We start from the raw sequence: 64,038 nt of genomic DNA on the forward strand, positions 1-64,038 counted from the left end.
GGAGCATCTGTTAGACTGTAAGTGTTTACCTGGTACTCATGTATCTTTCCACTTACAGGCTACCAACTGTCAGGTCCCAGAGCGTAACGCGACGCTGTTGCGACCCCTGTGGACACATGATGTGTAGGTCTCACGCCCCCTGTGCCACGTCTTACAACGAGATGATCGTCTGGCACCCTGAAGCCTGCGCCATCTGCTACGACCTGGTCGGTCAGCTGGGAGATGGGGTAAGTCAGTTATAGGCTTACTTATCATTTTACTAACAACTTTTAGTCATAAGTTTGTTAACCCCGTTCCACCATTGGAAGCTAATCTTGCCTTTCTTTCAGGCTACCGGTGTGAGGGAAGTCGCCCTCGCCACCCTGAAAGCGTGGGTGGGCGGCTTCGGGAAGAACGCCGCCAAAGGCCAGCCCTACATTCTGGATAAGAAGCTGGCCGTCCAGATCTTCCCCGCGGGCAAGTCGACTGTTACGTTGACCCCTTGTCTGCCTGCCCCGCTGATAGCTCCATCCAGCAAGACCTCCAGCAATCCTTTGGGGTCGTAGCCTCCCAGGAGTCCGGTCCCGGACGTCGCTGCCCTGGACCTTAACATCGAACCTATGGCGGTAGGGGGGGAGGATTTGTTGGTTGAGGTAGGTGTGTCGGGCGCCCAAGGTCTTTCCTTGGGTGCTTCTGGATCTTCTCCTGTCCCCTCTTCTAGTTGCTTCATTCCAAGCTTTGTGGGATCTGAGATCCCTACCCGCTCTCCCGCTCTCGTCTGTACCCCAAAGGTGAAGGGACAGAGAGAACCGAAGACTCTGGCCAAGACAACTTCTAGGAAGTCGCCTTCGTCTTCTTCGGCTAGAAGTCGTCGACTTCCTACGCCGATGCGGTGAAAGCAAAGCCGAGCTCTTCTCACCCAAAGAGCTCCAGAAGCAAGGCTTCGAAGGAGAAGGCTCGCGTCCCGCCGAGCCACTGCCTTCTCCCGCCCCCACCGCTTCCACTCCGGCTACGCCGGTAGGGTAGCAAGTCCTAGCACCTTTGATCCCTCTGCTTTCTCAGCAGTGGTGATGCAACAGGTGGCGAGCTGGTGGGCTCGCAAGTCTCCGCCCTGGGGACACGTTCGAGCAGATGTTTGCACAGTTGTCAAACACTCTGTCTCAGTCTGGCCAGTCAAGTTCAAGATCTCTCTAACAGGATGAGAGAAAATGAGGACCGAGTAGCTGGGCTATCTCAGGTTCCTCCTCCAGTCTCCCCAGCGTCAAGCACTGGGATTTCTTCAAACTCCCGCCCATATGACTTTGCCAGCTTTCTCTAGGAGAACCCATGGAGAGTAGCTGCCTACGCTCCGTTCAAGGATGGAATGATCTCTATCTCGGAGTGTGGAACTCGAAGGATTGAGGACTTCGAGTTTTAACCCTCCGTGGGTCTGACGCAGCCTTTCATCGGTTATGCTAGGCTGACGCCAACGGCTCTGACGAGGGAAGACAAGATCTCTAAGGATCGTCCTGGATATAGTAGAGATCATGCCCAGCGGGAATGGGTTCACTGCCTTGAGGACTGGGGAGTGTACGAACACCAAACTCCAGGCCTACAAGAGTCCCCTTCACTATTTTCGCGACGGAAGAGGAGGTTTCTCTTCCGTTCGCCACGAAACTAGTGGAGAAGTCCCTTCAGGCAGTCCTCAAGGATGAGCCCATCCCCACAGTTTGAGGGGAGGCGGAGTCTACTTCTCCCGCTCTTCCCGGCTTTCGGAGATTGTGGGAGAACTTGCCAGCTACGTTCACGCTTGGTAAGCTCAAACCGGACTGCGCCATGGACCAGTTCGGCGAGAAACTACCAAGGCTGCCGGATTCCCTAATCCAGGCAGAGTTGATGCGCGACGAACCAGGTTTGGCAGGTCCCTCAATTCCCTTATAATTACGGAAATGGCTGCCCTCTCTTATGCTACGGAACCGCTGTTCAAGATTCTGGCGAAATCTCAGTTCCAGACGGTTCTAACGGAGCTTTTGACTTCTTCCAGGCTAGGAGGAACTGCCGAAAGCATGTTCTACAAGAGTGTACCATTAGGCATGAGCCGAATAGACTCTTGGCCTCTAGCATGTGGGGAGCGGATCTCTTCCCAGAGTCCGCGGTTAACGAAGTACACCACGAAGCTGCTAGGCTCAACCAGAGCCTTAGAGCTAGGTGGGGTATTTCCTCGAAGAGGAAACAGGATGTCCGTTCCCACTGCTGGTAAGAAACCGAAAGAAGGCTGGTAAGAAGGTTCCAGCCATATAAAAAACTCCAGCAACAGCAGCAATTTGTGCAGGCGGTCGGTCCCGGTTACCCAACAAGGACAACCTGCCAGTTCAAAGCAGAATCAGCCTATCCTCTGTTGCCCCCTCAATCTCAGCCATCCACTTCCTACGCTATCTCGCCGGCCTTCAACCCTGCTTATGAGGCTCAAGGCTACAATCAGCCGAGAGGTAGGGCGAGAGGTTACTTTCGTCAGCGTGGCGCAGGAAGGGGTACGAGGAGCAGACAGTTCAGAGGAGGGCGTGTGGCCAACCCGCCCATCAAACAATGAGGCTCCCCAGGTAGGAGGGAGGCTGTTCCTCTTCCGCCACAGGTGGGGGTTCAGCAATTGGGCACAGAGCATAGTGTCCAAAGGATTGGGCTGGAGTTGGATTCAAAGATCCTCCTCCAATCAAATCATTCCACCAGATACCGTCAAAGGAATTGACAGATTACGCGGAAGAACTCCTTCAGAAAGGAGCTATTGCGAGAGTCAAGCATCTAAAATTTCAAGGTCGCTTATTCAGCGTGCCAAAGAAAGGCTCAACAAAAAGAAGGGTAATCTTAGACTTGTCAAAGCTAAACTCTTTCATTCGTTGCGACAAGTTCAAGATGCTTACCCTCGTCGCAAGTAAGGACCTTACTTCCGCGTGGAGCCGTCACATGCTCCATCGATCTTACAGACGCATACTATCATATCCCTATAGCCAGGCACTTCCGCCCATTCCTAGGATTCAGGCTAGGAAATCAAACATTCATTCATTTCAAAGTGATGCCCTTCGGTGTGAATGTAGCCCCCAGGGTATTCACAAAAATAGCAGAAGTGGTTGTTCAACAATTGAGAGCTCAGGGAATCATGGTAGCAGCATACCTCGACGATTGGTTGATCTGGGCACCAACAGTCGAGGAATGTCTCAAAGCCACCAAAAAGGTAGTTCACTTTCTGGAACATCTGGGGTTGGCCAGATAAACAAACGAAATCCAGACTTACTCCCGGAATCTCGTTTTCAGTGGCTAGGAATCCAATGGATTTGTCTTCCCACAATCTGTCAATTCCAGTGGCCAAAACGGAAGGAAATAGCAAAATCTGTCAGACAATTTCTCAAATGCAAGCAAACGTCAAGAAGAAACCAGGAGAGGAATCCTAGGGTCTCTTCAGTTTGCTTCGTAACAGATATCCTTCTGAAAGCAAGGCTGAAAAGATATAAATCGAATTTGGCGGTCAAGAGCAAACTCCAAATATCGAGACAAGTTGTCAGTAATCCCACAGATCCTCCGCAACCAACTACGGCCTTGGTCAAAAGTAAAGAACTTAGCCAAGAAAGTACCCCTTCAATATCCCCTCCCAGTGTTAACCATTCACACGGATGCATCCCTGTCCGGGTGGGGGGGATACTCTCAGTTCAAACAGGTTCAAGGGACTTGGTCAGTTCAATTTCGCCAGCTCCACATAAACGTGTTGGAAGCAATGGCAGTATTTCTCACTCTGAAGAGACTGCTTCCCCCGGAAGAAGTCTCATCTAAGGCTAGTTTTGGACAGTGCAGTGGTAGTAGAGTTCATTGCATCAACAGAGGAGGGTCCAAATCCAAGCATGTGAATCATGTCATGATAGCCATCTTTGCATTAGCAAACAAACACAAATGGCATCTGTCTGCCACTCACCTGGCAGGAGTAAGAAATGTGATAGCAGACGCCCTGTCCCGGTCAGTCCTCTGGAATCAGAGTGGTCTCTGGACGACGGGTCATTCCAGTGGGTAAGCCGAGAGTCCCAGGTCTCCAAGTGGATCTCTTCGCCTCACAAGCGAACCACAAGCTCCCTTGCTATGTGGCCCCAACCTGGACCCTCTGGCTTATTGCCACGGACGCCCTGTCGTTGGATTGGAATCAGTGGAGGAGAATTTATATTTTTCCTCCAGTGAATCTTCTCTTGAAAGTCCTAAGCAAACTAAGGTCTTTCAAAGGGATAGTAGCTCTTGATTGCTCCGGACTGGCCCAAGAGCAACTGGTATCCTCTTCTTCTGGAATTGGGTCTCCGACCTCAACGGATCCCCAATCCCAAAGCTATCACAATCAGTACAAATGAGGACTGTGTTCGCTTCCTCAGGAATTCTCCAGACCCTAACTTTATGGACTTCATGAAGTTTGCGGCTAATAAAGATGCTGATATTGACCCACAGAATTATTCTCTCCTAGAATAAGATAAGAGAGAGTCAACCATTAGACAATTTATGGACTCAGCTGTTAAAAAAATTAGCATCTTTCTTGAGAGAATCGAACACTACAACCATGACAGTTAATTTGGCTATATCCTTTTTCAGGTCCTTGTTTGAAAAAGGTTTAGCAGCTAGCACGATTACCACTCATAAATCGGCTTTGAAGAAAATCTTTCAAGTAGGTTTTCAGATAGATCTGACTGAATCTTATTTCACATACTATCTATCTCAAAGCCTGTGCTAGACTTAGACCTTCTCAGAGGCCTACTACAGTTTCATGGTTCTTGAATGATGTCCTCAAAACTAGCTTCAGATACTGACAATTCATCCTGTACATTCATAATGCTCCTGAGGACGATTATTCTTATTAAGCCTAGCCTCAGGAGCCAGAATTTCAGAACTGTCGGCTCTATCCAGGGATGCGGGTCATGTGGAAGTTCTCCCATCAAGAGAAGTTCTACTTGCCTCCGGATCGGTAGCTTTTTAGAAACCAAAAATGAGGATCCTCTTGCAAGGTGGGGCTCCCTTGGAAGGTTATCCCACTTCCACAGGATCCTGCTCTCTGCCCAGTATCAACTCTTAGAGCCTTTCTATCTCGTACTTCTTCAAGATCCTCAGTGCTCTCTTCATGAGAGAAAAACGGTGGTACTTTGTCAGTAAAAAGGTATTAGACAACAAATCCTTTACTTCATTAAACAAGCCAACCCTGAGTCATTATTCCCCAAAAAGCACATGATATCAGGGGAGTAGCCACCTCAATTAATTATTTTCAACATATGAACTTTGAGGATCTTAAAAAGTATACTGGATGGAAATCCCCGACAGTCTTTAAACGGCATTATTTAAATGCCTGGAAAGTCTTTAACAGTTTTCAGCAGTAGCAGCGGGAAACATGTTTCCCCTGATACTGTATAGTAGTTGTAGTATAGATCCAGGTCTCCTTTCTACCTACATCATCCAACATGCCTCACCCTATCGCCAGGTACTCGAATATCATAGCCTTAGCCGTGAATCATATAGTGGATTGTCCCTTATTTTTTTGCTAGGGACATCCACACTTGTACTGATAATGTACCTCAGTGTACCTACCCTTATTTTTATGCTAGGGTAGGACACAATGTGTTGTATATATTCACCATTTTTGTATTAATGATGAACTTCAGTGTTACCTACCCTTATTTTTATGCTAGGGTAGGACACAATGTGTTTGTATTATATTTTGCCAATATTTGTAATTAATGATGGACTTCAGTGTACCTACCCTTATTTTTATTAAAGCAATAGGGTAGGACACAATGAGTTTGTATATTTTGTAAATTTGTTAAGTAAATCCTTTTTCTTTATTTTACATGCATCACTGTAATTTACTGTAATTACCATTTAAGTACTTTAAGATTACTAACGTTCTATTGTTTTACTGTTTAGTATAAGTTAGTTTAAGTGCCTTAGTTTGTATGCTGTAATTGATTTACTTATATTATATCCATCATTTTACACTGTTTTCATTTGTCCTCCCTTTTTTCCCATCTTGTCTGTTTCTCTGGTACTCTTTCATAGGCCGACACGAGCTGAGCCAAGAAAAGGGATTTTGACGAAGGAAAAATCTATTTCTGGGTGATTGGCTCGTGTCGCCCTATGAAACCCCCCTTTATGGTTTTGTTTCCCCCCTTGCAGGACAAGATGTTTTTAGTTGTTTTTGAGATTAAGGATGTCCGCTAGGGGCGCTGCTGTCCGTGGCGTCCTCTAGTAGTAGTAGTAGAGGCTGCATCGCCCGTTGGTATCAGCTCTCTCTTGGGGGGATTCTGATGGGAAGTTCTAATTGGTGATTGTCTCGTGGTAGTGTTCCACACTCGCCCCATATTATCATACCGACACTTCTTTTTAAGAGTGAGCGAGTCAGTTTTTACTGACATTTTCTTAATTTTGTTTTTTTTTCTCTGGTAATTTTAGGAATTAATTTTACCTAGAAAGAATGATATTAAGGATCCTTTCATAGGGCGACACGAGCCAATCACCCAGAAATAGATTTTTTCCTTCGTCAAAATCCCTTTATTATACTGAATCAGTGTCCAAAAACCAGTCTTACATACTTGGTACCCTTCTTCTTTTTCCTTCGTTCCTCTCTGGGAATCTCATTTTCAATTTTCATTCGAGGAGTAATATCTGGAAACGGGTTATTCAATACCTCTGTCTTGACAATTTTATGGGGATATTCTGGTCGATCATCCTGGAACAAAAACAGCACAGTTGCATAATATTATCTATCATATTTTCCAGGGTACTAAAGACATACTTTAGATCAACAATGTTTCAAATCCCATTAAGCCTTATATACATCATGAGTTCTAGTTATAATAGCATTATAAAAAGTTAATCGTTTATAAAACAAATCAATTGATGACTTTCAAGAGTCCTGCTATCTGCCTCCTCTAAAAAGAATACTCATTTTGTTATTTTTTTACATTTCTATTCTCACCAGACTTCTAATAAAAAACTGAACTTACTGTCTTTTCATCTGCAATACTTTTGAAGGGCATCTTCATTAAAAAGCAAAACTTTTAATAACTCAATACTGATAACTAATCATCCAGATGAGATAAACCTTAATAAAGTATGATACTAATCAGGAAAAGCACTTTACTATTACAGCATAAACATAAAAGAAGAAAGAACTCACCAGTGTTGTACATAAATTTACTTGTTCAGAGGAGAATTGCAAGTACCTCAGTCATGTAAGATAATATATTTTAAATTAATTCTTGTCTTGTATACTGAATAAAAACAGAGGTACATTTTAAACAGAAGAAAAATACAGTTGCATTTTGCACAGAATAAAAGCAGAAGAGTATTTTATACAGTGTAATTGGTGCACCCAGAATGCAATTTTGAAATTGAAACTTGTAAGACCCATAGAATGGTGATTTTTTATTCAAATATCTGAATAACAATATTGCATAGAACAGCTTGTTTATTCAGACACTAAAAGAAAACTTCAATTAGAAAAAAAAAACAGTGCATAAATATTGAGTTCATCTAAATGCTATCTTCTGCTGGTGCCAAAAATATGACAAAATTTAAATAAATTTCCATTTCTTATAACGTACAAACTTTCAGTCTTAACTTGGGGATAAATTATCTGGCACTATCTGGAGTCTGATTAAAAATAACACAAGGCATTGGTGGCTACAGGCTTCAGCCAACAGGAGAGCAGGAGGAAGCTATGTGAACTGCTTTAACCTTGCTATGCATCAAACTGGATTGATGGGGAATCTCAAACAACCAGAGTAAAGTTTGAAAACAGAGAATAGAATATTTTACCTAAGAGGCTGCAAGGAAAGAATTTGGATAGTACATCTGTAGTTAATATACTAAGTATCTCTTGGAAGCCAAATCAAAATCAGACAAGGTCAATGGAATGTCCTGGCCAACACAGGAGGTAACAAACTTATCTTGTAAAAGTAAAGTAAAAGGAATGAGCTGTCAAACTGGGCACTCAAAATAGGTAATCATTCTTCTCATGAAGATCAACTTGAAATTAGCACTACATACTCAAGTAGAAATATGTTAAAATATATTCCAAAACAGATGTCTCTAGACACTTCTAGGCAATCCACTGCTACCTACATTAGTAGAAAATCAGAAATTCCATAACCCTTTAACGCCGATTGGACATATTAAACGTCGATATAAATTATCTGTTGGGTGCCGATTGGACATATGGTATTTCGATATAAAAAAGAAAAATTTTTTAAAATTTCGTGGAAAAATAGTTATAGGCCTACTAGACAAAAACTTTTGAATCACACGCCTTGGGGGATGCTGGGAGCTCATGGATCGGATGCGTTGTTTTGTTTACAATTGTTACCCACACGCGCAAGCGCGAATTTCTTTCTTCTCCGCACTAAAAAGCATCAGCGACACATCTCAGAAATTATTTCATCACTTTGACATAATTTTTGCACCATTTTATATTAGCCGTTACATGGAGTATTATATATGAAAATGTGCGCAATTTCATGTAGAATACAACAAAAAACAACTCATGGTTGAACCTTTAATCAGTTTTGAAATATTTTCATATGAATAACGATAAGTGCCAAAATTTCAACCTTTGGTCAACTTTAACTCTACCGAAATGGTCGAAAAACGCAATTGCAAGCTAAAACCCTTACATTCTAGTAATATTCAATCATTTACCTTCATTTTGCAACACATTGGAAGTCTCTAGCACAATATTTCGATTTATGGTGAATTATGAGAAAAACATTTTCCTTACAACCGCGCGGTAACTCTTCCGAAAAAATCATAAATTTTTTCGTCTGTCGTAATTTTTGCACCATTCTAAATTAGCCGTAACATAAAGTTTTATATATGGAAATGTTGCAATTCCATGTAGAATACAACAAAAAACAACCCATGGTTATAGCTTTCATCAGTTTTGAAACATTTTCATATAAATAACGATAAGTGCCAAAATATCAACCTTCGGTCAACTTTGACTCGACCGAAATGGTAAAAAAATGCAATTGCAAGCTAAAACTCTTGCATTCTAGTAATATTCAATCATTCAACTTTATTTTGCAACAAATTGGAAATCTCTAGCACAATATTTCAATGTATGGTGAATTTATGAAAAAAAACATTTTCCTTACGTCCGCGTGGTAACTCTTCCGAAAAAAATAAAAAAAATTTTCGTCCAATTATCGTAAAGTTTGCACCATTTTAATTAGCCGTTTACATAAAGTTTTATATCTGAAAAATGTGTGCAATTTCATGTAGAATACAACAAAAAACAACCCATGGTTGTAGCTTTTCATCAGTTTTGAAATATTTCATATAATAACGATAAGTGCCAAAATTTCAACCTTCGGTCAACTTTGACTCGACCGAAATGGTAAAAAAACGCAATTGTAAGCTAAAACTATTACATTCTAGTAATATTCAATCATTTACCATTATTTTGCAACAAATTGGAAGTCTCTATTGTGTAAGCTAAAACTATTACATTCTAGTAATATTCAATCATTTACCTTTATTTTGCAACAAATTGGAAGCCTTTTAACACAATATTTCAATTTATGGTGAAATTTATGAAATAAGAAAACTTTTCCTTATGTCCGCGCGGGGGGGGGGGGTAACTCTTCCGAAAAAATCATAAATTTTTCATCCGATTGTCGTAATGTTTGCACCATTTTAAATTAGCTGTTACATAAAGTTTTATATATAAAAATGTGCGCAATTTCATGTAGAATACAACAAAAAACAACCCATAGTTGTAGCTTTTATCAGTTTTGAAATATTTTCATATAAATAACGATAAATAGAAAAAATTTGTTCTTCAGTCAACTTTAACTTGACCGAAATGGTCGAAAACTGCAATTGTAAGCTACAACAATTACAGTCTAGTAATATTCAATCAATTACCTTCATTTTGCAACAAACGGGAAGTCTCTAGCACAATATTTCGATTTATAGTGAATTTTTGAAAACAGCTTTTTTTTACGCCCGCGCATTACTAATTCATGCATCATTTTGTGATAATATTTTCTCTGTGTTGCCTTGATCGTTTTATAATGTGTTGTATACCAAAATGATCACAATTTAGTGTACAATACAACGAAAAAAATAACTCGTTAGCTTTAACCGTTTTGCTCACAGCGCGATTTGTATACAATTATATAAAAAAAAAATTTGCGCTGTCATATATCCCAATATTTATATATGATAATGATATTTTTTTCATTTCTGATGGTTGCATACTAAACTTCAGGCAATGACAAAAAAAAAGGAGCCCAAAATGAACTCTTAATCTTGAAAACTAAGCGTGCTGTGGTTTTTTGAAAAAACATTTTTTCCGCTTTGGCGCTCACTCGCGAACGCCGCCGGCATACGGGAGACAATTTTTAAAATACCGCTTCGGCGTTTAAAGGTTAAGAGGTTTCAGAAAGATTGAATGCCTCCTGATGAATGCTTTATATTTTCAGCTACAAAAGTGTACTGTATTCTTAATAGGCTTAAGATAAAACCATCTAATAGATGCTTCCTTATGTCAATGCTTTGCCATAAGGCAGTTGTCATTGCTTGAATTCAGCTACAACACTATAGTACTGTATAAGGCTTTAGCCTGACACAGTCATGTTCAACTAAACAAACATACATACACACACACACACACACACAGGTGACTAAACTTAATAAAATAAGTATTACCACAACACTGGTATTGACTACTGAATCAGAATCATTACCCAAATTGTGAACTTCATCACAAGGAGGTGGCATTCCTCAACTGGAAGGACCTTTCATTTCTCCATCCTAAGGTTAACACATATCCAAGAAATTCCTCACGAGGAACAGTTTCATTAACATAAAAGTTGAATTCCACAGATCCTTCCTACTGTAGAAGATTCTTAAGGATAAGCCTTGCAATCTTCACAGTTCATTATAAATATTTTTAACATAAAAAACATCAACTCATAACATGAAGTTTTTATGTTAAAACAAAGTTTAATGTATACTTACCTGGCAGGTATATATATAGCTATATTCTCTGTTCCACCTGGCAGAAATTTTCAAAACTCGCGGCAAACGCTAGTAACCTATTAGTAGTTCAGGCAACCACCACCCCGTTACCGTGGCGCTAGCGCTAGGAACCGTTCCCAATTGCGGGCAGATTTTCTCTGACCCTGTCTCCTGAGGGGAGGAGGTGGGAATTAAATTATATATACCTGCTAGGTAGTATACATTAAACTTTGTTTTAACATAAAAACTTCATTTTAATGTATGACACTTACCTGGCAGGTATATATATAGCTGATTGACACATTTGGAGGTGGGTCAAAGACAGCAACATTATTAGAGTATAAAAATATTATTAAAACTCTAGGTTCCTTACCTGCTAAGGTAGCTGACTTCATAGGTCCTGCCTCTAAGCCTGCTTAAACCTTAGGAGCTCTCAACAAGGAAGTGTCCTGTATGTTGAAGAAGCTAAGACTGGAACTGACAACTGGACGTGACCAATGTGTTGACAGAAACCGTACAGCCCTCTTATGCCACGGCATTCAAGCTAGTAATAGATCATTTACCTGAACTACACACACACCATCACCAGATAATACTAACAAGACTGATAAAAGTGCCGAACACTTTTCTCAGACGACCAAAAACACAAACACCATCACCTAATAAAATCAACTAGCTTAAAAGGTTATGGGGTAGTAACTCCTTTGCCCAATACTGTACCGGAGGACACGTATGGACCTAGCGTCTGACAATTATCAAAGGTTGTCTGAATATCCTAAGATAATGAGACGCAAATATTGAATTAGTTCTCCAATATGTGGATTCAATAATTTCCTTGAGGGCTAAATTCTTTTTAAAAGCTAATGAAGTCGCAACTGCCCTGACTTCATGAGCCTTCACTTTCAAAATACCAAAGCTCTGCTCTTGACACAACATATGAGCTTCTCTAATCAACTCTCTCATGAAGAAGGCTAGAGCGTTCTTCGTCATGGGTCTACTGGGGTCTTTAACTGAACACCACAGAGCATCAGAATTCCCTCTGATATCTCGTTGTCTTTCCATATAAAAACACAATGCTCTCACTGGGCAGAGAACTCTTTCTTGCTCGTGACCCACTAACTCAGACAGACCCAAAACTTCAAAGGATCTTGGCCAAGGACTAGCTGGATTCTCATTCTTGGCCAAGAAACCTTCTTGGAATGAACACACAACTGCGTTGCCATGTCTCCATCCCACCTTCTTCGATATGGCCCTGAAGCTCACTAGCTCTTTTAGCGGTTTTGCCAAAGCTACTAAAAAGATAGTTTCCTTAGCAACATCTTTCAGAGAGGATTTTCTCTAAAGGCTCGAATTTGCTAGAGGTTAAATACTTTCAAGACACATCGAGCGTTCCAAGCAGGTGGCCTGCATTGGGGTTTTGTTTCTTGGTACCAAATGACCTAATCAGATCTCTAAGGTCTAAGTTATTCGAGATGTCCTAGATCTCTGTGTCTAAATACTGAGGTTAGCATACTTTTATAACCTTTGATTGTCGAAACTGACAAACCCAATTCCTTCCTCAAGTATAGAAGGAAATCTGCTATTGGTCACAAGAGGTACTGGATGAAGACACTTTCCTGTTCCTACACCACTTCCGGAAATTCTCCCACTTCGACTGATATACTGTGATTGTGGAGGTTCTTCTGGCTCTAGCCACTGCAACTGGCCACCTCTCTAGAATATCCCCTCGCTCTGACAAGACTTTCGATAGTCTGAACGCAGTCAGACCCAGAGCGAGGGTATCTTGTAAAACCTGTCGAAGTGGGGTTGTCTGAGTAAATCTACTCTTAGAGGAAGAGTCCTTGGCGTATCTATTGTCCATTACCAGTACCTCCTATGGAACCAAACTTTGGGCCGGCCAAAACGGGGCTATTAAAGGTCATGCCTCGTTCCTTGGCTCTCCCTGAACTTCTTCATAACTTTCCCCAGTACCTTGAACGGAGGGGAAAAGCGGTACACATCTAAGTTTGTCCAATCCATCAGGAATGCGTCGACCGCCACTGCTTCCTGATCTGGAACCGGAGGATGAGCAATAGGTTGGTAACCTTTTTGTTCTGGCTGTCGCAAAAAGATCTACTACCGGACGGCCCCCACAACTTCCACAGGCTCTGGCAAACCTCCATGTTGCAACGTCCACTCCGTCGAGAGAAGTTGTTCTCTTCTGCTCAACAGGTCCGCACTCACATTTTTCTCTCCTTGTATAAACCTGGTGAGCAGCACGACGCTTTCCTCTTCCGCCCAAAGCAGAACTTCCTTTGCCAGCTTGTAAAGGGGAAAAGAATGAGTCCCTCCTTGTTTGCGGATGTATGCCAGAGCCGTGGTGTTGTCCGAGTTGATCTGCACTGTCTTGTCTCGAATCAACTCTGAATGCTTCAAGGCCAAGAAAATTGCCATCAGTTCCTTCCTGTTTATGTGCCCACTTGTTTCTTCCTTGCTCCAAAGTCCCGACACCTCTTGAGGGCCTAATGTCGCTCCCCAACCCGCGTCCGACGCGTCGGAATACAAGAATTAGGTTCTGGGCTCTTCTGCTGAAGCGACATCCCTCTTGCTAACCTGCCTGGAGTTAGCCACCACTTTAATTCCTCCTTCACTTCGGCAGGAATTAGAAACTGGAAGGAATCCGGTTGCAATTTTCTTGGCCATGAATCCTTCAGGAAAAACTGTAGAGGTCTCATGTGCAGTCTTCCTAAAGAAATGAACCTCTCTAGCAAAGAGAGTGTGCCAGTAGACTCATCCACTCTCTTGCTGAGCATCGGTCTTTCTTTAGAAAGTCCTGCACCTTCCGAATGCATAGGGCTTGCCTTTCGGGGGACGGAAAAGCCCGAAAAGTCACCTGAACCGATTCTGAATCCCCAAATAAACTATCTGTTGTTGGGGATTCAAATGAGACTTTTCCCATGTTTACCACAAGACCTAGGTCTTTTGCTAAGTTCAATGTTGATTCAAGTCCTCCAGACATTGACTTCTTGATTGGGATCTTATCAACCAGTCGTCCAGATAAAAAGACACTCTGATCCCTCTTAAGTACAACCATCTCGCCACATTGGACATCATCCTCGTGAACACTTGGGTTGGGGGGCTGTGCAAAGGCCGAAGCACAGGGCCTTGAACTGAAAGACCCTGTCCTGAATCACAAACCTTAAATACTTCCTGCTTCCTGGATGAATCGGAATATGAAAGTATGCGGTCTTGTAAGTCCAGGGTCACCATCCAGTCCCCTGGACGTACGTACCGCTGCCAGTACTGAATCGTTCGTCTCCATAGTGAACTTGGTCTTTTCTACGAAAAGATTCAGTTGACTTACATCCAGAACTGGCCTCCAACCTCCCGAGGACTTTGCAACCAGGAACAACCGGTTGTAAAATCCCGGAGATTCGTGATCCAGAACAGGCTCTATGGCTCCTTTCTCTAGCATGGAAGCTACTTGCTCCCACAGAGCCGCTTTCTTCACTAAATCGTTGTAATTTGCCCCGAGGGCTCTCGGAGATGTTGCGAGGAGGTCTCTTCAGAAAGGAATCTTGTACCCTTCCCGAGCTACGTTGACAGCCCAGGGATCTGCCTTCATGTTCTGCCAAACTTCCCAAAAACCTTGAAGTCTTGGGCTCCCCCACTTGTAGTCTGGAGGACTGATATCTCATTCTTTAGAGGTGGTCTTGGCTCCTCTTTTAGTGGGTACTCTCTTACCCCTAAAGGCGGGTCGAGCGAATGTTCTGCCTCGAAAGGGCTGTTGCGAAGGCCTAGTTTCCTTTGGAGTTTTCTTAACCAACTTGGAATGGTAAGAACTTCTTAACTGAAGACGATGAGAAGATCTTGAGTGGCCTTCTGAGAAAGGGAGAGAGCTATATCCCTAATCACCTCTGAAGGAAACAGCTGTTTCGAAAGGGGGAGAGAACAGCAACTCCGATTTCTGAGAGTTTGAAACCCCTTTTGAAGCGAAAGAACACAACAGCGATCTCTCTTTAGTACTCCTGCTGTGAACAAAGAAGCCAGTTCATTCGTTCTTCCGTCTCTCAGAGCCTTGTCCATGCAGGACATAATGCTCTAGCTGCTTCTATATCCTGCGAATCTTCTTCTTCTAGGGAGTTCGCCAGTGCTCCCAAAGACCAATCTAGGAAATTGAAGACTTCGAAAGTCCTAAAAAATCCCTTTAAAAAGATGGTCAAACTCGGACGAAGTCCACCAGACCTTAGCAGACTGTAATGCCTGCCTGCGTGAGCTGTCTACTATACTGGAGAAGTACCCCCTGGGGAGGAGGCAGGTACTCCCAGGCCTAGACTTTCTCCAGTAGCGTACCATACTCCTGACTTCGATGCTAACTTAGCTGGTGGAAAAGCAAAAAAAAGAGTATTTTCCCGCTTCTTTCTTATCCTTCATTCCAGTCATTCACAACGTTGAAGGGCCTTCTTCGCCGAAATTGACAGAGTCATCTTAAGGAAAGAGGACTTCTTTGGAGTCCTAGTCTTGGAGGAAAACTGCGATAAGGGAGATAAAGGAGCTGTCGGTTTGAATTCCCCTTCAAAAATAGAAAGAAGACGTGAAGTCAGAATCTTGAATCTGAAGAAGGTTCCGTATTCTTCTCCTCAACTAATTCCAAATCCTCTTCTGCTGAAGAAATGTCTTGCAAATCACTGTCGTGTTGACGCTTCGCTGACGGAATAACGTCCTGCCGCCTGCGCCTGCGGCTAACGAAGAATCAGCGTCCTGCGGCTAACGAAGAATCAGCGTCCTGCCGCCTCTCGATGTCCTGCCGCCTGCGTCCTGCGTCCATCGTAGACACATCTGCTTCCTGCCACCTGCGTCTTGCGTCCACAATTGATCCCGAGTCCTGACGTTTGCGTCCTACTTCTTCGAAACCATTTTCTTCTTCCTGCGTTCTGCATCCTGAATAACCAAGCGATCGCCCGTCCTCGTAGCGCCCCAGTGCGTCCTGCGTCCTCGGCGAACGCAGTCCTTGTCTTCCCTCTTAGAAGACTTAACGGGAAGAACGGAAATCGTCCTTCCGCCTCGAAGATGCCTGCACAGACGCATCCCAAGACTTCACAAGAACTGCCAGCTTAGACTGCATTCCCTTAAGAAACCCTTCGTACTATCTTCCTGAATGGCAGAGGACGAAGGAGGAGGATTACGAGCGGGACTGCGACGTAACGGAGAGCGATCTTGTACTCTACCCGACGGAGAGAGACGAGGGAAGACAAACAAGAAGATGGAGGAGAGTCTCTCATCGAAATCCAAGGACGAGAAGGCCGTACTAAGTCCTCTTTTTTAGCACGAAAATGGAATTTTTATTCTAAAATTAATATTAATAATACTTACCTGTATAATTTATCTAGCCCTAAATCCCCAAAAAACCGCACCAAAATTTACCACATTGGCAACCCTGTTACCTCCTATTCTGTCCGCCAGTTGGCAACACTGTCGTTGACAGATACGAAAAACCTTCCCTCAAATCAGTTGTGATAGGCAGATCGTGGGGTAGGATGGGTGGGACTAGATAAATTATACAGGTAATTATTATTAATATTAATTTTAGAATTAAAAATTCCATATTAATAAACATTACCCTTAATATAATTTATCTAGCCCGATTAACCACATTGAAAAGGAGGAGGGAATCTGAATACAATTTCCCCTTCGGACAGAATAGGAGAAAACAAACAAAGAAATATATATCATAGGCAGTCAAAACTCAAACCCAAGGTCAAAGATACTAACAACTCAAAGTCTCCTACCATAATGCCACCAAACTGCGGTAGCACAGGACAAGGAGTAAGTGCATAGTCAGTCCGTCTGTACTAGCTAAAGTCAGGTGCCCGACCAGGTGACCAGTCAGACGAATTGCGGACAGCAAGGCTGCACCCTGAAGACTATCAAGCACTATTCTTTCCCTAAAGGATGAGTGTCTGGACTGTCTGGGCGATTCAAAGCTAAGCAAAAACCTTGGGGGTGTATCAACGCAACCCGAAGTCGCCAGCAACGAATCGGCTCATGAGCAAACTCCTAACTCGAGCTTTCTGGTGCCAAGAGAAAGGAGCGCGGAGCAAAAAGGCGATTCAGTCCCGAAGGACGATGCCTGACAGTCCAACCTGGTCTCATGTTACACGATCATCGGGGGCTGGGTATCAACGCAACCGACTTCGTCAACAAGAAACTCAGGGCTACTAAATGTCGCCTGATCTCACACGAGTGTCTGACTCCGAGAAGACAGGTGAGACAAAAAGTAGATGGTGAGCGAGTCACCAGATGACAGCAGACGATCCATCGACTAATTCCCTGTCCAGGACAGTGGAAGAAGCAGGAGTCGTCAGGACAAGCGAACCAGTGGCTAGTCCTAGGTCAGCATCGACTCTGGGAGAAGCGTAGTCGCCAGTGCCGACAACCCAGTGGCTGGAACCATTTCACACTGAAAATGGAAGCAGCATGAGTTGCCAAGCAGTCAGTCCTTGTCATCAAAAACACCTAAATACCAAACTGCCTAATTCCCATTATAACTACGTCAAAAAACTGCCATGGGTTATAATACAAAAACAAAAAATATATACAACAAAACAAAAAATTAATGAATAATATACAGGTAGCAACCAAACGTAAAACAGGAAGACTACCTAATTCTCCTGTCTGACGACCTGTCCTGCCATCACCAACGGGCCCAAAGAACGAAGGTCGCCTAGAACTAGAGAAATATCCTCAAGTAAAAAGAGGCCAAAAAAACACAGAATTAGAACGCCAAGTCGCCGCCTCAAGCACCTTGGCGACCGAGACGTTCTTCATAAAAGCTACTGATGTAGCAACTGCTCTAATACTGTGTGCTCTCGGCGTCTGGTCTTCCCCAGCAGCCGAACCACCAGTTTTAACGATCAGATCTCTAAGAAAAAAGGATACACCATTCTTTGAAATAGGTCTCTTGACATTTCGGGGTGAAACAAACAGATGGAGACGGGGACGACCCTGAATGTCCTTCGTGCGGCGTAAATAACATGAGAGCGCCCTAACAGGGCAAAGAACTAATTCCTCATTTAAATTACCAACAAAGTCGACCAGCGACTTCAGTACGAAAGACCTGGGAATGGGATTATCAGACGATCAGTCTTTGCGACAAATTCAGGAAGGTATGACAAAATCATGTCTTGTCCAGATCTGGCAACCAGAAAAGAGAGTGCTTGCAGTTCACCCACCCTCTCTTGGCTGTAGCCAGTGAGACAAGGAAGAGTGTCTTAGAAGAGAGGTCCCTAAAATTTGGCAGAATTCAGAGGCTCAAACGGAGGGAACCTTAAGGCTTGAAGGACTTTGTTAACGTCCCATGTCGGAGGCAAACACTGCGGCCTGGGTCGAGATAGGGAAAAAGATCGAAGTAAATCTCTAATGACATAAGATGAAGAGATCTCAGGAAGCCTTGCCTTAAAACATAGGAAAGCATAGACCTATAACCCTTAATGCACGAAGGTGACAGGGCCCTGTCATGATGTAAATGAACTAAAAACTCCGCTACTTTCGGTAAGGAAGGTCTAGAAATTGAATGTCCTTGAGACTTATACCAACGTCTGTAAACCGACCATTTTAGCCTGATAATTTACTCTGGTTTGATTGGCCGCCTGGCAAGAGCCAACTGTCGCGCCACTCTGGAGGAGAACCCTTTGTGCTTGGAGAACCTCCATGACAGTCTCCAGGCATGAAGATGAAGCATGTGGAGCCTCTGATGGAACGATGAAAATGGGGTTGTTTGAGAAGATCTGGTCTCTCTGGCAGGCGAATGGGGGGTTCCACCAGTGCTTCCAGAAGGTCGGGAAACCACTCCTTCTGTGGCCAGAAGGGGGCGATCAAGGTGAGATCCAGACGCTTGGTTGCCCTCACTTTGTTGAGGACTGACCTCACCAGAGAGAACGGAGGAAAAGCATAGGCTTGAAGTCCCTCCCAGTCCTGCAAAGAGAGTCTGTCCCGGCACTGAGAGGTAGTCCTGGTAAGGGGCGAAGAATATCTGGCACGAAAATTCAGTGGGGTGGCAAACAGATCGACTGTGACAGGCCATTTCTTCCTGAGGCTGTCGAAGACTTCCTGGCAAAGTGTCCACTCCAACCCTTGAACTTCGTTCGGTCTCGACAAGGGTATGGCTAGACGTGTGATGGCCCAGGATAAACTGAGGGACCAACGTAACCCCCCTGTCTTCTGCCCCAACACAGGATTGATCGGGCTTCTTGAGTGAGAAGATCCGACTGTGTGCCGCCTTGGTTTCTCAAGTACGAGACTGCTGTGGTGTTGTCGACAAAGATCGCGACAACCGACTCCAACAGTTGTTCCTGAAATGAAAGAAGGCCTAGGTACACTGCCCTCAGTTCCCTCCAATTTATTGACATGCTCCTCTCCTCCTCTAACCAAAGGCCCGAAGCGGCTTCGGAGCCCAGGTGTGCGCCCCAACCTTGATCCGAGGCGTCTGACCAAAACATTAGGTCCGGAGGAACCGAAAGAAGAGATGTCCCTGACTTGAGGGCGGTAACTGGCATCCACCGCCGGAGATCCTTCTGACATTGTGGAGAAGAGGCGACTATCGTGTCCTCGGACACGAAATCCCATGACTGGCGAAGTGTCGACTGAAGACCTCATTCTGAGACGACCTCCGGGAACCAGTTGGATGAGGGATGACAAATGGCCCACAGCGGAGAGACCTCCAAAGAGAAAACTTGGCTGCGTTACGGAGGACAAAAATTCTTCGATCAGACTCAGAAGCTTGTCTATCCGTTTCTGAGCGGGAGAAGCCCTCAAAATCTGGGAATTCAAAACAATCCCCAGATAAGTCATGATCTGGCAAGGGATTAGATTGGACTTGTCGAAGTTGACACGAATGCCCAACTCGACACAAAGAGACACAACTATCTCCTCGACCGGAGACATTTCTCTAGAGATTCGGCCTGGACTAGCCAATCGTCCAGATACCGAAGCATCCTTACGTTTAACTGATGCAGAATAGCTGAAACAGGAGCCATCACCCGAGAAAAGACCTGTGGAGCAGTGGTGAGGCCGAAACAAAGGGTCTTGAACTGGAAAACTCCCGAGATTCCATAAAAAACCAAAAGAAGGTAAGGTCTGCTTCTTGGATGGATGGGGATTTGCAGATAAGCATCCTGCAGATCGATGGAAATCATCCAGTCCCCCCCTCCTGACGGATGAAAGAACATCTGGACCGTCTCCATCCTGAACTTGGACTTTAGAATGAACTTGTTCAAAACCGAAAGATCTATGATGGGGCGCCAGGCACCCGAGGCCTTTAGAACTACAAACATCCGAGAGTAAAACCCGGGAGAAGGAGGAGCTCGCTCTATGGCATCCTTCTCCAAGAGGGCCGAAAGCTCCTCTCCAAGGCTTGACCCCTGATTGAGTGAGGGGAATAACTGCTGAACTCGAGAGGACGATTGGAAAGTGGAGGTCTGGAAACAAAAGGGATCTCGTAACCTTCCTTCAGGACCTCCACCACCCAAGCATCCACCGCTCTCCCCTGCCAAGCTGACCAATGGCGGGAGAGACAAGCTCCTACTGCGGTCTCCAGGCGAGGTGAATGACTCCTACTTCGAAAATTCTTACGCAGAGACAAGGAAGAAGAAGAAGAAGAAGAAGAAGGTCCTCCTGGAGGTTGAGCTCTTTCTCTGCCCTTAGAGCCACGCCAAGAACCTCTCCCGCGTTTCAAAGGGTGAGCACCAGAGGATGAAGAAGAGGCACCAGCAAGCTGAGATGTACTATGGGGAAAAAAGAGCCAGAAGGAGCGGTTGTTGGGCTGGAGCAGAAGGTACAGATCTGGTCCTAAACATTACGCTTACTCCTTGAAGGAACGGGAGGAAGACCAGAGGAAAAAGCTCTTGATAAGGCCCAGTGAGCTTGGGAAGAGGCATCACCTTGATGGTTCCTTCAAAACCTCAGAAAGCACAGAAATATCGAAAAGAAAATCGCCAAAAGGAGAAGAGGACAACAGACGGGTTCTCTGAATCTCCGATACAGAGGAGGGTAACTGCGACAAATACAGGTTACGCCTTAGAGAAACAAGAAAGGCCTGCATTGAAGCAGCAAGCTCGTTCTGATGTACAGAAGCGATTGAAATGGATGAGCAGGAATTTCTCAAAAAGAGGAGCATCAGGAGGAACAAACCCGGAGTCCTTGATATACATTAAAAGCCCTCCGAGGACCCACATATTGAAGGATTGAGCGTTCTTGTAAGGAGCTCATAACAGCCTCCATAGCAATAAAATCTCAATTGAGACAGAGACGAAAAACCAAGCCTTAGAAGGCAAGGGTTGACTTGAAAGTCGGACAAAATCAGGATTTGGCTTGGGGGGTCGAGAGAATGAAGAATCATCCGCCACCTGGTAAACTCCTCTCCGGTGTCGTAGAAGAGAAGAGCTTCCTCTTCCCTTCCCCGATCACCTTCGAAAGTTTAGCGGCAACGTCCGCCCCTCACTCTCGCGAACCTCTGGGCAAAGGGGAAAGGGGCAAAAACGTAAAAATTCCCGTGACCGGGAAGGACCGTCAAAGAAAAATCCTCCTTCTGTAATACAACGAGGCGGAGGCTGCTTCTGCTCTTTAGGCCTCGCCTGAGGAAGAAAACTCAAAATTAAATCAAAAAGTTTCTTGAATTCTACATCATGACATCCATTCGAGGAAACATCAATATCACACGAATCCGCGTCATCATCATCATCATCGTCAGATCCTAACTTAGAAACTTCCTCTGAAGTAAAATCCTGACGACTAGCTATCTTAGGTCTGACACTAATATCCCTCCCCCTTCTCCTAAATAAGCGCCCTTTGGCACTGTTACGGGACTAACAGGGGACACGTTGGGTAAAGATTCGTTAGGCACCTGCCCGGACCGGATCCCCCCTAGGCCTTCGCCACGACGGGGTTCACAAGCCGGGGTATCTGTCGCACGTTACCCATGGTGCTGATCGACAGGTACTGACGAGGAGCTGAAAATGAATCTAAAAGTGTGTTAGACATTCTAGTAAAGGCTTCTTGAAAATTCTCTGACAGATTGTTAAACTTAGCAGAAATATCTCGTATCGAGACTAAGCGTAATTTCTTAAATTCTGTTTCCAGGTAGTTTCCATTGCCAAAATCTTCGAATCTACATCAGAAATAACTTCACTAATTACCGGTTGTACAGGGGGCAAAGCATCAATTAATTCGGAGTCGGAGTCGTACGATACCGAAACGAAGAGCCAGAATCATGAGCGCCCAAGTCAAGAATTCGTTAGATACAGTTCTAGCAATCGATTTCTTTTTCTCCTTAACCGATCTTTTACGCTGCAAGATTGTTTGGCGTTTCATATAAGCAGTCATATCCTCGTCGACAGGCTCAGGGCTTACATACGTCACAACGAGGAAGTCAAGTCACAAACCTGTCCACGACAAGAGCTACAAATGTCATGTGGTTCATACTCCCTGCTACTCATCCTTGTCCCACAAACCGGGTAGTTCCTGATGTTGCTGGCAGGATGAACGCATCGTAATTTCTTGGTAATCCATTGTAGAATTGGACAGGTCAGTAGTTTCCGGGTCGCGCAAAAATTCGTAATTTAAGATAAGAACCACTACAGAAATCAAAGTTAATTCACTATTTCGTGATGTAATGCGTGAGTGGTAATTCATATAAAGTCTCATTTAACAAATAATGAAAGCTTTAAAGGCACAAAAATGTTTAAGGAAATTTATAAAGAGCGGCCGTGATGTAAACAACACGGGCACTCGTTAACAACTGATTTGAGGGAAGGTTTTTTCGTATCTGTCAACGACAGTGTTGCCAACTGGCGGACAGAATAGGAGGTAACAGGTTGCCAATGTGGTAAATTTTGGTGCGGTTTTTGGGGATTTAGGGCTAGATAAATTATATTAAGGTAATGTTTATTAATAATCCTCTTCCTCTTGATCGGAACTGCGTCCCCGTCTTCCGAGGAGGGAACAAACACTCAGGGGACTACTCCAAGCCTCACGATCTTGAGCATGTCTCTTGAGAGCGGTCGATGTCCTGAAAGTCCTCTTGAGGGGGCGAGACACAAACTGCATACCGACGTTCCCGCTCAGAAGTCGAACCATCCGAGGACGCACACTTCCCAGTTACGCCTGTTTTTCTGCGGCGAACTGCAACAGCCTGGGAACTTGCAACAGGACTGTTCGAAGGACGCCTGACCGCGACAAAACCTCTCTCGCCTCCCTTCGACTGTCGACATGCCTTCTCCCTTGGGTCTGGGAGCTTGACAGAGGTCTAGGTCTAGGAGCACGAGAGAGACGATCAGACGCCCCCTCCACTACACTTTCACTGACATCAAAAGCACTAACTTTATCCGTAAGTCGCTGTATCTGGTCGCCCATGGACGCAAGGGCAGCGAACACCTTCACAATCTGTGTATCGTTCGCCTCCTCCGATACAGCAGCGGGCGCAGGAGATACCTGGGGAGAAGGAACTAACCAATTCTACGTTAGAAGGAGCTGGAGAGGAAATACATTCACTCTTTTGCTAGAAGAATTCGACTTCTCACTACGAGAAACAGATCTCCTTACACGATCTTTCTCTAACCTTTCAACATATTTCATAAATATCTTCCACTCCTTCTCTGATAAATTCTCACATTCAAAACACCTATTCTCCCAAGTACACACATTCTCTCTACACTTCTTACAAATGGTATGAGGGCGTCGACCGAAGCTTTCGGCAACCTTACCTTACACCCCTCTTTTACACAAACTCTAAACATACTTCCAGTATCAGACATCTTTAAAGAACAATCCAAAGCGAATGCCAAGCTAACGTTCCGAGTACATACCAAAGATCCATGAAAAGTCAGCAACGAGAATGAAAATCTAGCAGGGAACCACCAAACAATGTTGCCGGTTCGGCTGGCAGAAGAAAATCTGGCCCAATTGGGAACGGTTCCTAGCGCTAGCGCCACGGTAACGGGGTGGTGGTTGCCTGAACTACTAATAGGTTACTAGCGTTTGCCGCGAGTTTTGAAAATTTCTGCCAGGTGGAACAGAGAATATAGCTATATATATACCTGCCAGGTAAGTGCATACATTAAATGTACATTTTAAGTGTCAATTTGGGATGCATCTTTGGGAAGAAAAATTGAATATTGAGAAATAAGGTGAGAGGTGACTTCATCTCTAAAGGATGGCACAAAATACAGTAAGTATTCCATAACACTGATAATACTGTGCCACTACACGAGCCCACTGTCTAAAACCTGCATCAGAAAATAACAATGCCTTGTCTCAGACTCATTGCAGAATGGTAAAAACATCAATTTCCAAAATAATGATGGTTACAACCTGATGAGAACAACCAACTTTATATAAATCGTCCACAGTTGAAACTCAGTAATTAGCTAATTCTGTTTTGTGGAGTCATGCATAAGATAAATGAGGTTTGTCTCTTGTAAGGTCAAAGTTCCTCTGCAGTTTAGTCGCTGTGCTGTGTGTGTTGTTCCGATTTGGTAGTAGCCTACATGAAATGTGGCTCAGACTGGGTAATAGTAGAGCATGAACTGTTTCATTAGGTAGAGATCATCAGTTGATGTCAGAGTCTGTCCTTGATGAGCCAGTGACTAACAAGCTTAATCTCAGATCACTCTTTTTTCAGGTCAACTGTAGGACATGTCACAGAAAAATCCCACAGATATTGAATGCTAGGTAAAGTGTTTTTCCTTTAAGAATGAGCTGATAATCATGCCAAAATATGGAATTTTTATTCTAAAATTAATTAATTAATACTTACCTGTATAATTTATCTAGCCCTAAAATCCCCCAAAAAAACCGCACCAAAATTTACCACATTGGCAACCCTGTTACCTCCTATTCTGTCCGCCAGTTGGCAAACACTGTCGTTGACAGATACGAAAAACCTTCCCTCAAATCAGTTGTGATAGGCAGATCGTGGGGTTAGGATGGGTGGGACTAGATAAATTATACAGGTAAGTATTATTAATATTAATTTTAGAATAAAAATTCCATATTAATAAACATTACCTTAATATAATTTATCTAGCCCGATTAACCACATTGAAAAGGAGGAGGGAATCTGAATACAATTTCCCCTTTCGGACAGAATAGGAGAAAACAAACAAAGAAATATATATCATAGGCAGTCAAAACTCAACCCAAGGTCAAAGATACTAACAACTCCAAAGTCTCCTATCATAATGCCACCAACTGCGGTAGCACAGGACAAGGAGTAAGTGCATAGTCAGTCCGTCTGTACTAAAGTCAGGTGCCCGACCAGGTGACCAGTCAGACGAATTGCGGACAGCAAGGCTGCACCCTGAAGACTATCAAGCACTATTCTTTCCCTAAAGGATGAGTGTCTGGACTGTCTGGGCGATTCAAAGCTAAGCAAACCTTGGGGTGTATCAACGCAACCCGAAGTCGCCAGCAACGAATCGGCTCATGAGCAACTCCTAACTCGAGCTTTCTGGTGCCAAGAGAAAGGAGCGCGGAGCAAAAAGGCGATTCAGTCCCGAAGGACGAATGCCTGACAGTCCAACCTGGTCTCGTGTTACACGCGATCATCGGGGGTGTATCAACGAAACCCGACTTCGTCAACAAGAAACTCAGGGCTACTAAATGTCGCCTGATCTCACACGAGTGTCTGACTCCGAGAAGACAGGTGAGACAAAAAGTAGATGGTGAGCGAGTCACCAGATGACAGCAGACGATCCATCGACTAATTCCCATGTCCAGGACAGTGGAAGAAGCAGGAGTCGTCAGGACAAGCGAAACCAGTGGCTAGTCCTAGGTCAGCATCGACTCTGGGAGAAGCGTAGTCGCCAGTGCCGACAACCCAGTGGCTGGAACCATTTCACACTGAAAATGGAAGCAGCATGAGTTGCCAAGCAGTCAGTCCTTGTCATCAAAAACACCTAAATACCAAACTGCCTAATTCCCATTATAACTACGTCAAAAACTGCCATGGGTTATAATACAAAAACAAAAAATATATACAACAAAACAAAAACAAAAAATTAATGAATAATATACAGGTAGCAACCAAACGTAAAACAGGAAGACTACCTAATTCTCCTGTCTGACGACCATGTACCTGCCATCACCAACGGGCCCAAAGAACGAAGGTCGCCTAGAAAAACTAGAGAAATATCCCTCAAGTAAAAAGAGGCAAAAACAGAATTAGAACGCCAAGTCGCCGCCTCAAGCACCTTGGCGACCGAGACGTTCTTCATAAAAGCTACTGATGTAGCAACTGCTCTAATACTGTGTGCTCTCGGCGTCTGGTCTTCCCCAGCAGCCGAACCACCAGTTTTAACGATCAGATCTCTAAGAAAAAGGATACACCATTCTTTGAAATAGGTCTCTTGACATTTCGGGGTGAAACAAACAGATGACGGGGACGACCCTGAATGAATCCTTCGTGCGGCGTAAATAACATGAGAGCGCCCTAACAGGGCAAAGAACTAATTCCTCATTTAAATTACCAACAAAGTCGACCAGCGACTTCAGTACGAAAAGACCTGGGAATGGGATTATCAGACGATTCAGTCTTTGCGACAAATTCAGGAAGGTATGACAAAATCATGTCTTGTCCAGATCTGGCAACCAGAAAAGAGAGTGCTTGCAGTTCACCCACCCTCTTGCTGTAGCCAGTGAGACAAGGAAGAGTGTCTTAGAAGAGAGGTCCCTAAATTTGGCAGAATTCAGAGGCTCAAACGGAGGGAACCTTAAGGCTTGAAGGACTTTGTTAACGTCCCATGTCGGAGGCAAACACTGCGGCCTGGGTCGAGATAGGGAAAAAAAAAAAGATCGAAGTAAATCTCTAATGACATAAGAGATTGAAGAGATCTCAGGAAGCCTTTGCCTTAAAAACATAGGAAAGCATAGACCTATAACCCTTAATGCACGAAGGTGACAGGGCCCTGTCATGATGTAAATGAACTAAAAACTCCGCTACTTTCGGTAAGGAAGGTCTAGAAATTGAATGTCCTTGAGACTTACACCAACGTCTGTAAACCGACCATTTAGCCTGATAATTTACTCTGGTTGATTGCCGCCTGGCAAGAGCCAACTGTCGCGCCACTCTGGAGGAGAACCCTTCGTGCTTGGAGAACCTCCTGACAGTCTCCATGGCATGAAACAAATGAAGCATGTGGAGCCTCTGATGGAACCGATGAAAATGGGGTTGTTTGAGAAGATCTGGTCTCTGTGGCAGGCGAATGGGGGTTTCCACCAGTGCTTCCAGAAGGTCGGGAAACCACTCCTTCTGTGGCCAGAAGGGGGCGATCAAGGTGAGATCCAGACGCTTGGTTGCCCTCACTTTGTTGAGGACTGACCTCACCAGAGAGAACGGAGGAAAAGCATAGGCTTGAAGTCCCTCCCAGTCCTGCAAAAGAGAGTCTGTCCCGGCACTCTGAGGAGTCTGGTAAGGGTGCGAAGAATATCTGGCACCGAAAATTCAGTGGGGTGGCAAACAGATCGACTGTGACAGGCCATTTCTTCCTGAGGCTGTCGAAGACTTCCTGGCAAAGTGTCCACTCCGACCCTGAACTTCGTTCGGTCTCGACAAGGCGTCTGCTAAGACGTTGTGATGGCCCAGGATAATCTGAGGGACCAACGTAATCCCCCTGTCTTCTGCCCAACACAGGATTGATCGGGCTTCTTGAGTGAGAAGATCCGACTGTGTGCCGCCTTGGTTTCTCAAGTACGAGACTGCTGTGGTGTTGTCGACAAAGATCGCGACAACCGACTCCAACAGTTGTTTCCTGAAATGAAAGAATGCCTAGGTCACTGCCCTCAGTTCCCTCCAAGGTTTATTTGACATGCTCCTCTCCTCCTCTAACCAAAGGCCCGAAGCGGCTTCGGAGCCAGGTGTGCGCCCCAACCTTGATCCGAGGCGTCTGACCAAAACATTAGGTCCGGAGGAACCGAAAGAAGAGATGTCCCTGACTTGAGGCGGTGAACTTGCATCCACCGCCGGAGATCCTTCTGACATTGTGGAGAAGAGGCGACTATCGTGTCCTCGGACACGAAATCCCATGACTGGCGAAGTGTCGACTGAAGGGACCTCATTCTGAGACGACCTCCGCCGGGAACCAGTTGGATGAGGGATGACAAATCGGCCCAGGAGAGACCTCCAAAGAGAAACTGGCTGCGTTACGGAGGACAAAAATTCTTCGATCAGACTCAGAAGCTTGTCTATCCGTTTGTTTCTGAGCGGGAGAAGCCCTCAAAATCTGGGAATTCAAAAAAAACAATCCCCAGATAAGTCATGATCTGGCAAGGGATTAGATTGGACTTGTCGAAGTTGACACGAATGCCCAACTCGACACAAAGAGACACAACTATCTCCCTCGACCGGAGGACATTTCTCTAGAGATTCGGCCTGGACTAGCCAATCGTCCAGATACCGAAGCATCCTTACGTTTAACTGATGCAGAATAGCTGAAACAGGAGCCATCACCCGAGAAAAGACCTGTGGAGCAGTGGTGAGGCCGAAACAAAGGGTCTTGAACCTGTCGGAAGGAAACAAAACTCCCGTAGTCCATGAAACAAAACCGAAGGTAAGGTCCTGCTTCTTGGAATGGGATGGGGATTTGGCAGATGAAGCATACCTGCAGATCGATGGAACAAATCATCCAGTCCCCGCCCCTCCTGACGGATGAAAGAACAGTCTGGACCGTCTCCATCCTGAACTTGGACTTTAGAATGAACTTGTTCAAAACCGAAAGATCTATGATGGGGCGCCAGGCACCCGAGGCCTTTAGAACTACAAACATCCGAGAGTAAAACCCGGGAGAAGGAGGAGCTCGCTCTATGGCATCCTTCTCCAAGAGGGCCGAAAAGCTCCTTCCTCCAAGGCTTGACCCCTGATTGAGTGAGGGGAATAACTGCTGAACTCGAGAGGACGATTGGAAAGTGGAGGTCTGGAAACAAAAGGGATCTCGTAACCTTCCTTCAGGACCTCCACCACCCAAGCATCCACCGCTCTCCCCTGCCAAGCTGACCAATGGCGGGAGAGACAAGCTCCTACTGCGGTCTCCAGGCGAGGTGATGACTCCTACTTCCGAAAATTCTTACGCAGAGACAAGGAAGAAGAAGAAGAAGAAGAAGAAGGTCCTCCTGGAGGTTGAAGCTCTTTCTCTGCCCTTAGAGCCACGCCAAGAACCTCTCCCGCGTTTCAAAGGGTGAGCACCAGAGGATGAAGAAGAGGCACCAGCAAGCTGAGATGTACTCTGGAAAAAAGAGCCAGAAGGAGGTTGTTGGGCTGGAGCAGAAGGTACAGATCTGGTCCTAAACTTACGCTTACTCCTTGAAGGAACGGGAGGAAGACCAGAGGAAAAAGCTCTTGATAAGGCCCAGTGAGCTTGGGAAGAGGCATCACCTTGATGTTCCTTCAAAACCTCAGAAAGCACAGAAATATCGAAAAGAAAATCGCCAAAAGGAGAAGAGGACACAGACGGGTTCTCTGAATCTCCGATACAGAGGAGGGTAACTGCGACAAATACAGGTTACGCCTTAGAGAAACAAGAAAGGCCTGCATTGAGCAGCAAGCTCGTTCTGATGTACAGAAGCGATTGACAAATGGATGAGCAGAATTTCTCAAAAAGAGGAGCATCAGGAGGAACAAACCCGGAGTCCTTGATATACATTAAAAGCCTCCGAGGACCACATATTGAGGGATTGAGCTTCTTGTAAGGAGCTCATAACAGCCTCCATAGCAATAAAATCTTCAATTGAGACAGAGACCGAAGCCTTAGAAGGCAAGGGTTGACTTGAAAGTCGGACAAAATCAGGATTTGGCTTGGGGGGTCGAGAGAATGAAGAATCATCCGCCACCTGGTAAACTCCTCTCCGGTGTCGTAGAAGAGAAGAGAGCTTCCTCTTCCCTTCCCCGATCACCTTCGAAAGTTTAGCGGCAACGTCCGCCCTCACTCTCCGCGAACCTCTGGGCAAAGGAAAACAAAAGTTTAAAAAATTCCCGTGACCGGGAAGGACCGTCAAGAAAAAATCCCTTCTGTAATACAACGAGGTGGAGGCTGCTTCTGCTCTTTAGGCCTCGCCTGAGGAAGAAAACTCAAAATTAAATCAAAAAGTTTCTTGAATTCTACATCATGACATCCATTCGAGGAAACATCAATATCACACGAATCCGCGTCATCATCATCATCATCATCGTCAGATCCTAACTTAGAAACTTCCTCTGAAGTAAAATCCTGACGACTAGCTATCTTAGGTCTGACACTAATATCCCTCCCCCCCTTCTCCTAAATAAGCGCCCTTTGGCACTGTTACGGGACTAACAGGGGACACGTTGGGTAAAGATTCGTTAGGCACCTGCCCGGACCGGATCCCCCCTAGGCCTTCGCCACGACGGGGTTCACAAGCCGGGGTATCTGTCGCACCGTTACCCATGGTGCTGTCGACAGGTACCTGACGAGGAGCTGAAAATGAATCTAAAAGTGTGTTAGACATTCTAGTAAAGGCTTCTTGAAAATTCTCTGACAGATTGTTAAACTTAGCAGAAATATCTCTATCTAGACTAAGCTGTAATTTCTTAAAATTCTGTTTCCAGGTAGTTTCCATTGCCAAAATCTTCGAATCTACATCAGAAATAACTTCACTAATTACCGGTTGTACAGGGGCAAAGCATCAATTAATTCGGAGTCGGAGTCGTACGATACCGAAACCGAAGAGCCAGAATCATGAGCGCCAAGTCAAAGAATTCGTTAGATACAGTTCTAGCAATCGATTTCTTTTTCTCTTAACCGATCTTTTACGCTGCAAGATTGTTTGGCGTTTCATATAAGCAGTCATATCCTCGTCAGACCAGGGCTTACATACGTCACAACGAGAAGTCAAGTCACAAACCTGTCCACGACAAGAGCTACAAATGTCATGTGGTTCATACTCCCTGCTACTCATCCTTGTCCACAAAACGGGCAGTTCCTGATGTTGCTGGCAGAAGGAAGCATCGTAATTTCTTGGTAATCCATTGTAGAATTGGACAGGTCAGTAATTCCGGGTCGCGCAAAAGTTCGTAATTTAAGATAAGAACCACTACAGAAATCAAAGTTAATTCACTATTTCGTGATGTAATGCGTGAGTGGTAATTCATATAAAGTCTCATTTAACAAATAATGAAAGCTTTAAAGGCACAAAAATGTTTAAGGAAATTTATAAAGAGCGGCCGTGATGTAAACAACACGGGCGCTCGTTAACAACTGATTTGAGGGAAGGTTTTTCGTATCTGTCAACGACAGTGTTGCCAACTGGCGGACAGAATAGGAGGTAACAGGGTTGCCAATGTGGTAAATTTTGGTGCGGTTTTTGGGGATTTAGGGCTAGATAAATTATATTAAGGTAATGTTTATTAATATATAGTTCTCAAGGCTTGGATGAAGAAAATTAATTTGTTAACAAGCTTCACTCTTGATCCTATTTACAAGTAGTACTAGTAAAAACTCAAAATAATTCTATTAATAACAAACACAATAATTAAGCCAATTCTATTAATATCAAATACAATAACAGGTAACAATCTCAGCACTAACCTTCCCAATTTCACCTTCCTCAAATCTTGGTAAATTGTAAATAGTATCACCAGTGATTTTACCAAAAACTGTATGCTTGTTTTGAAGTTCTGGGCAGGGACCAAGAGTGAAGAAAAATTGAGACCCATTATCATTGGGACCAGCATTGGCCATGGCGGCAACCAAGCCTCGGCGCACGAAACGGAGTCGGGAATGGAATTCATCCTGGAATACGAGCATATCCTCCATTAAACAAAGTACAGGCAGTCACTGTGTTACGACGGGGGTCACATTCCCGGCAGGGTGCTGTAAACTGAAAATCGCCTCCCGAAACATCATAATTATAATGGGAATAAACAGCACTTACAGCACTGTTACAGCATGGTAAGCATCATAAGTTCGGGTTACAGCACCAGAAAGCGGGTAATGGCACCGTAAATACGCTTACAGTGCTGAAAATTGTGGTAAAACAGTGCCATGAGGTAAGCGCTGTAATTCTGGAACAATGTAACCCGAACCTGATGTAACCTGGGGACTGACTGTATACATATAAGTACATAATGAGAATAGAACATACAATTTAGGTCAAAGGCCAAGCACTGGGACCTATGAGGTCACTCAGGGCCGAAAGGAAAATTGGAAGTTGAAGGTTACAAAGGTGTAACAGGAGGAAAACCTCACAGTTGCACTATGAAACAATTGTTAGACGAAGGTGGAAAGTACGATGGAAGAATGAATATGAGAGGAGGTACAGTAACAGGAATGAAAGGGGTTGCAACTAGGGGCTGAAGGGATGCCGCAATGAACCTTAAAGTGCACTGATGGCACTAACCCCCAACAGGGAACTACAAAATTACAAAATAATACTCATTATAAAATTAATAAAAAGAGACTGAACTTAAAACAATTTAACACAAAAAATATACTGGAAAACACAAAATGTAAAGATGAATCTTAAATTTCTGCTTGAAATCTTCATGACTATCAGAAATCTGATACAATTGATCAGGAAATGAGAAAAATAACCCAAACTGATACTCACCCTAAAAGGCTTCCCATAGACTGACTCTCCTCCCTCCCCTGTACCAGTGGGGTCGCCACCCTGGACAATAAAACCAGGAACAACTCTGTGAAATATTGTTCCATTATAGTATCCCTCTAAGCATAGCTGGACAAAATTCTGACAGGCCTTAGGAGCCTCTCGAGACCACAATTCAATGTCGAAATCGCCAGCACTTGTAACTAGGAGGACCTGCAAATTAACATCAAAATGAAAGAAAATGGCATAAATTACAGTGATAATTAAGTTATTATTTTATCTAACTCAATAAATGAAATCAACACTTAATTATGAAAAGAATTGAACTTCATAACTAGTCCACCACATAAATATGATATTGTTATGATACAATAAAGTTTCATACATACTTACCTGGCAGATATATACATAGCTATCGGACTCCGTCGTCCCCGGACAGAAATTCAAATTTCGCGGGCACTCGCTACAGGTAGGTCAGGTGATCTACGGCCCTTGCTCTGGGTGGCAGGACTAGGAACTATTCCCGTTTTCTAATCAGATTCTCTCTTCCACCTGTCTCCTGCGGGGAGGCTGGGTGGGTCTTCAATTGTATATATCTGCCAGGTAAGTATGTATGAAACTTTATTGTATCATAACAATATCATTTCATACATTCAACTTACCTGTCAGATATATACATAGCTGATTGACACCCTTTGGTGGAGGGCAAGAGACAGCTAACTAACTGACTAGACAGGTAAACAACATATGTTGTAGGTATAAATAAACCTTAGTTCCTACCTTATTAAAGACTTCGAGGCTACTGCCCAGGAGTCTGCTTCATCTCAAGAGCCTTAGCGAGATAGTGGATCTGTGGCCAAGAGTTCTTGTGGAATCTGTCGATGGGGTCTATTCACTTACTCGACAGAACCTAACTGGCGTTTGTCAATGGGAGCACATCCGCTTATATGACAACACGCCTTTATTTAAGGAGCACACAACCGATCCCGATCACCCGATCCTAACCCGTGTTAGTTCTAAGATTGCCAAGAGTTATCCCCAAACTCTTAGCAAACAAACCAACAAACTCGAAACTCTACTACAAAAATAAAAAATTTTGTACCCCTCTAATAGTCAGCTGTCACTCGATTTCCAAATGAAGCGAAGTGAAGGCCGCTAGTGCGACAACTGACACTCCCATGCACAGGAAACACGAGAACACATCCGACAAGAGGGTTACGTACACAATTTAAGGATCGGTGCTCTCTCCTTTACCCAGAACCGTCTGTGCTGACACAAACGGACCTAAAGAAAAACATTTCTCATACGTAACTCGCACGTCTTTTAAATAATGAGATGCAAAACACAGAGTTGCATCTACAATAAGTTGCGTCCAAAATGTTTTTGAGTGACATATTTCTTTGGAACGCCACAGAGGTTGCGATTGCCCTAACTTCGTGGGCTCTCACTCTTAAAAGATTAAAAGAATCATCTGGACAATTCTTATGAGCTTCCATAATAACATAACACTTCTAACAAAGAAGGCTAAGGCGTTCTTGGACATTGCTCTCTTGGGGTCTTTTACTGAGCACCAAAGACCTTTTTGCGAACCCCCCAACTGCTTCTTCCTGTCCAGATAAAATTTTAGAGCTCTAACTGGGCAAAGGGATCTTTCTGCCTCTCTGCCCACCAAACTAGAAAGTCCTTTCACCTCGAAGCTCCTGGAACAAATCTAATGAAAACATCTTGAAAATAATTGAAGAAGTTCCAAATAAAATCCAAGTGGTCAAGAGACTCATAAAGAAAATATACATAAACCAACATATTCCGACAAAGAAAATGAATAAGGTGAATCTTGTGAATATCCTAATTGATGCATTTTATTGGAACAAAAAGAATGCCAAAAGCATGCAAACTGTGTAAGTTTGGTATAGCATAGTCAATCCACAAAACCTAATCAGAAAATGTGCTGCATGCAACATTCCGACCCATCCACCACGTGTGCTGAGGTAATACAAGATTTGAGAAAAGATACAAGAATTTTTTGTTCAACATGTCTATCATGGATAGACAATGTTATTAAATCAAGATTGAATGTACAAATAGTTGAGGATGAAGAAGGGGAGAAAGAGAAGAAGAAGAAGAAAAAGAAGAAGAGGAAAACGGAAGAGAAGTAAACAAAAATGAAATGACAGAAAAAAATAAGGAAAAACAAAGAACAAGATAAAAGTATGGATGCAGAGATACTCATTGATACTACATATGAGGCATAAAGCAGCATACCTACGAAGAAATAAATTACGATATGACAACAGAAAAGCAAATCCCGAAGAGGCTCTACCCAGATCTATATAATGACGGGAAAGAGGAAAAAAAATAGACAAGAAAGACAAAAATCTGCAACCTTTTGAAAAGAGGGAATTGCAGATTTGGAGAAAGATGTTACTACAAACATCCTAAGATATGTCAAAACTATGAAATATATGGTAAATGTGCATACTTATTGATGGAGGGGTAGGGGGTGATTGCAGAGATCTGCATCCCAAAAAAATATGTAAAACCTAAAAGAAGGAAAAGGATGTAACTTCGACAAAAAATGCAAATATATGCACCCTGTAGCCATGAATCATAATCAAATAAATAACCAACCAAGTAATAAAATCCAAAATAAGAAAGAAACCAAAATAAAGAGAAATCAAGAATATCAGGTAAAAGAGAAAAGCAAACCACCAATGAGATATGCAGAGGTGTCAGCAAAAAATTTCAAAGCATCAGCTCCGAAATTCTACTCAAGAGATAATAACTGTATTTATTATGCAAGAGGATATTGCAGAAACGGAGAAAATTGCAGATTCAGACACAAAATTAATAATTATATGATGAAGGAAGATCAAATATTATGGAAAAGTTGGATTTTTTAATGTCAGAATTTCTGGAAATGAAAAAAAGAACAACATACCAACAGGAAATAGACATGAAAATCCTTATTACTACCAGTATTAAATGAAGGAGAAAACACGCAAAACCATCATAGTGATGAATGCGCAGGGTTTAGTTACGAGTAACTCAAAAAGAAAAATAGAGTACTTAGAAGAACTAACCCAAAATGAAAAGAAAATAGATATAATGAACTATAAGTGAAAACCTGGTATTCCCAAGAGACTGGGAATGATGATCAAATAAAAAAAAGGGTTCCAAACTTATAGATCAGATAGAAAAAATAGGAATCAAGGGGAACCGCAATATATGGGAAAGACAAAAAACAAGGAAAAATATATGAGAAATATAGTAACTCAGAATGTGAACTAATAGCGGTAGAAATTGAATCTGAAAAATTGATGAACATAGTAATATATAGACCTCCTAATACTAAAGAGTTTGACTTAATAATTGAAAAATTGGATGATATATGTAGAAATCAAAAGGGACTGGACTATTCTCCTATACTGGTGACTTCAACTTTCCTTTCGTAGAATGGAAAGAACGAATAGGAGATTGTGGTGTTATACTTATACATATAAAAAAGAGAGTAATAGTAGTGCAGAAGATAAGAGGCAATTTGAAAAGCTATTAGATATGCTACTAGAATACAACATTCAACAAATAAATCACCTGCCAACAAGAAAGGAAAATACTTTAGACCTAGTATTTGTGAACGAGATGAATTGATGTTAAAGAAATAATAGTTTATAATGCGAGTATTTCAGACCATAATGTCATAGAATTAACAGTTCATTCCAAAGCAAGTGAAAATAGAGATAAGCAAGAAATGAAAAAGTGGGAAGGATATGGAAAATACAACTTCTACAGTAAAAATATAAAATGGTCAGAGAAAATTAATGAAGAATTAAACAAAGATTGGGATAACATTTTCGTAAGTGATGACATAAGGGTAAATACGGAGATATTATATAAAATATTGGAGATAATAGTGGAAAAAATATATACCGAAGAAGAAAAGTAAACATCATTCATGCATACCAAGAGACAGAAGGATCTTGTTCCAGAAAATCAGAAAGTGGAAAAAAGGTCTTGCAAAAGAAAAAAATGCATGGAAAGTTATAGAACTAAAAAGTAAGATAGAAAATGCAGAACAAAAGATTATACAATCAAAAGAAAATGAAAAAACGGGACTTGGAAGAAAAAACCCTATTAAATATCAAGCAAACCCCAAACTATTATACTCATATGCGAAGAAGATGAATAAAAGAAGAATAGAAATAGGCCCTCTGAGAATTGAAGGGAGATTAACGAATGAAAAAAGGAAATTTGCAACATACTGGCAGAACGATATAAGAGAGAATTCACCCCTAGAATAGATAATGAAGATAATGATATAGAAGTAAGGGATGAAAATAGTGAATATTTAGCTGACATAGATATTAATGAAGCTGATATTGTGCAGGCAGTTAATGAAATTAAAAATGGAGCTGCTGCAGGGCCTGATGGAATTCCTTGCTATTTTGTTAAAGAAAGTAGTTCATTCTATCGCAAAGCCACTTGCAATATTATTAAGACAGTGTAGATACAGGCAAAGATATATGATGAGCACAAATTAGCATATATTACCCCTACTTTCAAAAGTGGATCAAGACTAGAGGCAAGTAATTATAGGCCTGTGAGTCTAACATCATAAAAATATGAAAGTGTATGAAAGGGTAATGAAGAAAAATATTATGAAACATTTAATAAAAAATAATTTGTTTAATAAAGGACAACATGGTTTCGTACCCGGAAAAAGTACACAAACCCAACTGTTAGTCCACCGTGAAAACATATTCAAAAATATGAAAAGCGGGAAATGAAACAGATGTGGTTTATTTAGACTTTGCAAAGCTTTTGATAAAGTAGACCATAATATATTAGCGAAGAAAATTAGAAAACACAATATCGTGGATAAAGTAGGAAGATGGTTAAAAGAATTTTTACACAACAGAAAACAGATAGTTATTGCAAACGACGAGAAATCGGATGAAGCCAAGGTAATATCCGGTGTGCCGCAAGGTACGGTGTTAGCTGCAATACTGTTTGTTATTATGATTGAAGACATAGACAATAATGTTAAGGATTCGGTAGTGAGTAGTTTCGCAGATGACACAAGAATAAGTAGAGAAATTACTTGTGATGAAGATAGGAACGCTCTACAAAGAGACCTTAACAAATAGTATGATTGGGCAGAGGTAAATAGGATGGTATTTAACTCTGATAAATTTGAATCAATAAATTATGGAGACAGAGAAAGAAAGCTACATGCATATAAGGGACCTAATAATGAGAACCATCACAAATAAGGAAGCAGTTAAAGACCTTGGTGTGATGATGAATAGGAACATGTTATGCAATGATCAAATAGCAACTCTGTTGGCAAAATGTAAAGCAAAAAATGGAATGTTGTTACGGCACTTCAAAACAAGAAAAGCTGAACACATGATTATGCTTTATAAACATATGTTCGTAGTCCACTTGAATATTGCAATATGATATGGTACCCACACTATCAAAAGGATATTGCACAAATAGAGAGTGTACAAAGGTCCTTTACAGCTAGAATAGAAGAAGTTAATGGACCTAGACTACTGGGAAAGACTACAATTTCTTAAAATTATATAGTCTAAAGGAAAGAAATGGAAAGAGACGCTACATGATAATTCAGGCATGGAAAACAGATAGAAGGAATAGCAGAAAATATCATGGAACTAAAAATATCAGAAAGAGCAAGCAGAGGTAGATTAATAGTGCCCAAAACTACTATACCAGGAAAAATAAGGAAAGCACACAGGACATTAATCCACTACGCACCAGCAATCTATAATGCAGCGACCTATTCAATGCGTTGCCAGCTCATCTGAGGAATATATCAGGAGTGAGCGTAGATGTGTTTAAGAATAAGCTCGACAAATATCTAAACTGCATCCCAGACCATCCAAGATTGGAAGATGCATACCGGAAGATGTACTAGGCAACTCTCTGGTAGACATTAGAGGTGCCTCACACTGAGGGACCTGGGGCAACCCGAACAAGATGTAAGGTCTGTAAGGTAAGGTAAGGCCAGGATTCGAAGGGTTTTCGTTTTTGGCAAGAAAGAGAGACTGAAATGAACAAATTGCAGAGTCTCCTTTGAAGCCAACTCGTGATTCAAGGGCGTGCAACTCACTGACCTTTTTTGCCGTTGCAGAGACATCAGAAACAAAAAAAACACTTTCTAGTGATATTACGAAAAGAAGCAGTGTGTAGTGGTTCGAATTCTTCGGAGGATAGAAATTTAAGAACCACATCTAAGTTCCAGCTTGGAACCTTAGGTTCAAGCGACTTTGATGTTTCGAAGGAACGAATGAGGTCGTGCAAATCCTTATCATTCGTTAGATCTAATCCCTTGTTTCTAAAGACTGCTGACAGCATACTCTTGTACCCCTTAATAGTCGGTACAGAGAGATGCGACTTTTCTCTAAGAAACAGAAGGAAATCCGCAATTTCGGTCACAGAGGTACTGGAAGAGGACAGCTTCTTCGACCTGCACCAGCTTCTGAAAACTTCCCACTTCGATTGGTACACTCGCCTAGTAGATGATCTGCGGGCTCTAGCAATTGCGCTTGCTGCCTGGCGAGAAAAACCCTCTCGCTCTGACAAGTCTTTTGATAGTCGAAAGGCAGTCAGAGCAAGAAGCGGGTAGATTTTGATGGTACCTCTCGAAGTGGGGTTGTTTGAGCAGATCTATTCTGTTTGGAAGAGATCTGGGGAAGTCCACTGTCCACTCCATCACCTCTGTGAACCAAATTTGAGCTGGCCAATACGGAGCAATCAGAGTCATTTTGGTTCCTTCGGATGCCAAACGAATTTTCTGACTACTTCCCCAGGTATCTTGAACGGGAGGAAAAAGCGTAAACTCTATCCCTGACCAGCCCAGGAGGAAGGCGTCTGTTGCATAAGCCTGGGGATCTTCCACCAGGGCACAAAATGTATCTATCCTTTTGGAGAGGAATGTGGCGAAAAGATCTATTTGAGGCTTCCCCCAAAGGAGCCAAAGGCTCTGACAGACTTCTGAGTGGAGTGTCCATTCTGTGGGAAGGACCTGGAACCTCCTGCTCAGTCTGTCCGCTCTGCACATTCCTCTCCCCTTGGACAAACCTCGTTAGAAAAAGAACTACCTTCCTTTGGTTCGCCCAAATCAACAGATCTCTTGCCAGCTCGTACAGAGCGAAAGAGTGAGTCCCTCCTTGTTTCTTGACATAAGCCAGAGCTGTCGTTATTGTCTGAAGTTTATCTGTACGACCTTGCCTCTGACTATGTGTTCGAAGCTCTTTAGCGCAAGGTGAATTGCTAAAAAAGCTCCTTGCAATTTATGTGCCATGACAACCTGTTCTGCCGACCAGGTGCCTGACACTTCTTTGGATCCCAATGTGCACCCCAGCCCGACTCCGACGCGTCTGAGAACATGTCAGGCTTGGGTTCCGTACTTGCAGGGACACTCCTTTGTTTCTTTTAAGGGAATCAACCACCACTTAAATGATTTTTTATTTCCTCCGAGATTGGAAATGTGTCCGAGAGCTGTCCTGTCTTCCAACTCCAACTTCTTCTCAGGAAGAACTGAAGCGGACGAAGATGTAGTCTTCCTAGGAGAAGAACTGTTCGAGCGAGGAAAGGGTGTCCCCAGAAGGCTCAGCCATTCCCTCGCTGAAGTGCGCTCTTTCCCTAAGAAGTTCGATACTGTGGGCACAGCCTTTCTTTATTCTCTCTTGAGAGGGAAAAACTCGAAAACCCCGAGAATCCATCTGAATCCCCAGATAAACCACGTTCTGGCTGGGGATCATCTGAGACTTCTCAAGGTTCACGATCAATCCCAATGATTTTGTCAATTCCAGTGTGTTGACAGGTCCTCCAAACACTGCTTTTGAGACCTGGCTCTGATGAGCCAGTCGTCCAGGTACAGGGAGACGTTTTATCCCTTTCAAATGTAAATGTCTTGATACATTTTTTCATCACGTCCGTGAAGGACTTGAGGAGCCGTGGAAAGGCCGAAACACAGGGCCCTGAACTGATAGATTCTTCCCTCGAACATAAATCGAAGGTACTTCCTCGACGAATGGTGGATCGGGATGTGGAAATATGCGTCCTGAAGGTCTAGGGACGCCATCCAATCTCCTTGACCGCAGTGCTGCAAGGACTGAAGCAGACGTTTCCACCCATGCTGAACTTCTGTTGTTTTACGAATTTGTTCAGCGCACTTACATCCGAGTTAACTCCGGTCTCGCCATCCCCGAGGCTTTTGCTACAAGAAACAAGGCGATTTGTAAAACCAAAACCCGGGGAGCTGCAATCCAGCACTAGCTCTATTGCTCTTTTGTCCCACATCTGTTCCACCCCCATCTGACGAGAGTATCCATCAGAAACAGGGTCCCCTGTATCTGGCGGACAATTCCCTCGGTGATGTTGTCAAGGGAGGAATGTCCTTTAATGGGATGAGATAACCCTTCTTGATGATCGACATCGTCCAAGGATTCGATCCTATGTCTTCCCAGTCTTTCGCAAAGAAATGTAACCTAGCTCCTACAGGTGTCTGGAGGACAGAATTCTCACTTTCCTTTCTTAAAGGGACGGAAGGAAGACCTGCCCCTTTTTTTCGGTTGACTTCCTCCTCTGGCGATAGATCTAGCTGGAAGGCCTCCTCGAAAGGGCTGCTGCTGAGCTGGACGAGCCACTTTCTTTTCCTCACTGGCCACAGGCCTATTTTTCCTTGAGGATTGTCTAAGGAGATCCTGGGTGGCCTTTTCAGTCAGCGAATGAGCAATATCCTTCACCAACTGCGAGGGAAAAAGATGTTCTGAGAGAGGCGCAAACAATAAGGCGGCTCTTTGCGAAGGAGAGACGGCCTTCGTGAGGGGAAAGCACTGTGAACCGCCCTCTTCTTTTAAAACTCCTGCACCAAAGAGGGAGCATACTTCAGCCGATCCATCCTGAACAGCCTTATCAATGCATGTGAGGATGCTATTTAGGGTTTCTGGGTCCAGTTGTTCCTTTTCATGAGACTTCTTGGCAAGAACCCCAAGGGACCAATCTAAGAAGTTAAAAACTTCTAAAGTCTGAAAAAGCCCTTTGAGGAGGTGGTCCGTTTCGAAAGCCCCCATGTTACTTTTGCTGCATTCAAGGCGTGTCTTCTCGATGAATCTACTAAACTCGAGAAGTCTGATTCAGCTGAAAACGGGCAGAGACAATCCCATATTTCTCCCGTTTCGTACCAAATGCCTCTCCTCCCTGTAAGTTTAGCGGGAGGCAATACAAAAGACCGTCCTTCCAAACTCCTTCTTTTTCTTGAACCAGGAGTCAAGAGATTGAAGCGCCCTCCTCATAGATATAGCAGGCTTCATTTTTAGGAAAGAGAAGACTTGTGTGTTTTCGTGCTCGAGAACAGAGAGTGGAGAAGGAGGAGCGGCTGGCGTTAACGAGTCTCCATATTCTTCCAAGAGAAGGGACGAAAGAACTTTGTAATTATTGAAAAATCCCTTCCTTCATTTCATCCTCCGAGGCATCTTCTGGGTTCATAGGCTCGGAAGGAGAGGCTCCCTTCTTTCTTCTGTTTCTTCCCTTACTCTCTTTCTTTCTGAAGAAGCACTCCTAATTGAAGAGGGGCTAAGAGTTACTCTCTCTTTGCTAAAAAGATTGATGCTTGGATGACTCCTGTCGGATGTCAGGCTCTTCATACAAGGAATGCGCCTGGTGTACAGCAGGAGTATCTCGCCTGGAAGGAGTAACGTGTTTGGAATACTCCTGGCGCTTGGCAGGCGCAGCGCGCCTCGAATACTCTCCTGGATTCTGGTAGGCGCATCTTCTCCGAATACTCCCTGGCGCCGGGAGGAGTATTAAGTTCAGAATACTCCTGGCGCCTGGGAGGAGTATAAGGTTCGGAATACTCCTGGCGCTGGGAGGAGTATTAAGTTCAGAATACTCCTGGCGCCTGGGAGGAGTATAATTTTCAGAGGTACTCCTGGCCCTGGAGAAGACGAGCCGAAGACTCTGGCGCCTGGCAGGAGTACGTCGCTCCAAAATACTCCTGATCCTTGGAATGCGTATGGTGTTTAGTAGGAGTATTGATCCCGGTAGGCGCTTTCCGTTTAACAAGCGCTCTACTCCTAACAGGATCTTCTTCTTCAGTTAACTCTTGGCGCTTGGTTGAAAATCTTGAATGTTGTACTGCATACTCTGGCTCTTTGCGCCTACTCGGAGCCTGGCTCCTGGGTGGAGCCGCACTCTTGACAGGAGTAACTTCCTTTCTTACTTCTCTCCTGTCTAACGCATTGCTCCCCCCAGAGATGGCCGCTTGTGCGACAACTCCCCTGTAGGGTGCGTCGCGCCCGACAGGAGATCGGTATTTAGATCTTTTAATAGGAAGCCTATCATCCTTCGGTTACGAGTAGGCTCCTTATATAGAGCTCCTACTAATGAGGCTAATTGTTCTTGCATATTCATTAAAATTTTCCTGGTTGAGGAATCTTTCGAATCCCAAGGAGAGGGAGATCTGGAAGGCGCTCTAGGATCTCCTCCAGACCCAGAGTCTGAATGTATTCTAGCCTTCTTTATTACCGAAGGCGCTCCTTCTTCAGAGAAGCGCTCGGGACTAGAATTGAGTTCATGTTCTTTCATACTCCTCTTCAGCGGACGGGAAAGTTTCGACTCCTTCCATCCTCTTCTCGGATGAGGGCGAACTAGAAGACGAAAAGCACTCTCGAAGGACGCTTTTCCTATAGCGGGTCCTTGGCAGTTTGTGATATGATAGATTCTGCCGAAGGGACGCCTGCCTGAATCGTTGGGGATTCTCCACAACCCCCCGTACGGCTTTCGACTTTCCGTTATCCTCCGGGCCAGGGAGCTTGGAAGAGGTCTAGGCCTGGTGGGAGCGTCGCAGAGACGACCAGCAAGCCCCCTCCATACACTGGGGACACTAATATCACTAGCGAAACCACATTCACTTTCCTTACCTTCCAATGCTGCCATTTTTTCCTGCATTTTCTGAAGGGAAGCTCTGAGTTCCGCTATTTCCGAAGCAGAACTAGAGGGATTAGCAATTGTGAACGGGCTGAAACAGAATGGGCATGATTATCAGAGGAAGAAGCTACAGAACTAGACAGTAAATCATGAGATTGTAGGGACAATTGCTGCGGGTTTTTATAAAGAAGCCCCTTACCTCTCTCTATTCTTCTCTAACTTCTTCAAGTTAAAGAAAAGTTAGATTCTTCCACTCCTTTGTGCACTCAATTTCTCACAACTCCCGTTTACACGTTATTCTCAATCGAGCATTCAAACCCATTCTACAACCACTACAAGTAGTATGAGGATCTACCGAAGCTTTCGGAATCCTCACCTTACGCCCTCATTCACACACACTCTGAAACTAACACTAGAGTCAGACATATTCACGAATTCCAAAAACCAAGTCCAAAAAACAGTCCACGATAGCGAATGCCAAACAAACGATCCAAGTACGTCACCAAATATCAGCGAGAGATGATCAAAAGCGTTGCGAAAAAACGAATTCTAGTCAGGAGGAAGTAACAACAATGTTGATACCACCGGCGACAGAGAGAATCTGATTAGAAAACGGGAATAGTTCCTAGTCCTGCCACCCAGAGCAGGGCGGTAGATACACCTGACCTACCTGTAGCGAGTGCCGCGAAATTTGAATTTCTGTCGGGGACGACGGAGTCGATAGCTATGTATATATCTGACAGGTAAGTTGAATGTATGAAAATTTAAATTTGTTTTAAAACAAAAACCACAATTTGTACAGAAATTTGTATTTTTTGTAGGTACGTATACAAACCAAAGCTTTTTATATAGGAGTTGAATCTTCACACAGAAATATGCTCCAGGTCATGAGTGTGTGGTAAAGGAGTGATAACTCCAGTAATCTCCTGTACAATCTGACAATGGGATGCAAGAATAATAGAAAAGTGAACTTTCACTCTGGGAAAACTTCAGAAAATCAAGTGAGGCCCTAAAGATATGGTGACATAGGTTGGAAGGCAGCTAGTATCTAGATCAATCATTAATTGATGAGTACAGATGATGGCCTCTACCACTGCCTATCCCTTTGTTAAATATAAGAGCCAAATCTCTAAGACAGGTTGCCAAACTAATGTCTACCTGCAACACCCTCCATCAAGTACCCCTACCTATCTGCTGCCTTGCAAGAAGTAAGAAGACTGAGAGAGGCGAAAGGAAGCCAATCACTCACTCATTCAACCTCAATGCTTATACCTTTTGAGTATGCTGAGATATTTATTTATCCATCATAAGCCTGAAGATTGCACAACCTAATGAGCAGTCACCATAAGTCCTAAGGAGAAGGGTCTAGAGTCCTGGGCAATGTCTGGTGTTGCTAGGCACAGCATTCATTACTAGTGAACAAAATAGATCTCCGAATAGCTAGGGATGGGCCACTGCCCCTTACAGAATGATCATTTCATGGAGCCAGAAAGAAAGGGTGTATAGCATGGCTTCCACTGGGCACGTAAGCATCTCATTGCTAACAAATTCTTGCAGATAAGGGACGAGATATTCGTGAGACTCTTGTCAGAAATATGTTATTGTCATGATACAATAAAGTTTTATGCATACTTACCTGGCAGATATATACTTAGCTATAGACTCCGTCGTCCCCGATAGAAATTCGAATTTCGCGGCACACTCTACAGGTAGGTCAGGTGATCTATCGCCCCGCCGCTGGTGGCGGGAATAGGAATCATTCCCGTTTTCTAAGACAGATTTTCTCTTCCACCTGTCTCCTGAGGGGAGGTCGGGTGGGCCATACACCGTATATATCTGCCAGGTAAGTATGCATAAAACTTTATTGTATCATGACAATAACATTTTTATGCATTCAACTTACCTGTCAGATATATACTTTATTTTTTTCTGATTGGCCACCTTTGGCGGAGGGTAAGAGACAGCTAATCTACTGAAATAGACAGGAAACCACATATGTTGTAGGTAATAAAATTAAAAACCTTGATTCCTACCTGTGTTAGCGAAAGACTTCATGGCTACTGCCTAGGAGCCCGTATCGCTTCAAGAGCCTCAGCGAGGTAGTGACCTCATGCTAAGAGTTCTTGATGGGTCTGTTACAGGGGTCTTACCCACTTACGCTTCAGAACCTTAGGATCTTTGTCAATGGGGTCCTATCCACTTACATGACAAAACACCTTGCCTATTGGCATGATCATAGAGCACGACTAATCCCGATCACCTGATCCTCATTGGGGTTAGTACTACGATTGAAAGGAGTCATCCCCGAACATCCTTTCAAGCAACCCACAACTCAACAACAATATCAAAACTAATTATTAAAATTATTATTTAAAAACAAATTTAAGGATCAGCGTCTGCTCCATTTCCCAGCATAGTATCCGCTGATACATAAGGTCCAAGAGCGAAACATTTATCGTATGTTATCAACATCCTTTAAATAGTGGGATGCAAATACTGAATTGCACCTCCAATAAGTTGCTGCTAAAATGTTTCTCATGGACATATTCTTCGTAAAAGAAAGGGAAGTTGCCACAGCCCGGACTTCGTGAGCTTTCACTCTCAGCAGCTTTAAAAACGAGTTTTCTTTTGGCAATTCCTATGAGCTTCGGTAATTACATTTCTGACAAAGAATGCCAGTGCGTTCTTTGACATAGGTCTCTTGGGGTTTCTTACCGAACACCAAAGACTTGTCGACATCCCTGAAGCTGTGTCTTTCTTTCTTAAATAAAATTTAAGGTCCTGACTGGGCAAAGGGGACCGATCCAACTCTCTTCCTACCAGAGAAGAGAGTCCTTGACTTCGAAACTTCTGGCCAAGGTTTAGAAGGGTTCTCAATTCTTTGCTAGGAAAAGATCCTGGAAAGAAATGACAGCCGAGTCTTTTCTAAATCCCACCCGAGAGTTCCAAAGCATGCAATTCACTGATCTCTTAGCAGTTGCTAGAGCCAACAGGGAATATGCATTTGCTAGTAAGATCTCTGAATGAGATTTTATCTATAGGTTCGAACCTGTCCGACATCAAGAACTTTATGAGGGACACGTCAGGTTCCAACTCGGGGGAATCGACGATCTCAATTTCTTAGTCTCGAAAGACCTGATGAGATCATGAAGATCCTTATTATTCTCGAGATTCAGCCCTCTGTTTCTAAAAAACAGCTGAGAGCATGCTCCTATATCCCTTGATAGTTGATACGGCCAATTTGGATTCTTCTCTCAAGAAGAGGAGAAAAATCCGCGATTTCGGTTACAGAGGTATTGGAAGAGGACAGCTATTCGACCTACACCATCTACGGAAAACTTCCCACTTCGATTGGTAGACCCGCAGGGTAGAGGCTCTGCGGCTCTAGCAATTGAAGTTGCCACTTTCTTTGAAAAGCCTCTCGCTCTGACCAGTCTTTCGATAGTCGAAAGGCAGTCAGGGAGAGACTTTGGATGTTTTTTGTGGAACCTCTCGAAGTGGGGTTGTCTGAGCAGATCTGTCCTGTATGGGTAGAGATCTGGGGAAGTCCACCGTCCAGCATTCCAGTACCGCTGGTGAACCAGATTCGGGAAGGCCAAAAGGGAGCAATTAGAGTCATTCTCATTCCTTCCGTTGATTGCCACAAATTTCCTTACTACTTCCCCAGCAATTTGAATGGGGGGGAAAGGCGTATGCATCTATGCCTGACCAATCCATGAGGAAGCATCGATCGCTGTGGCTCTGGGATCTTCTTCTAGCGAGCAGAAGTTGTCTATTTTCCTGGAGAGGAACGTGGCAAACATGGTCGATCTGGGTCTCCCCCAGAGTGACCATATGTCTGCAGACTCCTGAGTGGAGCATCCACTCTGTCGGGAGAACCTGGTTATTTCTGCTCAAACCTGTCTGCCCTTAGGTTTTTTACTCCTTGGACAAACTTGTACGCAGAAATAATGCCCCGTTCCTCTGTCCAGGTTAATAGCTCTCGCTATTTCGTTCAGAGAGAAAGAGTTCCTGAGTGCCCCCCCTTGATTCCGGATGTAAGCCAGAGCTGTGGTGTTGTCGGAATTGACTTGAACTACCACCCCTCTGACTTCCGCTTCGAAGTATTCCAGGGCTAGATGAATTGCCAGGAGTTCCTTCGCATTGATGTGCAGAGTAGTTTGTTGTCTGGTCCAAATACCTGCTACTTCCTTTGGACCCAGTGTTGCTCCCCAACCTGTTTCCGAGGCATCGGAAAACAACACTCGGTGAGGGTTTTTCCGAATCAAGAGGGACACCCCTTCGTTCCTTGTTAATGGGGTTAACCACCACTTTAGGTCGGATTTTATCCCCTGTTGGATGGGAAAAACGTCTGCCAAGGTCTCCTGTCTTTTGACTCCACATCCCTCTTTAGATAAAATTGCAGAGGTCTGAGATTTAATCTTCCCAGGGAAATGAACTGCTCTAACGAGAAAGGGTGCCCAGCAGACTGAGCCATTCCCTCGCTGAGGTCCCGTTCTTTCCCTAAGAAGTTCGAGATCTTTTGTAAGCCTCGAGTAATTCTGTCTTGAGATGGAAACGCCCCCGAAACCCTGAGAATCCATCTGTATCCCCAGATAGACTATGTTCTGTCTGGGGATCAATTGTGATTTCTCGAGGTTCACGAGCAGTCCCAGAGATTTTGTCAAGTTCAAAGTCTTCTCCAAGTCCTTCAAGCACTGAATTTCCGATTTTGCTCTTATTAGCCAATCGTCCAGATAAAGGGATATATTTATCCCCTCTAGATGTAGCCATCTCGCAACATTCATCATTAGCCTCCGTGAACACTTGAGGGGCCGTAGAAAGGCCGAAGCATAGGGCTCTGAATTGGTATACTTCCCCTGCATCATGAATCGGAGATATTTCTTCGATGATGGATGCAGGGGGACATGAAAGTATGCATCTTGTAGATCTAAGGAAGACCATCCAATCTCCTGGACGAAGAGCCGCAAGAACCGATTTTGATGTTTCCATAGAGAACTTTGTGTTCTCCACAAATCGGTTCAATGCGCTCACATCCAGGACCGGTCTCCACCCTCCCAGAGGATTTCGGAACCAGAAAAAGACGGTTGTAGAATCCTCGGGAATGCGGATCCCGAACCACTTCGATGGCCTCCTTTTGCAACATCTGTTCTACCAGTTGCAATAATGCTTCTTTCTTGGCAGGGTCCCTGTATTGGGCTGACAGTTCCCTCAACCGGGCTTCTCCATCGGGGTCGTAGTCAAGGGAGGTCTGTCCTCGACAGGGGATCATATATCCCTATTTGTTACCACGGAAAGGGACCAAATTTCTGCCTGTCTCCGAGCCCATTCTTCGGAAAATTTCCGAAGTCTGGCTCCTACCGGTGCTTGAAGGACTGTTGTCTCATTTTGCTCTCTTGACAGGTCTGAAGGAAGAACCTACCTCTCTTCTGCACTCCTCTCTTCTTAAAAGAGGGTCTGGCCGAGGTACTCCCTCGAAAGGGCTGTTGAGGAGCCCGAGTCTCCTCTCTTAATTAAATGGACCCAACCCGAAATCCAGCGATTTCTTTGCAGCAATTGGGCCAAGAGATCTTGTGTGGCCTTTTCTGTCAAAGAATGAGAAATATCTTTTACTAGATTTGAAGGAAACAATTGGTCCGACAGAGGAGCATACAGAAGAGATGACCTCTGAGTAGGAGTAACTGCTTTTGTCAGAAAGAGCTAATAAGACTCTCTTCTTCAGAATACCAGTTCCAATCAGAGAGGGCCACCTCTCCTGATCCATCCTGAACTGCCTTGTCCATACAGGAAAGGACACTATGAAGGACTTCTGGACTAAGAGATTCCTTCTCTTGTGTCTTTTTGGCCAAACACCCCAAGGGACCAGTCTAAGAAGAAGTTAAAAACTTCTAAGACATTAAAACAATCCCTTGAGGAGATGGTCCATCTCACGAAGTCCCCCATGTGATCTTTGCTGATGACAAGGCTTGTCTCCTAGACGAATCCACCAGATTCGAAAAATCTGCTTCGGCAGTGGACGGGAGAGCTAGACCCCGTGGTTTGCCCGTCTCGTACCAAATTCCCTTCTTTCCTGATAGTCTGGAAGGAGGGCAGGTAAAGACTGTCTTCCCCGCCTTCTCCTTGGATTCCAACCAATTTCCTACGAATCGGAGAGCCTTGTTCATGGAAATGGTTGGCTTCATTTAATAAAAGATGATTGTTTCGGGACCTTCGTGCTTGTAAATAAGGACCTTGGAGAAGGAGGAGCAGTCGGGCTTAAAGAGTCCCCAAACTCTTGAAGTAAGAGGGCTGCCAGCGTCTTGTAATCTGACAATCCCGGAGCCGAGTGATCTTCAGAGTCCGAAATCTCTTCCAAATCCAATTCCGAAGAGGATTGTTTATTTCCAGCAGGAGACTGGCCTCTTGCAACATCCACCCCACTCTCGCAAGAACGACGACCGCCTGTGCGATAACTTGCATCCCTACGAGAGATAGGTTGATCCTGCAAAACGACCTTATCCTTCTCCTGGCAAGAGCGATGGCCGCTTGTGCGACACCTTTCTCTCCTGTCGACGAAGGATGTCCTCTCCTATCGCTTTCTCCGGAACCACCTATGTCCTGACAAGGAATACGGCCGCTTGTGCGACAACTAGAGTCCTTGTCAGGTAAAGGTTTATCCTTCCGAAAGCCAAACAAATCTTCCTGCTTAATTGTCTTTTGGAAAGAAGTCCGTCTCTTATTTGTCACTTGTGGCTCATTGCGCCGGTTGGCGCTCGTGATTCCTTGCGCCAAGCTGGCGCTTCTGGCGCATTTCGGCAGAGTGGCGCTTCTGGCGCTTCTGGCGCATTTCGGCAGGGTGGCGCTTCTGGCGCATTTCGCCAGGCTGGCGGCTTCTGGCGATCTGGCGCTTCTGGCTCTTCGACTCGTATGGAGTCTCAAACGCATCTGGCGCATTGCGCCAGGTTGGCGTTTTTGGCGCATTCTTATTACTCCTCTGAGATATAAAGCCGAAACTTCCGTTTCTTCTTTCCTTCCCTTCGTCTTCTTTATAGGAAGGAAAGAGTCCTTTCTCCTGGGAGTTTCCTTAGTAAAAACTCCTACTAATGGGCCGAAAGTTGCTCCTGCACATTTAGGATAATTTTTTCGCAGGCCGCATTTCTCTTTTTCCTTCCCTGATTCAGGTGAGGGTATCTAGGAAGCGGAAGGAAACTCCGATTTCCGTTTAGGAACCAATCAATCTCCCTTTCTTCTTCTCACAAGGTGATAGATCGGAGAAAAGTTCAGGGCTTGAATCCAAAGTTGGAGCCCTTCCAAACTTCTCTTTAAGGGGCGTGACAGTTCATCAGAACTCCATCCCCTTACATTCGGTGAAGAATCTGACGAAGAAAAACACTTCTTTAGGATGCTTTTTCGATAGCGATCCTTGGCAGTTCGGGTCGTCACAGAATCTGCCGAGGGGACGCCTGATCGGTGGGATTCTCCGTAACCTCCGTACGGCTTTCGACATTCCTTCTCCTCTGGGCCTGTGAGCTTGGAAGGAGGTCTAGGCCTGGGAGCGAGACAGAGCCGATCAGACGCACCCTCCACTGCACTAGGGACACTTAATTCACTATCACTGTGCTTACCTTTCAACGTCAGCATTTGACGTTCCATCCTTTGTAGCGCAGCTTTAAGATCTGCAATTTCCGTTGCCGGATTTGCAGTCTTAGTACTAGATGGAAGAAGATAGAGGTTTAGGGTTAGGTGTTAATTTAATATGGCTCGTTAGAGCGAGCCTACTTACACTTCTGGAGGAAGCCTTCCTAGCCCTATCCATATCTAATTTCTTAAATATGAATTTAAATTCTTCCATTCTTCCTCATTCATATTTACACATTCATCACAGGTGTTAGAAATTGAACATTCATTCCTTCTACACCCCTTACAAACGTGTGGAGGGTCTACCGAAGCTTTCGGTAGCCTCACCATGCATCCCTCATTTACACACTGTCTTCTAACCGTAAAGCTAGAATCCGACATCATGAGAAATATCCAAAACCAAGTCCAAAAAACAGTCCACGAAAGAGTATGCCAAACCAAGATCCAATACGTCACCAAAATAACCGGCTTAGAAGATCAATAGCGATGAAAAAACACGAAAATCAAATCAGGAGTAACAACAACAATGTTGCTGTCACGGCCGATAGAGAAAATCTGTCTTAGAAAACGGTGGAATGATTCCTATTCCCGCCACCAGCGGCGGGGCGGTAGATCACCTGACCTACCTGTAGTGTGCCCGCGAAATTCGAATTTCTATCTGGGGACGACGGAGTCTATAGCTAAGTATATATCTGACAGGTAAGTTGAATGCATAAAATGACAAGTTTTAAGTCTGCCACAAACTTATGAATGTGAACAAGAAGAATCTGTAAATCACAAAGAGTTCCAAATAAGATACAAAAGGTCAGTAAAACAAACAACAACAACAACTACTTGATTAGGCACAAAGGGTCGCAGAAACAAGTCTTGAAGGTGGAGTTTTTCGATTCAAGGTCTTCTTTCTAAAGCTCTTCAGTGACTGAGTTAAACTGCAGTGGAGTGTATCCCGAAGCTTACAGAGTGGACAAAAAACTAGGACCACAGACAACTCTAACAAAAAGAAAGCTCCATGCCATTCAGTTGGATGATATGGTTCACAGCACAGGAATAGGCTTCAGGAGTAGAGGTGCTGCCAATGTTAAGATTGGTGGCCCTGGTCAGTTTCTTTGAAAGCTTTTGAACCATACTTCGAGAAAAAAAATAGGTCCAACAAGTCCAAATCTCTCAGGGCTTTAATGTCAGAGGAAGACAAGGGATTGGAGAGATCTAATGTGAAGAATGAAGGCTGAATCAAGAGATGCCACAACCCTTCTGGTCATGGCAACATTGTCCAAAGACATGGCTCCCACTTTTGTTGTAAAAATGACAACCAGTGCTTTACTGAAAACCTGAAAGGAAGGTCAAGTGGGAGAGGACTGAAAATATGCATGCATAAACTAGACAATAAGAAAAATTAAATTTTTTACTCGATAAACTCTACTAAGAAAACAATATACAGAGGAAACTGTACATGCCGTTTGTGCAAACAACCTTTCAAGCGGTTGCAAAGCCCTTCAGTGAGACTTCATTTGTATTAAACTAACACTCTGAATAGTCCTAAAACTTTACTGCATTATCCAATAAATACAGTACTTACCAGTAACTTTCTTTTCACACTCAAATATAAAAAAACATCACAAAGACCATCATTCAACTAAAGGTATCATCAAAATAGGTGTTAAGAAGAATTAATCTATTACAGAGTAGTATATTGTTTGTTTGTATGGTGTTTTTACATTGCATGGAACCAGTGGTTATACTGCACCCAGGTTTATTAAGTATATCACTGGCTTGTCTAATATAAAATTATAGTAGCCTACATCATGCAGCAGCGTTAAGTTCCATTTGGTTAGCTGCCTTACTTTTCAATTAATATATAGTGTAGCATAAATAAAAAATTGATTTAGTCTGTATTGTAATCCATTCGTTTACTGTCATATTTACGGGTGAGTCTGAAGTAAGGTCAATCAATGGTAACAGACTACCGTAGCCTACCTCAAGTCTAGCATACATTTCAATCACTTTGAGGTCAACATAGGCCTATTACCTAGTTATAAGGATTTGAAGTATTAACTTCCTCAGAAGGCATATGCCCTACAACATGAATCAAACATCTAAATATGAATATGTTGTAGATATGATTATATACAAGATGTACATTTGAATTTATAGCTAGGTCCTCCCTTTAGATACATAAATGTTTTATGAAAAAAATTGTACTTATTATGGTCACTCACATTTCAGAATTTAGAACCTACAGACAAAACAGTGGCAGTCTGGACATAGGCCTGGAGCTGATTTACTGCATAACCAAGGATACATATGGCAATGGTACACATTTAAATTTTTTAATAGAGGGATTTCAGCCATGTTTCTTCCATGCAATAACCCTTGGAAATTACCAAAAATGCTAATAAGGGTTGGTTGGTGTTTTGAAACTATACGTTGGTTTTGTTTGCAGTGGGACGTCATATTTAGAGACTGCTCTTCTCATCCATACTGTCTGTTGCGACTTATGAGGTCACTGAACTATTGCCCATGTACAGTCCCAAACAAGTGTGAATACTTGTTATGCCTTCAGTATTTTGTCATCCCTTTGTGCTTTTTCAATAATTTCCATTCCAAACCCCCAAAACACCATTTTCCTACTGGATGGGACCCCTTTATCATTAGATACGTATAGGATGGATGGGATGTTACTAGATTTACCAAGCAAATGTGATTTAAAGTAATATTAAGGGTAAAACTGAGGACTACTACTGCAGAATATTTACCAACTTTCTCTTTGTGTTTTTATGCTTATGCCTATTGTTTAAGATGTTTACTGTTTTTTGTTTATGTTTTTACATTTATCTTCAAGGGGCTCGTATTACACACAATGCCCATTTTGCACGTAAACTGATGGTTACCAAACTAGAGGGGTGTGGTAGTAATCTTCAGTTTTACCATATCAAGCTTATTGGCATCATCAAAAACTTTTTGATAAACAATATTTCACCAATTACAGAATGACTGGTGAAACTGAAGATTACTACCATTTCATGTGCAAAATGGAGGCCACATTTAAAGCATACAACCCTTTGGGGATGAACTTGAAAACATAAGCAAATGATGACAAACACCATAAAGATAATTAAAAGGGATGAGCATAAACAAAACCATAAACAAAAAATGGAAACATTCCAGTCGGTAACTGGCAGGAACCATGACAGTGTTAACGAATGATCAATTACTCTGCAAATATCTAGGCTAGCATTATTTGGGGATGTACAGTTTATAGTAAATACACAGTAAATTTTAATTCAATATCACAATCACTCTCATGAGTGCTGTGTTTAATACCAGACCTATGTAAGTGAATCTTAAAATATAAATGACAGTAAATAGCATTTCTTGGTTAAAATAAAAATAAATGATAGTAAATAGCCTATCTCGGTTAAAACATAATACACATGACTACAAATAGCCTATCTCAGTTAAAGCATAAACAATGATGGTAAAAGTCGTACCTCAGTTAAAACATAAACACGAAGGTAAATAGCCTACCTCAGTTAAAACAAAAAAAATCACATTTTTTAAAGTAAATAGTAATTTTCCTAGCTATAAAAACTTGAGGTCCTTTACATTATGAATTATTTTCAGCGTAAGCTGGATTACGGCCGTTAAATTCTTGAACAAGGTGGTTAGGCAGTAACTACTGTCTGGTAGGCGGGTAAGCCCGCTAGCTCGGATGTAAACACACCCTTAAACATCAACACACGCTCGCCCTCTCTTCGTCCAATAAGCTATAGCTGGTTCACTTAAGGTAGATTCTTGGATGAGCCCTATGCTGACGAGACATTTGCTTGGCGGCCGCTGATTGGCTGGTACCGGGAGTTAGGCAGCTCCCAGCCAATCAGCGACCGCCAAACAAACGTCTCGCAGGCATAGAGCTCATCTACGAATCTACCGTAAGTGAACCAGCTATAGTGAAAGGATGAAAGAGGAGAGGAAATACTGCAAGAAAATCAAAAGACAAACCTCAGTAATTTCCAAAGCGTAAGTATGAATTTCAAATTAATATAGTATTGTCCTAAAGTGCGAAAATATGTAATAAGAGTGTATGCACACCCTTGCCACTGACTCTTAACACATAAAGTAGAAAGGTGGCTAGCAAGGCTATCACTAAAAGTGGGTTTGTATATTAATTATTAAAGTCAATTGATTATTAACATCAAATACAATATATATGTATATTCATTAAAAATAATAAAGGAAAGATCCCACCGGGAAAATCGTGATTAACGACTAGTCAACAACAGCTCACAAACATACGTCTTCATTTGATGACAGCCGAAAACAAAGTGGAGTGTTTACATCCGGACAGGCGGACCTACCCGCCAACCAGATGGTAGTTATTGCCTTGCCACCTTGTTCAAGAATTTGGTAGATCTATATAACTATTCCGTGGTGAGCTAGAATATGGCCTGAAAGTACTAATTCCTAATGTAAAGGACCGAGGGTTTGCATATCGTGTAGGAACAAAAACAAATGACGATAAATAGCCTATTTCGGTTAAAACAAACACGACAGTAAATGACCTATCTTGGTTAAAACATGAACACATGACAGAAATAGCCTTGACGGTAAATAGCCTACCTCAGTTAAAACAAAAATAAATCATGGTAAATAGGTAGCCAGTCTTGTTTAAAACATAAACACGACGGTAAATAGCCTATCTCAGTTAAAAAAAATAAAAGGTGGTAAATAGCTTATCTTGGTTAAAACACAACGGAAAATATCATATATCGGTTAACCATAAACACATCACGGAAATAGCCTATCTCGGTTAAAACAAAAATAAATGACGGTAAATAGCCTATCTCAGTTAACCATAAACACATGACGGAAATAGCCTGTCTCAGTTAAAACAAGATGACCGTAAACAGCATATCTTGGTTAAATAAATAAATGACAGTAAACAAGTAGCCTATCTCGGTTAAAACAAAAAAAGGAAAAATGCCCAAATGACGGTAGCTAAATTGCCTATCTAGGTTACCTAAAGGGTAATTCTACAGTACTATTCTGTGGCGGCCAAGACTATGGCAGTTGCGGTTTTCTATACAGTTTTACCTCCTGAACAAGAATTTTCAGTAATATTTATCCGGACGACTGTAATTAACCCCCAGGGGCCAGTACTAAACACGGCGAAATACATTGGACGGCTCAATCCCTAATGGATGTCATATCCGCGATTACGTTCCTTGTAGAGAATTACCCTACAGAAGCAGTCAGCACAGACTGCAAGGAACGCAAACGCGGATACGACATCCACTAGGGATTGGGGCGTCAAATGTATTTCGCCGTGTTTAGTACTGGTCCCCAGGGGGTTAATTACAGTCGTCCGAATACCTACCTTAACTTAAAATTTTTGTTGCAGTAGGTAAAACTGCATAGAAAAACCGCAACTGCCATAGTCTAGGCCACCGAGGATACTAAGTACCCTAGATCTACCAAATTAATATACTAATATAGTACCTAGTAGTGGAGAAATGGTATTTAACCCAAAATGGCATCAAATCATCAACTAAAGTCTTCAAGCTAAAGACAAGACACGGAGTCTAGGTAGGTAGCTTAGCCCAATGTAGGAACTCGTCATTAGTGGTTAGCTTTTAGCTTGAGCTAGGTAGCTATTAGTTAAGCTAACCTTTATGCTCATGATTTCAAAATATGTCAACACTAACCTTGCCTTCTGTGGCTGGCTCCTGAATGTAGATATTACTCATTGTTACGAATGCTGTCGTTCAGTGTAGTGGCCCGTTTGACATTTGTAGTAGCAGTTGTAGAACCGTGTTGTTGTTGTTTCCCTTCAAAATCGTCGACCATCTTTCAGCCTGGCAGAGAACGTTGCCTTTTCAACGGCTCCTTGAAAATCACGCTGCAAAGCGATACGAATTACTTTTTTAAGTTTTCCTGAATTTGAAATATTATAGAACTTTAGTTGATCGAAGACTTTTTATTCTGTCTTCGTTTTAACTTTCCCACTACGTTATTTGAACACCTGGGTTAGAATTCTATTTTGGGGCGTCTTTGAAACTCTTATCGAGTCGATTACTAGATTAGAAAGTAGATATCTATGGATCAGAATTTCCTGTAACTAAAAAGGCAGTATAAAAATACATTATTTCATCGTGACATGACCTCTGATGTTGCAACTGACACTTAATCCTACACCAGAAGTGACGGCAAGCAAAATTCTAATGTAATACAAGTGCAAAGACGAGATGGACGCTATCTTAAATTTCGTTATGGCTTATAGACTCTTTCCATTTGAAACTAAGCATTTATGAATTAGATTTCTTTCAAGAAGAATAATCAGCAGGGAGAGAAAGTTTAAGACAAATCCCATAGAAAGTAAATATCTGAAGATAATGTATATATACTAGTACTACTACGTAGTTTGGTGGTCTTCCACCAGGGCGGCCTTGCAGAGTTTTGCGGCCATCTTGAAAGTCCAGGGATTAGTGCGATTGTGATTTTTTTTATCCTGATCGCTAATGGTACAATGCGTGGTTTACACTTGCCAATATAGGGAAAACAAGTCTTCAACACTCATTTTAAACACATGTGTAAGGACAACGCTTATTCATGATTTTCTCTGTATATAATTCATCATTTGCGTTGTTCTTACTTCCCTCCGAAGAGAGCATTCAGCGGGCTTTCCGCCAGTGTATAAAGCTTGTATAACCATATATTGTGTACTTTTATATTTTGTATTTTTTGTCTCTCAAGAAACACAAATCGGGTCTCGCCGACTCACTTTTACTCTCTCGGGTCGGTGACACATTTCCGTCCGCATGCTGTATATTTGTATTTCCCTTGACTGTAATAAAAATCAGTACACTTCTACCTGCCTCTTTGTCCACCACTCTCACAAATGGTGACCCCGGAGTGACGGGACCCAAGCGATTTGGCTCAGCCATTAAGGGACTTACTACTGCCGCTCACCTTCAGAGATCTTTAACGGACTCACACGGCGCCTCAGTATAGATCTCTGAAAGCTCCTACCGTGGAAATAACCAACGCCTCTAACGGACTAAATACGGCATACCTGCCCAAGGTGTGTTCAGGCGTTTCCTCAAATGGTTTTGGCCAGCCATTCACGACTCTGTCGACCGTTTCTGTGAGAGAGGACAATGGGCGCAGACAGTACCACGTGGGAAACCCAGGCCTACCCCCGCCCCAGCGACGGCCCTCGGACACACAGCGGCCCGCTCGAGCTGTCAAATTGCCCCCCTTCAAAACTGCGGACCCACCGCCTGGTTCTTCCGAGCTGAAGGGCAATTCCGGATCGCGGGGCTCACGAACAAAATGCTGCAGGCTGACCTCGTCGCAGCGGCCCTCCCGACAGAGGTGTTTGACCGAAATATCTAACTGGCTGACCGGTCGAGCACGAACCAGACTTGTCACGCTCGACAAGATAAAAGAAAGGCTCGTGACAGCCTATTCCGCGCCCATCGCTGAAAGGGCCGCCCGTGCCCTCGACCTAGTCGCGAACCCCATGTGCGGCGCCGACACCCAAGATGCCCGGGACACTGTGATGGGCCTCGTCCGTCTGCCCGAAATAGGCCCCGACGGAAAAAAAGAAAGAGATCAGCCTGAGCCACGAAATATTTCCTGCGGCAAACTCGAGCCGGACGTCCGAAAACAGCTGACCGACACGTACACCCTAGAGGACGACGAACTACTAGAGAAGGCAAAGAACTGACGTGTCAAACAATGCCGCGAAGCTCGCCCTCCCCCGATCCTCTTGTGTTCTGCCACAGAGAAGGAAGAAGACGACGACGACCCAACGCAAGAGATCGGCGCCGTATCCCAAGGGAGTTCTCCCACACACAGCGAGGTGAAAACTCCTGGTGCTGCATCCACCGGAGGTTCGGGAGATTCTCCAAGAGGTGCAAAAGCCCTTGCACCTTCCAGCAGTCAAAAAACGGCGACGGCAACAAAACCAAGGCCGCCCGCCCTGGCAACGGCCTCGTCGGAACCACACACCGTAGGGTTTTACGTTTGCGACGCGATCTCAGGCCAGAGGATGTTGGTGGACACGGGGGCGATGCACTCGATATTCCCGCCGTCAGGAAAAGATCGTAGTCGCGAGACCCGACAAAAACAACCGCCCTACGCCCTCGTCGCCGCAAACGGGACCCCCATCCGTTCCTACGGCACGAAGCCCCTCGAGATATCCATCTTGGGGCGAAACTACGTCTGGGAATTCACAGTCGCGGACGTCAGAATCCCTCTACTGGGGGCAGATTTCCTGGCGCAGAACGGCCTCCTGGTGGACGTGGGCTGCAAACGCCTCCTCGACACGGGGACATGCCTTTCCCTTCCACTGGCAGCAGGCCGGGCGCCCCTACAATTTGTATCATCGCCCCCCACCCACAAATACGGCAACCTCCTGCAGGAGTTCCCTGAAGTCTTCAAGCCGGTAACTTCGTCAGGCGGCAGGGACGCCGCCCAAGCACGGAATATTCCACCACATAACCACCACAGGCCCCCCGACACACGCGAAGTTCCAACAACTCCCTCAGGCCGCCTCAGGAGGTGAAGCAGGCGTTCTCGGAGATGGAACGAATGGGCATCTGCAAGAAAGCATCGAGCCCTTGGGCGTCGCCCCTGCACATGGTACAGAAACCATACGGCACCCTGGAGGCCCTGCGGAGACCCTTGCCAAACATGCAGGATTTGACAGGGGCCCTCCACGGGGTAAAGGTCTTCACAAAAATGGACCTCTTAAAATCCTATTTCCAGGTTCCAGTGCACCCCGAGGATGTCCCCAAGACTGCCATCATCACGCCTTTTGGCTCCTTCGTCTTCCATTACTCAAACCTTCGGCCTGAGGAACGCAGGGGCCACCTTCCAGCGCCTGATGGACAGCATCCTGGGGGACCTGCCCTTCTGCGTCTGCTACGTCGACGATATCTTAATTTTTTCCAGGTCCTTGGAGGAGCACCTACATCACGATCCGAGCGGTCCTGAAGCGCCTGCAGGTAACAAAACGGGCTGGTGGACTTCCTCGGGCACGAGATCTCCGCGGCTGGGCGTGCGCCCCATGGCCTCGAAGGTAGGCGCGGTGCAGAAGTTCCCAACACCAACCACGGTCAAGTCCCTGCAGGAGTTCATCGGAATGGTCAACTACTACCGCCGATTCATCCCCGCCGCCGCCCGCACCATGTCTCCTAAACTACAGGTCCTGAAGGGGAAACCAAAGGCCCTAACGTGGGAGGCCGAACAAGAGAAGGCTTTCAACGAGACGAAGAGGGCCCTCGCCAGAGCGACGACATTATGCCACCAAGACCCTGCTGCACCTTTAGCCTCACCACCAACGCCAGCAACGTCGCCTGCGGGGCTGTCCTCGAGCAGATGGTCCAGGGCGAGCCCCAGCCACTCGCCTTCTACAGCAAAAAAACTGTCAGCCGCCGAGACGAGGTACAGCACGTTCGAACGCCACGACGAAACTCCTGGCGGTGTAGCCAAGTCAGGTAAACGACATTTCCGCTACCTCCTCGAGGGTCTCACCCCATTCACGATCAGGACAGACCACCTCCCTTTTGGTACACGCCTTCACCAAGGCGGGCGACGCTTGGTCAGCGAGATAGCAGAGGCACCTGCAGCCATCGCGGAGTTTGGTTGCACCATCCAGTACGTGCCTGGCGAGAAGACCCCGTGGCAGACGCCCTATCGAGGATAGGAAATCAACGCCGTGCATCTCGGGGTCGACTACGAAGACCTCGCCCGGGAAAACAGGCCGCCGACCCGGAGACCGCCACATACCGCACTGCTATCACCGCCCTCAGGTGGGAAGACGTGCCTTCGGACCCGCAGGCATGACGCTCCTCTGCGACCATCAGCACACGGGCCGCCCGCGCCCGCTGATCCCACGCCTCCCCGAAGGAAAGCCGTGTTCGACGTCATACACGGACTCTCGCACCCTCGGGCGGGACGACGATGCGCCTCCTGACGGAGAAGTTCGTCTGGCATGGAATTCGGAAGGACTCCTCGAGTGGGCCAGGACCTGCGTGCCTTGCCAAACTAGCAAAATCGTCGGCACACAGAACAGGCGTGGGGGAATTTCGCAGCCGAAACGAAAGATTCGGCCACATCCACATAGACGTCGTTGGCCCCCTGCCCCGTCGGAAAGGCGCCAGATACCTCCTGACGGTAATCGGATCGCTCACCAGATGGCCCGGAAGGGGCAACGCCGATGTCGGATGGCGACCACGAAAGCTTGTGCCGAAGCACTCCTTGCCAGCTGGGTCGTCGATTCGGAGTGCCATACCACACGAAAATCAGACAGCCGCGACCAGTTTTCCTGTCGGAGTTGTGGACGCCTGGGGCCCGCCTAATGGGGACGTCGCTACACGCCACCACCGCCTACAACCCCGAGCTAACGGCATGGTGGAGGAGAGTCCACTGTTCGATCAAGGCTTCCCTGATGGCGTGCTGCACCGACGAAAATTGGAAGAGCCAACTACCGTGGGTCTTCCTCGGTCTCCAGGACTGCCCCGCCGGGAGAACGGCGAGGCATACCCGCGGAGAAGGTGAACGGGAGCCATTAACAGTCCCTGGCGAGTTCTTCCCGAACCTCAATGACCGACGACGCTGACGTCTCCATCGCCAGGCTTCGGGGGGGAGTATTTGTAAGGACAACGCTTATTCATAATTTTCTCTGTATATAATTCATCATTCACGTTGTTCTTACTTCCCTCCGAGAGAGCGTTTCAGCGGGCTTTCCGCCAGTGTATAAAGCTTGTATAACCATATATTGTGTACTTTTATATTTTGTATTTTTTGTCTCTCAAGAAACACAAATCGGGTCTCTCCGACCCACTTTTACTCTCTCTCGGGTCGGTGACCACATTTCCGTCCGCATGCTGTATATTTTTGTATTTCCCTTGACTGTAATAAAAATCAGTACACTTCTACCTGCCTCTTTGTCCACCTCTCACACATGTCTCTTACGTTCATCATAGCCTTTAATTGTAACACATAAATGCAGTAGCAATTTAATTTTTATATCAGAATATCATTAATATGTATACACCACATGATATAAAGTAAGAACGATCTGGATGGTTATTAAAAATGCTTAGTCGTATGTAGGTCTATAAGTATAATATGAGATGTGTCAACCAGTCTCGTCTTTTAAGCATGTTACTGCGATGCATGAGGACACATGCTGTATTTTGTCAGTCATTAAGAATTATCTGCTGTATGTATGTAAGCTTGTATGACATGGTGTATGTCATCCTTTTTTTTTTAGATATCAAAGGCAGTGTTAGAGTTGTTTAACAGAATGCATACCACCATACTTGGGGAGATCGTTTCAGGAAGACATAAACAAAACGTAGAGAACCAATCCCATTAATTTATTTTGATTTAAAATAGCTTATCTTTTATATGTAGTAAATCCTTTCTTAGACAGCTTAGTAATTCTGACCATCTGAACTAGATGCAATATATTATATCCTATAGATAATGTTATGTATACAAACCAAATTTTCTATGATTTTTTGTTAATCTTTACAAAAACCATATATTTCCCAAAGAGTATTTTATAATGCAAAGAAAATAAAGATGATAGTCTATTAACCTAAAAAAAAAAAAAGTGGCAAGCTGGTAGGCAAGAGAAAACAAAACCAAAAACAAATAACTATGTTCAACCTGCATATATATATTATATATATATATATATATATATATATATATGATATATACCAGCTTTAATATATGGAGTTGGTAAAACCAGACTTACAAGCATGATAGTATTTACATATACATATTTATACGTTATACATATATATAATTATTCGTTTGATAAAATTTTTCAGTATATGAATTCACTAACTTGTGTTTTATACATACATACATACATACATACACACACACACATACATATATATATATATATATATATGTGTGTGTGTGTGTGTGTGTATGTATGTATGTATGTATGTATAAACACAAGTTAGTGAATTCATATACTGAAAAATTTTATCAAACGAATAATTATATATATGTATAAACATATAAATATGTATATGTAAATACTATCATGCTTGTAAGTCTGTTTTTACCAACTCCATATATTAAAGCTGGTATAGGCCTATGTAGGTGTTTGTGCATGTGTGTGTGTGCACGTATCATTTATAGATTCTTAATGTTTTGCATACATTTGTGCATTCATATATTCACACACTCATATACATATACACACACAGTATACAGGTGTGATTTTAACAACTTATACTGTCCATATTTGACCAACTGAAAATCAAACAACACACACCCCAATCGGGCCATCCCTAGTTTATTTCATTTTTCTTCTTTCTTGCACTTTACATATTGCTAAATCCATTTGGTGCACTCTGCCAGAGTATCACTCTACTACTGTCTGCCAGTCCAGCATACTGTTTAGTTTTTTACGAGATGCTGTTTCTGTCGATTCAATAAGCTAAAGATTTTTTGGTATATAAAATGTGATGTAATATTGTTCACAATTAACTATAGCTTCATGGTAAACGTACGAATGTATATATATATATATATATATATATATATATATATATAATATATATGTATGTATATATTACTCACAATTAACAATAGTTTCATGGTAAGCGTACGAATGTTATGTATATATATATATATATATATATATATATATATATATATATATATATATATATATATATATATATATATATATAAATATATATATATATATATATATATATATATATATATGTGTGTGTGTGTGTGTGTGTGTGTGTGCGTGTTACAGTCAAGCGTGAACTAGCCATTTCATGTAATGCCTGGAAATTTCAGTCGTTTCACGAAATGACCATTTCACTCGGTCATTTCGTG

At 43.7% G+C, this 64,038-nt stretch overlaps 1 protein-coding gene across 1 annotated transcript; it reads right to left on the minus strand.

The window, feature by feature from the left end:
- Positions 1–6,532: 6,532 nt before the first annotated feature.
- LOC135195361 (spliceosome-associated protein CWC27 homolog) lies at positions 6,533–57,051 on the minus strand. Its single transcript, XM_064221622.1, has 4 exons — positions 56,856–57,051; positions 32,584–32,793; positions 31,563–31,766; positions 6,533–6,697 (listed from the first exon to the last, which is right to left on the minus strand). The coding sequence occupies exons 1-4, from the start codon at positions 56,895–56,897 to the stop codon at positions 6,533–6,535; spliced, it is 621 nt and encodes a 206-aa protein (XP_064077692.1). The 5' UTR covers positions 56,898–57,051.
- Positions 57,052–64,038: the final 6,987 nt, after the last annotated feature.

Source organism: Macrobrachium nipponense, chromosome 16, assembly GCF_015104395.2.
Source record: "Macrobrachium nipponense isolate FS-2020 chromosome 16, ASM1510439v2, whole genome shotgun sequence".
NCBI lineage: Eukaryota > Metazoa > Arthropoda > Malacostraca > Decapoda > Palaemonidae > Macrobrachium > Macrobrachium nipponense.

Bases quoted from the DNA above. Each gene is read 5' to 3' on its own strand.
- LOC135195361 (XM_064221622.1), bottom strand. From the start codon at position 56,897: ATGAGTAATATCTACATTCAGGAGCCAGCCACAGAAGGCAAG. The intron at 32,794-56,855 runs GTTAGTGTTGAC...GTTAATTTGCAG, and splicing joins AGCCAGCCACAGAAGGCAAG to GTCCTCCTAGTTACAAGTGC. The intron at 6,698-31,562 runs GTTAGTGCTGAG...TTTTTGTTCCAG, and splicing joins AGGAAGGTGAAATTGGGAAG to GATGATCGACCAGAATATCC.